The 70324-nt window shown below is 48.1% G+C and overlaps 2 protein-coding genes across 2 annotated transcripts in view; one reads left to right on the top strand and one right to left on the bottom strand.

The window, feature by feature from the left end:
• The window catches only part of FAM167A (family with sequence similarity 167 member A), a 21024-nt gene extending 8852 nt beyond the window's left edge, over positions 1-12172 (bottom strand). Inside the window, exons 1-2 of the mRNA XM_014892583.2 lie at positions 11910-12172; positions 3819-4362 (exon numbers count right to left, since the gene is read on the bottom strand). Coding sequence (XP_014748069.2) covers positions 3819-4196 — 378 coding nt within the window. The 5' untranslated portion in view covers positions 4197-4362; positions 11910-12172. The remainder of the gene's footprint in view (positions 1-3818; positions 4363-11909) is intronic.
• A 6584-nt stretch (positions 12173-18756) lies between these two features.
• On the top strand, positions 18757-64629 carry BLK (BLK proto-oncogene, Src family tyrosine kinase). The gene is made up of 13 exons (XM_088162853.1): positions 18757-19123; positions 37361-37463; positions 39743-39791; positions 46048-46141; positions 47096-47194; positions 48137-48240; positions 54855-55004; positions 56156-56308; positions 57193-57372; positions 57898-57974; positions 61059-61209; positions 63018-63149; positions 63904-64629. The coding sequence occupies exons 2-13, from the start codon at positions 37362-37364 to the stop codon at positions 64110-64112; spliced, it is 1500 nt and encodes a 499-aa protein (XP_088018979.1). The 5' UTR covers positions 18757-19123; position 37361; the 3' UTR covers positions 64113-64629.
• Positions 64630-70324: the final 5695 nt, after the last annotated feature.

The raw sequence follows: 70324 nt of genomic DNA, 5'->3' as shown, positions 1-70324 counted from the left end.
CTGCATTCTGGCTCACACCCCTCAGATTTCAGTGCCAAACTGGTGAGTTTGAGACAGAAATCTCATTTTTCCTAAAAGGACAAAGTTAGAACTGTTCTAAGATGTTCCCGTTGATAGGGTTGTACTTTAGCCATACTTAGGAGGGAGAGGACTTTGAGTGCTTGATTTTATAACTTGTAAAACCTGGCAAATTTCAAAAACAAAGAGCAAAGTGTGACCCCCCTCCAGTCCTCGAGTCTGTCACCATCCCTGGGCTGCTGATGGCTTTTCTCTCAGCACAGACGAGGAGCTGCCACACTTGACAGTGCAAAGGCAAACACAAGGGCACAGAGGAGGCAGGAGGAGCTGGGGAGGGAAATGCTCCAGCCCCAGGGCAGCTCAGCACAAGCTGAGAGCTGCAATTTGCTCCTACACCTCCACAGAGCCTCTCAGCACAAAAACAAGAGCAGTTTGCATGTCTGAATAAATCAGCTTCTCGGGGCCAGGCTCTCAGCAGGTCCCAGCTGGCATGGCTGGCTGAGGCTCTGTGGGCTTGTGTCAGTCCTAAAAACCTGGCCAGGGTCTGGGACAGGTCACCTCAGGTGACAGGCCAAGAAAAACAGATGGACAATAAAACCTTGGCTTTGTCTTTTGCTTCACTTCTCAACGTGAGCAGCCTGAAGCCAGATCAGAGCATTCTGGAGACACAGAGGAAAATTCCTTGCAGTGTCAGATGATGACTTTTCTGCAGATTGGGAGTAAAACAGATAGGGCAAGAGGGAATGGCCTCAAGTTGCACAAAGAGAGCTTTAAATTGGACATTAGGAAAAATTTCTTCAGCAAAAGGATTGCCCAGGCCTGGCACAGCTGCCCAGGGCAGAGGAGGAATCCCCATCCCTGCAGAGATTTGAAAGCTGTGTGGATGTGTCTTGGGGACATGGTTTAGTGCTGGCCTTGGCAGTGCTTGGACTCGATGATCTTAGAAGGTTTTCCCAACCTAAACCCTTCTATGACAGCACCAAATTTATTCTCCTGTCTCTGCTGCTTTTGGCTGAGATAGAGTTAAATCCAGAACTGGGTTGTCTCGTACCAATTGCCTGTTGGGAACAGTCCCCAGCGTTTGCAAACTCCTGAAGCTCCAAGTGCTTGGCAGGATGTCCCTGGGACAAGCCAGAACCATTCCAGGCTGATGCTGCTGAAACAGCCCAGCCTGAACACGCTGGGAGCTGTGTGAGGGCTGGGGGTGATGGAGCTGCACACTCTGCATTTCATTCCAAAAGGAAAAGGCTGCTGCACTTCTTTCCTGCATGGAGAGAACCTCCACATTCACCAGCTTTGCCCCTTCATTGGATAGGTGAATGCTCCAGACCCTAAATAACCATATTGTGGAATCACAGAATTGTGCAGTGGTTTGGGTTGGAAGGGACCCTAAAGCTCATCCAGTTCCACCCCTTCCACTATCCCAGGTTGTTCCAAGCCCCATCCAGCCTGGCCTTGGACACTTCCAGGGATCCAGGGGCAGCCACAGCTTCTCTGGGAATCCCCACCACCAAGAATTCCTTCCCCATTTCCTGTCTAAGCTGCCCTCTGGCAGTGGGAAGTCATTGACCCTTGCCCAAAGTTCATCTCCATTTTTCTTATAGGCTCCTTGAGGAACTGAAAGGCCACAATTAGGTCATCCTGAAGTCTTCTCCAGGCTGAACACTCCCAGCTCTCCCAGCCTTTTCTCACAGCAGAGCTGCTCCATCCCTCTGCTCATCCTGGTGCCTCCTCTGGGCTCTCTCCAGCTCCTCCCTGTGCTGGAGTCCAGATCTGGAGGCAGCTCTGCAGGTGGGGTCACACCTGAGAGGGGCAGAATTCCCCCTCCCTGCTGCCCACACAGTGGGATCAGCCCAGGATCTGGTTGGTTTCTGGGTTTCATCCTAATGTGGAGCCTTCCTGATGGCTTTGCTACCACAACACTAGCAACAGCAAAGAAAAATCTTGTCTGTGTTGGGATGTTTGGAAACTTGTTCCTTTATTTGACAAAAAACCTGCATTTCACCCTTGAAATGTAATGTGAAATGCACCTTTTGGTTCCAGCACAGTGTGATGGGATGGCCTGGCCTTGCTCCCTCTGCCTGCTGGCAGCTCTTACCCACACTCGTGCCTCCAGCACTGCTTTTTCACCCCGTGGTCAGTCCAAAAAAATTGTTCTCTCTTTTGGGGAAATTGTTCTAAATTACCAGTCACATCCAGATCCAGCAAAGACCAGTATAATTAAGTGGCTGGGAAATGGAAAGTGAGGAACAATTAGGGTTTGCTTGGCCTTTTCTTGTCTTTCATTTAAACTTTAAATTTTTGACAGATGGTGGTTTAGGTACCACACCCTAGTCTAAGGGGTAGAATCAGACTCTGAGATAATTTGTACCTCCATCATGGGCAGAGATTGAAAGAAAACCCCGAATCTTTTAAAATCCAGGATTCTCAGAAGGAAAATCTTCTTGCTCTCTTTGATCACTTTGAGATTCGAGGTTTACATCAAGCGTGAATTTAAGATTTCACTCAGATTCAGGTCACAGATCTGGAGCTGAGGTTTCTCCAGAGCACTGAGGGGTTGTAGGGGATCATCTCAAAGCTGTTCCTAATAGTCCTGAATTCCTGAAAGCCACGGCCCTGAGGAACAAAGCCAACAAATTGCAATTTCCAGAACCACCTCTGTAAATAAATCCTCTGGGGACCGGTGGAGTTGGGTGAATGCAGCAACAAAAAATTGACAAATCAACATTATCTGAAGCAAAAGTCGCAAAGAAATCTTTAAAACTGTTTTTCATTTTTGTCAGAAGTTTTCCCTCAAAGATTTCAGTGCCTCTCAAAAAACAAAGTGTCTGCACAGGGACATTTTCACAAGTGTTGGCCACAAATGATGTCTCAGCCCCTGTTGCAAATATTCCTGCTGCGACTCACAGGAAAAATTGCAACTGGGCAACAGAAACAAAGCCACGTGTCATGAGTCACTTCCAGTGATTTGGGCCAAGTAATGAAGACTTTTCATGCCAGTGAGGAGAAGGGAAGGATGCAGAAGGGAAGGATCCCTGGGAAGTGTCCTTTTGGTGCCTGATTGTTTCTACTCTTGTGAAAAACACCTGAGCTCAGTCTCCAGCTCTGACTTCAGCTGCCCTGACAGGGACACATCCATCCTATCACCCTCCAGAAAATCAGAATATCCTGAGTTGGAAGAGACCCACAAGGGTCATCGAGTCCAACTCGATGCACAGGACAACCCCAAAATCACTCTACGTGCCTGAGAGCATTTTCCAAACGTTTCTTGAACTCTGTCAGGCTTGGTGCATCCTCCTGGGAATTATCCCCAGGCTGTGCTGATTCCTGAGCTTGGCTGGGAGCTGAGTCAGGCCCAGGATAAATTTATTCCAAAGACCATGATAACAAAATGCCAGAGAAAAGGTGAATTCCAGCCCTGTGCCCTGGCTCTCTGGATTTTCCTAGCACAGGTTCCTAGAAAAGACAAAAGCATTTTTGTCCTCTCCTCCTCTGTGAAACATCCAGCACATAACCACCAGAAATAAACAGATGTGTGAGACAGGGCCCAAGGCTGGGATGGGAGGATGACTGAAATGTGGACTGGATTTGAATCAGGAAAAAGGCAACAGAGGATGGATCTGGAAAATCCAGGTGTGGAAAAAGGCAATGAGTGATGGGAAACACAATGGGAAAATGAGTGATGGATTGTTGCCTTTCCACCTGGGGCTGAAGGCAGGTAGGAACAAGGAATTTCCCCACTCCTTCATTTTTTCATCTCTCTTGAAAATTTGTGCTAACAGGGACAGGCAATCACTCACCAGCTCCTTCCTGAGCCACGTCAGGGCTTCATCAATGCTCTCAAAGCCACCTATTCTCCCGGAGGTGACAGTCCCCTTGTCCTGGGCAGGGCTCCCATTGAGGTGCAGCTGCACCTTCCTCATGGGGACAGTTTCCCCTGGGGTCTTTTTGGCCTTGGTGGCCTCGTCCTCCCCATCTCCCTCGGGCTGGGGGCTCTTCCAAGCCTGCTCCTCCAGCTTTGCCTTCCATTCCAAGTAGGAAGGGCGCCTGGTCTCCAGTCTCAGCTTCTCTGTCAATGCCTTGAGGGTCCTCAGGTGATCATCTGGAGGAGGAACCCCCCCAGAGCCAGCATCCATGCTGTCCACATCTGCTTCTATTTGGATTTGGGGCACAGACATCCTCTCTGGGAGTCCAAAGGCATAGAGGTAGGCTGGAAAGGACCAGGGATGGAGATGAGAACCCTCGAGGTTTGACCAGGTGTCACGAGGTGCTCAGCACAGCTCCCTGGAGGACAGCTGGGGTGTGGGTCCCTGCTCAAGCATCAAACCAGCCTTGGATGAACACCTAGGGGAAAAAAAAAAAAAAAAAAAAAAAGTTTGGTTTTGAGAAGGAAAAGAGAGTGAGGAAAGAGAGACAGCTCTTGCTGGAGCAGGGGAGTGAGGGTTTTGGGAGAGGCTCAGTGCCAAGGTGCTGCTGGGGAGGGTGACCTCAGCCCGGTTATCTGAGTGCTCTGGGGCAGGAACAGACAGGCTCTGGCTTTTAGCAAAGCTCTGGTTACCTACACCTCCAATCTTAACTCAAGGGGCCATGGAAGGGTTGCCAAGAAGGCCAGGACACATTCCCAGACCCCAAAGTCCTCTGGAGACAGCAGTGGCTGCTGCTGGATGTTGGGCTGTCTGGTTTTGCTGATTTTCTGTCTGGCAAACCCACATTTCCCCATCTGGACAAACCAGGTCCAGATGAAATAGGACAACCTGAAAGAGGGGAAGTTTAGATTAAACATTAGGGAGAAATTCTTCCCTCTGAGGGTGGGGAGGCCCTGACACAGGGTGCCCAGAGAAGCTGTGGCTGCCCTTGGATCCCTGGAAGTGTCCAAGGCCAGGCTGGATGGGGCTTGGAGCAACCTGGGATGGTGGAAGGTGTCCCTGCCCATGGCAGGGGGTGGAACTGGATGATCCTTAAGGTCCCTTTCAACCCAAACCATTCTGTGATTCTGTGAATCCAAGAGTTTGAGTCAAAAGGAGAACTGGAAAAAGGGATTTATTCTTCCCCACACCCCCTCCAGTTTTACAGATCTGGGTTTAGTTCTGGCTTTGCTAAGGCTGCAGCCTGAGGATTCAGCTCCCTCCTGATCCTCTGGCTCCAGTCAGGAATGTGGTCCCAGCCATGTGAGGAACTAACTGGGATGGTTTGGGTTCAGACACCCAGGGAGATTTGGGCTCGTGGTTTCCCCACTGGCCACGTCCAGTTTGTCCAGTGGCAGTGGTCCCTTGTGAACGCCCCTTAGGAGCAGAAGCACAGAGAAGCCAGGAGCTTCCTCCCCACTTCTCCTCCTGTCAGCACTCATGGAAGCCGTGCCCAAAGCTGCTCTGACAAACCCTGGAGGGGCAGGGGACTCCAACAACTCTTCAAGAGTTAAGCTCAGGCAGCTTCTGTACTTATTTGCCAGCAGGATCAGATAAGAGACATTCTCAAGGTCGTGTGCTCATCTATAGCTGAGCTAGGAATAGATCCAGAGCTCTCCTCCGAACAGAACAAAATACTTTTCTGCCTGCCTGGTGAGATGCCTGGAAAACCAGGCAGGATGTGTGCAGCTTCCTAGAGTCACTCAGCCATTCTTCTGCCTGCCATTCCCACAAAGGCATGTGCAGCTCTGAAATCCAGACCATAATTACGCCTCTCCAACCTTTTCAGTACGAAGATTCAATTTAAAATAAACACCGAGTGAGAGCAAGACTTATCCCAACAATTGTGTGGGGGCACATGAGCTGAAGGAGGAGTTGATAGTGTACACACAGACAGTGTGGGGGTGGAGAATTAGTCATGTTGTGGTCTCCTTCCTGCTCCTATTTATGTTAATGAGAGTTTTACAGGGAGAGGGAGCACTCACAGGCACTGTCAGGTTGAAGCCAACACTTCTCGTGCCTGGAACAGAAACAATTTTCCTTTTTCTGTTGAAAAAGAGAGGGGGAAAGCAGTGGGCTGCCCTGTTGGAGAGGTGCTCTGCAGGGCTCATGTTGATGAATTTACCTTTCCTCCATCTCCAGCCTCCCCAAATCAATAAAGGAAAACAAATAATGACTCTAAAGACCTCGTTTCTGAGCTTTTTTTTCCTGTCCTATGAGATCTCTGTGGAGATTGCTGAGGGTGGCCCAAGCCCAGCAGTCCAAGAATCTGCTGCACTTCCACACTGGGCTGCTGGATTTCCTAATCCCCACCAAAGATCATATTTTTATCATTTTCTGAATGCCACAGCTACAAAGCAGAGCCCCACACCAACTCTTTTGTCCTGTTCTTCAGCATGTCTGGAATCCTCGGGGTGGCAATGGCCCCTGGTATTTGAGCCATGAGCCCAGCTCAGTTAACATTTAGAGCATTGGACCATGAAAACAGGACAGCAGCTCGGAGCATCCCCTTTGTCACAGCCCTGCTGTCATGTCCCCCTCCCTGTCACCACAACTCCCAGCAGCTTTGGAGAAGATTTGGTTTTTCTACCCTAAAAGCAGCATTGATTCCGCCCATCCCTCACTCTCTGTCTGGTGTAACATGAAACGTCTCGTTCCCTCTCAGCCCCCAAAATTGGCAGCTCTCCTCCCCAGCCTGTCCAAACTCTGGAGTGACAGAAGAGAGCCACCTCTAGTTTCCTGTCAATATCTTGGACTTGGATCAAAGCCCCGCTGTGGAGAAAGAGATCTGAAAGTTGTAAGTGTGTGAAAAATGCCCTTGTGCTGTAACACAAACCCTTTGGTGCCTGAGAGTTACCAAATTCCCAGGAACAAACCTGCCTCTGGCTCAAATCCACATACTCCCAGCCTCCCTGCCCTGGGCTTGGCTCCCCCCTGGGCTGGCCTGTGTGAGGGGATTTAAGTGATTAATCCTTGATTTGTCTCATTATCACACTTGCCACAGGGAGTTCCTGCCACCCCTAATTAGGAGTAACGAGTTTAGCCCCAAACAGGTTGAGGGTTTGCTCACTAGGAATCTCTGCTCAGGGGTTCCCCCCTTCCCTTAGATGAATCCTCAGAGCACAGAACACAACAGGTCACTGAGACAACAACAAAAAAATATTTAATTTCTTTCTTGTATCAGGTTTCCTCTGGAGAAGTCAACTGACCTACCCCAAGGGATCAGCAGAAGCACAAGTCTGGGATGGAGAAATAATAGGAATGTTAAACTGGGAGTTCAACAATTAGCCAAGGTGGAGTTGTGGGGAGCAAATTATTCTCTTTCCCTTCACTATTCCTGGTGGACTGTGGATTCATGTAACACCATTTTTTATTGCAGAGGAGCAGAGTGACTGCAGTAGTCTGTGTTAGAGGAATTCTGTTCCTCTGGAGGCTGGAAAGAAAAAAAAATCCTTGATATGAGACAAAACCTCAGCTGACAGAAGCCCTTTTGCCCACACAGACCACGGGTGACACTTCTGGCATGGAGCAAACAGGGCAGAGGCAATGGTTCAGCCTGTGAATGAGCTTAAAATGAATGGGAATGAGCCCCTTTGTACCTCAGTTTCCCTCCCACTGAGAAGTCAGTCTGTACAACTGGCCCTCAGGGGAAAAGCTCTGAGGATTTTCTGAGATACACAGAATTCACCCCTGGTGTCTCCAGGTCTCATCTGGGTGCCCATGCTCGCACTCCAGTGGTTGCAGGGACACCCCCTAAGATCCATGGGATGTGATTCCCCTGATCATTTGCTCTGGAGGTTTGCACAGGGGTCACCCTGGGCCGTGCAGATACCCCCTGATCCTACAGAGGAAATCCCTGGAGTAAATCCAAGCTGCTCACATCACTGTCCAGCTCTGCAGCTCCCAGCACCTGAGCCTGAAAAGGTGGGATGGAGGAACACCGAGGTGGGGGACAGTGCCTGCTGGGCAGGGAGAGCTGTGTTTGCCTCCCTCCTTGCACAGCAATGACACAGGGATGGGGTGGGGGTGACTGACCCCCTTGGAGGTCCCTGACCCCCCCTGGGTGGCTGCTGCAGGTTGGGAGAGGGGCAGAGAGGAGGAGATGCCTGTGAGAAGGGGTTGCCATAGCAATGGAGTAAGGGAGGACTCTGGCAGCTCACAGAGGTGGATGATGTTCCAGAGCATCCTCAGGGCAGCAGAGACTCAGAGGCCTCAGGAATGGGGTAAGGGAAGGAGAGACCCATCAGGATCAACACTGCAGCTCCCTGGAGCTGGTGGCTCCCTTTCAGGGTGGCTGCACATCACTCATGCCTTTCCCCGTGCCAGAATGAGCTCTGTCAGAGAGGAGCTGCTGTGCTGTGTGGATTTGGTGAGCTGGGGGGCTCCTCACGCTGCCAGAGCCCCCCCATCCTGCTGCTCCTGCAGAGGTGGAGAACAAATCCCCAGCCACCCCACTGATTCCAAGGAGAGCTGATTTCTCTGGATTTTATTATCCAGTGTTTACCCACCCAATCCTTTTCTGTAGCAGCTGAAATCCTCTCCTGCAGAAAACCAGCCTGGTCCCAAAGTGACCTTCAGCTTCCCTTCCTCTAAAAGGACAAAATTCCAGCACCATGAAGAGCTGTCTGATCCTGAAGCCAGGACACTCTCCAGGGCTGGAATTGGTCCTGTCAGGATCAGATGCTCTCTGCCTGCTCAGGATGGTTGGGACAGGATGCAAAGGGCTCTGCCCATGCTGGAGGAGTCATGGCAGAGCCTCAGTGACAATGAACAGGTGCCCATGGACACCTTCCAGCCACATTCCTGTCTGTGAGCTTGGTCCTTTCTCCATGGAAAAATGACAGCACTGGTGAGACCAAAATGGGCATTACAGGCATAGATGTGGATGTGGCATTCACAGAAAAATGAGGAAAAGGGAAAAAGAGGGGCTTTGCATACACATATGATCTGGAGCAGGGCAAGGGTTTGTTCTGGCACATCCTTCTGCCCAAATGGCCTCCAGAAAGAGCCCTGAATACTGCAAGGGAGGAGGGGAGAGCAGTGGGGGCTGCAGAAAATCCATCAGAGGAGTGGAGGGATGCAGAGATGGCTGCCCCAGCTCTGGAAGTGTCCAAGGCCAGGTTGGACAGGGCTTTTGGAGCATCCTGGGATAGTGGAAGGTGTCCCTGCCCATGGCAGGGGCTGGATGAACTTTATGCAAGGGACCTCCCTTCCAGCCCAAACCATTTTGTGATTCTGTGAGATTAGAGGGGACCAGTTTGCACTCCCTGCCTCAAGGCACTTCTCCCTGGCTGATTTCCAGCATCAGTAGAGTCAGAACCTGTTTCAATAAACACATCTGCACCTTCCTGCCCGACTACACCCCATCCCTCCTGCATCCCCCACACAGCTCCTAGCAGGCTCCTGGTGAGGGAGCAGGGCTGAGGCTGCTGCCTGCTTCAGGTGGACCCTTGCAGCTCCATTTTCAGACCAGTTAGACTCCCCTCCATCAGCAGATTTCCAGGCTTTGTCTGGAAATCCTGCACGAAGAAGTATTTGGCATTCCAGCAAACCAGTCTGGAAGTAGCTGCAAACTGGGGAGCTGGATGGGGTCAATGCTTTCAACCCATCAGCCCAAAGCAGGCAGGATTCCTCTGAGGAGGAAAAGGACTAAGGAGCAGAAGCCAAGGCAAGTTTCCAGGCTCTTGGTGAAGTCACCATGCCCACCCTCGCTGTGTTTTCCTGAGGTCTGGGCAGTCAGGGATTATGGGCAAAGGTTTCTTCTCCACTCACTGCCGCAGGTTCCCAGCAGGTTTAGGAGCTAATCTGGGCTAATCTGGGAGGTGGCCCAGCTAACCTGTTCCCAGAGATGTCCCCGAAGGATCTGGGGCCTGGCACAGCTGGCTGTTCCCCTTTTTTCCCTGCTGCCACCCCAAGCACGGCAGGGACAGGCGGGGAGCTCTGTGCCCGTGTGCCCAGGGTAATGAAAAGGGCTGGGATTCCTTGGGAATGAGCCAGGGCAGGCTGAGAAATGCTCTCTTCCCAGGAGACTGGTACAGAGAATTATTTTTTCCCCCAAATGCAGCATGCAAGGGTGTGTTTTCAGAAACAAAAAAAACCCAAAAAACCAAACCAAAATAAAAACCGAACTATTTTATTCTTATTTTTTTGTGGCTTTTGTTTTGGTTTTTTTTGTGTTTTTGTTTTGTTTTGTTGGGGTTTTTTTTGTTTGGTTGTTTTTTGTGGTTTTTTTTGTGTTTTTTTTTTTTTTGTTTGTTTGTTTGGGGTTTTTTGTTTGGTTTTTTTGGGTTTTTTTTTTGTTTTGTTGAGCTCCGATCTGCCCAGCACTGAGCTCAGCCCCTGCAGGGACAACACCAAGGCCAGCTCCCACTGGAGACCCCCAGGCTCCAAGTTAACATGATCAGGGGAGTGGGGTCAGCCCCTCGGTGACCCCCTAATCCCCTTTACATGCCCCCTGTCCCATCCAATTATCCAAACCATGATGGTCCAACCTCTGTCCTCAGACCTGTCTTCTCCCAGTGCTGAGCTGCACTGTGGGATTTAACATCATTTAACATCAGCTGCAAACAGACCCTCCTCTCCCTTCCCCCAGAAGGGCTACGCTGCTCTGAGGCTGATTGTTTTTATTTTTTTTTTCTTTTTCCCTGCAGTGTCTCTGCTACATTCTGCAAACACCTAATGGCTGCAGGGCTGTTGCAAGCCCGGTGCCCGGCAGAATCCGGATTCCTCCCGTTCTGCTGGATTTTTGTGGTGTACAGACCCCCCCCACCACCATGAAGGATGGGGGGACTTTAATGGGAATTTGAAAGCGGAGAAGAGCTGGGCTGCAAAAACCAGCAGCAAGCTCCCGTGTGCTGAAATGATGGCTGGCACAGAGCGATCCCACAGCAGCCAAAACAGGCTCGTTCCCGCTGGAAAGTGGCGAGTTCCTCGGCTACGGGGGATGAGCAGACAAAGCCAGAGGACTCAGCTGGCACAGCTCCTCGCTGGAAGCCAGGAACTTGGCTTTTTGGTTTTCATCCATTTCCCCCTCCAGCCCCCATCCTCCTCTGAGGTTCTCCATGCAGAAAAGCTCCGGAGGGCGCAGGATTGTGGAATAGCAGGGGGAGCATGGCAGGGAAACAGGGAGGGGTGTCCTTAGAGAGGTGCCTGCGGTGGGAGAGGTGTCCGGCAGCCCGGAGGGAGCGGGGCCAGGCTGGAGGATGAGGATGGTGCCCTGGTGTGCAGCATCCCGGGGCTTGCACAAACACCCGTGCTGGGAGAGCTGTGGGCTGCCGCTATTATTCTAACAATTAGCCCCAAGCTGTTACAAAGGGCTCTGAAGAAGTTCTGGCTGTTTTTTTTTCTTTTGTTTGTTTTTTTTTTAACCCCCCCCTCTTTAGTGTAAACGTGAGCTGCGAGGGCCAGACCTGAGCAGGTGCAGACCTGCTCTGCTCAGCGCACGGTGCCCGATTCAAAAAGCCGAGGCAGCTACGCCCTGCGAGGCCACCACGCTCATCCCACCATGTCTGCACTGCACAACCCCAAAATCCTGCCCAGGGCTCCTGCACATCCCAGGCTGGGGGCAGAGGGAGCAACAGGTGATTGTCCCGAAAGCCGGGCAGCATCTCCCCTGTCACACCTCACCCAGCGCGGAAAAATCCTCCTGGAGGGGGTGAGAAGCCCGCACGCTGCTCCCAAAATCCACAAACATCATCGGGAAGGAGGATTCAGGCATTCCCAGTCAATGGGGAGCCGACCATCTCCAGATCTCCAGGGAATGTCGAGGCAGGAGATCGAGGCTGGGGGGCCACACTTTGCAAAGCCCAGCCCTACAAAACCACAGCAGAACCAGACCCCAAAGTGGTGCTCGCTGGGGTCCCCATCACCCCTCACTGCTGCTCCCCAGGGACCTGCTCCTGGCCGGGGGTCCCCTCCGACAGCTCCCGTGCTGGGTGTCCCCAGGGTGGCTCTGTCCCCCCGAGCCATCAAAAGCGACAAACTTACCGGGGCTGGGATCAGAGAGGGGATGGCACGGACATCTCGGCTCCCTCCTTCCACCTCGGGTCCCCAACTTGGTGTTTGCAGAGCGGTGTCACCACTGCCTCCCGGAGTCTGTCTCATCCTCCTCCTCTGTGTCTCGCTTCAGAAATCCGTGTGTGTGTGGTGGTTGGTTTGTTTTTCGTGCTTTTTTTTTTTTTTTTCATTTAGGGGACTTTTTTTTTTTTTTTTTCCCCAGCGGTTGCGTCAGGGCTGTTGCCTGGAGACAGGCGAGCTATTCCAGTTTGAGCTTTTCAGTGCCGATTTCCTCTCTCTCTTTCATTCATACCACCAAGCCCTGAACCCACCTCCCACCAAGCAATAACCCTGGAGAGACCTGAAAAGGGAGGAGCTGCACAGCCCGGGTCCTAAACATCCTCCGGCACCCAGGAGAGGCAGGAGGACCAGCGATGCTTTCGGCGTGGAGAACAGGGATGGAGCGGTCCAGTGAAGGGCAGGAACCCTCAAGGCTTGCACTTGAACCTGTGGCTCTTCCCGACACCAACCCGCTGGTGTCCCCATGCTGATCGTGTTTCTTACCATGGACATCAGCCCCCCCCCCCCCCCCCCCCCCCCAGGAGATTGGGATCCTCTGGCACTCGGGAGAGCTTTGGGATAAATTTTTCCGCGTGTCACAGCTTGCCCACGGTCACTGCGTGTGGCCAGGGGAATTTTGCAAGGATGCTTCAGCATCTCTGGGAAGCCCCAGGGTGGTTCCTTGGGGCATCCTGGCTGGTACCATCCATCCTGGGCAGAATCCAGCTTAGGAATCAGCCTGTGCCTGAATTTGGGGAAGCTCCAAGTTTGTTTTCCTTCCTTCCTTCCTTCCTTCCTTCCTTCCTTCCTTCCTTCCTTCCTTCCTTCCTTCCTTCCTTCCTTCCTTCCTTCCTTCCTTCCTTCCTTCCTTCCTTCCTTCCTTCCTTCCTTCCTTCCTTCCTTCCTTCCTTCCTTCCTTCCTTCCTTCCTTCCTTCCTTCCTTCCTTCCTTCCTTCCTTCCTTCCTTCCTTCCTTCCTTCCTTCCTTCCTTCCTTCCTCCCTCCCTCCCTTCCTCCCTTCCTCCCTTCCTTCCCTCCTTCCCCAGAAGTTGGAAATTAACCCCTCAAAGCCTGGGGACCACTCTCCAAAGCATCCCACACCTCTGGGGGCTCAGAGGCATCGCCTGCATTTGCAAAGCTGGTGCTGTAAAGGGTTAAGCCTTGGCCAGTGACCCCCAACCATCCAGGCCCCTTCCCGCATTCCCACATTCAGCTTTTGTGAGAGAAACCCATTCACTGCCTTTTTTTTCTCTTTTTTTTTCACCCTTCCCTTCTCCTGCCTGAACCATCCCTCCTCCCCCCCGCGGGCAACACGGAGATTTACAGCCCCTTCCTGAGGAAGGGCTGGGGTTTCCCTCCTCCCCTCGAATGCCAGGGGTACCCCCGCGACCCCCACAGTGATTTAGAGGCTGTGCCTGCACAGGGTTTGGAAGTTTAGAGTGCAAAGAAAAGGGGTGCTCTGGATGCAGCAGTGCAGATTCAGAATGAACAGCAGCATTTTCACATTTATGATGAAAATGCAATTTTTTGAAAAACCTTTTTTTTTTTTTTTTTTTTTTTTTTTGCTTTGCCAGCTTCCTTTTTTTTTGTCAGCTTTCAGATCTGCATATGCAAACTCAGCCTGATGATCAGCTCTCGCTGTGCTGCAGGGAGGCACCTGAAGGCTGATGATGATGGAGAGGCACCAAGGGAGATGGAAGAGCTCTTGCCTGAGTGTTAAAACTGTCTGACAGAGATCTACAGCTGCGTGGGAGCTCTTAACAAGGAATCTCAGAATCCCAGAGATGGGTCAGGCTGGAAGGCATCACAGTGGGGTCAATTAGTCCAGCCTCTGCTCCAGCAGGGTCATCCCAGAGCTCAGGGCACAGGGTTGTGTCCAGATCATTCTGGAAATCCCCAGTGAGGAGACTCCAGACCCTCTCTGGACAATCTGTTCAGTGCTTGGTCACTGCACAGGGAAGTTCTTCCCTCCTGTTCCCTTCCTGGGATCAGTCTCTGCCCATTCCTGTTATCCTATTGCTGGGTCCCAAAGAGCAGAGCCTGGTCCACCAAGCACGTGGAGGTTCAACATTTTCAGCAACTTCTCATCGAAATAAAAACTGAGCCTGTGCCCGTGAACCAAACAGCAGCAGGGAGCAGACAGGCACAGGGTGAAACAGCCCCTGGCCTGGTTTTGGTGTGGGATGAGCAATCCCAGCACATGGCTCAGGAATGACTGGGACTGGGGCCCCTTCCTGACAAACAAGTTGGATTCAGCCACCCAGATTTGATAGCCAGGAGCATTGGCCAAAGGGACGTGGCCAGACAGGATCAGGGCCAGAGCCCAGGTGTAGCAGGGTGAGTTTGCAGCAGAGGTGTTGCTCCCAAGGCTGGGTGTCTGTCTGTCTGTCTGTCTGTCTGTCTGTCTCCTCACAGGAACAGACCACACACTGTCAGCCTCTCCCTCTGCTGTAAATGTTTATTTTTAATTCAGTTGTGTAATGGATTTCAAATGAGCTGCCATAAGATAGCAGTGAAAGGCTGCAGCCGCATCCCTCTGAAGCCAGTCCGTGGGGTTTGAATGTTTTTTGGCCTGGATTTATCTTGGATAAGTTGTCTTCATCCAAAAAAAACTGGTAGGGAGCTGCTAAAGAAGAGCTGTGCTCCCACTGGTGATGCTCTAACACCAACCACGTGCAGTGGACACCTGAAATTAGGTGTGATCAGTCAAAATAAACCTGTGCAACACCAGCTCTGTCCACGCCTATGGCTCAGTATTTTTTTCCTTTCCTCAGACACAAGGATTGCACACAGAGCTGCAGAGGCTGCCAGTTCCCACAGAATCCCTGGGCACAGGACCTTTTCCAGAGGACTGCTGAATTCTTGGGAACACACAGATCCAAGCCTGAGTTTTTGCTGGGATGAGCAAAGCCCAAGCTGGAAATTGCTTGCTGTAGTGGTAGTTTGTAGAATCTTGGAAGGATTTGGGTCAGAAAGGACCTTAAAGATCCTCTCATTCCACCCCCTGCCTGGGGCAGGGGCACCTTCCACTATCCCAGGTTGATCCAAGCCCTGTCCAACCTGGCCTTGAACATTTCCAGGGATGGGGCAGCCAGACTTCCTTGGGATGCCCTGTGCTGCTCTGAACACCACAAACTCTGTAAGGTGCCTTAGAGCCCCTTGAATCTCACCTGGACCTTCTGAGCTGCCTCTTACCACCCAAAATGGGCAGAAATGACCATTCCTTTATCACAACAGCATCTCAACTCAGTTTGCATTTGAACCTTCTGCTTCTTGACCCTTCTGCTGGATTTGGGTGATTTCTCCCTGCAGGTATCCTGCTAACACAGCATGGAGGAGCTGGATCTCCTGGCAGGCTTGTGTGGCCATTCTGTGGGACCAGTGCTGGAATCTTGCAGGAGCATCAATGGTTTCTTCTCAGCTGCTCCCCAAATAAATGCTTTTTCTCTAAATCCCTGTAAAAAAACTTACTGAAGTACTTGAAGGGAACATACAGGAAAGCTGGGACAAGAACGTGGAGTGATAGGACAAAGGGGAAAGGGTTCAAATTGAAAGAGAGTGCCTTTAGATGAGATATTAGGAAGAAATTCTTCCCTGTGAGGGTGGGGAGGCCCTGGCACAGGGTGCCCAGAGAAGCTGTGGCTGCCCCTGGATACCTGGAAGTGTCCAAGGCCAGGTTGGATGGGGCTTGGAACAACCTGGGATAGTGGAAGGTGTCCCTGCCCATGGCAAGGGGTGGAACTGGATAATTTTTAAGGTCTCTTCCAACCCAAACCATTCTGTGATCCTGTGGTTCCCTGGGGCTCAGCCTTCCCAGCACGGGAAGAGGAAGCTGTGGGGCTCCCAACCATCACCATCCCATGCTAGCCAGGAGCAGCCTCCACCAGGAGATTTTCCTGTACCAGGAAAGTCCTCTGGCATGGCTGGAGGATCTCCTGGGAGCAAATCAACCTGGAAACGTGGCAGTGGCACCTCCAGAGGGCAGCAGGTCTCCAGGTGATGCTGTCCCCTGTGTCCCCAGGGGTGCAGAGGTCAGCTGTGGTCACCTGGCTGCTCACCTCCATGGAGCACTGAGGCACCTGGCACTGGCCTGTTTCAGTCTTCACAGAATCGTGGAATGGTTTGGGTTGGAAGGGACCTTAATTCTAATTCCAATCCCTTGACATGGGCAGGGACACCTTTCCCTAGATCAGGTTCCTTCCTTGGGGTATCTACTTTATTTTCTCTATGGGTTTCTCCCAAGTGAGTCAAACTTCAAAGACCAAAACAAGGAAAATTGTGCCTGAAATCCTACCAAAGTAATGGTGAGAATTTTCAGCCCATTTTCTTCCCCAAATGTAAAAGTAGACCTATTTGGTGATTCCATAACTAACTTTGTAAGTGTGTGCATTGAGTTAGTGAATTATTCTTCCCTGAACTAAAAAAAAAAATTCCCAAGACCTGAAGATATTTATGTATATATTTATATATATATATATTTATTTCCAAATTAAATCAAGACCCTTTCCAAAGATTTTCACTGATTTGTAATGGCTTGCCTTTGATAAACCTACTAACCCAATTCATTGCAGCAATCCATAAAAGTAAAAAGCATTTAAAATCTCAGGAGTGATATATATGTTTTCCACTTATTTTCTTTGCTGGAAAAAAGGGATTTCAGTTCCACTTTCACTCAAAATATTTGTTGCAAATTAATTCCAGAAGTGCCAGTGAATAAAAATTCCTCCTCCAGTCTTACCTGTCCACCCAGTAAGGTTTCATTACTAAAACACAGAGGACTGGATGGGTCTTTAAAAATGTTGTGATTGCCCTGAACTAATTTCCTAGGCTTTGTGAGGAAGGGAAAGGTGAGAAAAGCCCATCTCAGACTCTAGCTTTAAATTGGGGTGAATGAAGGGTGGAGACCAAGCTGCAGCTTCCCCCCTTGTCACCCCAGAATCACTTCCTGTTCACTCCTGCAGCAAGAGCTGGGTGAAAGTCCCTGGATTTGTCACTGATTGTCAGGGAACACAGTTCTGCTTCAGCAATTGCTGGCTTGACAAACACAATCTGGACAATCTCCTCAACCTTGGACAATAAAATGAAAGATTGGATTTTTTTTTTCTTTCACCCCAGCTGTTGGTATTTCTTTTTCTATTTCTAAACCAAACTGACTCTTTTGGGGACATTAAAAAGTGAACAGCACTTGAATTGTGTTTGCTTGTTAGATTCCTCTGCTTTGCTGTTTGTTCAGACTCATGAACGAGCCATAAAATCAAATGTCTGCAACACTCCTGATGTCCACTATTCCAGAGAGATCCATACTTTGGAATTTACATCCTGACAACTTCCCCTGCAGAAATCCATCAGAAGAAGAGTGTTATTACAGCCAGTGGTGATCCTTGAAACTGCAGGACCAAGAGTGAAGATCCAACCTTCTCTTAAATAATATTTTCATCCCTCATCTCAAAAAAAGCTGATAAACATCCCATCATTCAGCCAGGATCCCTGTTGTCCTGTTTGGTGAGGCTCTGGCTGGTTTTCCTTTCTCCTTGTCTCAACGTGCAGCAGATTTATCCAGAATCCAGCAGGATCAGGAGGCGACACTCACCATTTTCCTGGCCTTCGGATGGGTTGGTGTGTCTGGAACCCTGGGGGTGAGGGTGAAGATGAGGATGATGGAGCTTCACAGCATTGCATGGTAAAAATAGGAAGGACCTGGAGCTTCTGGAGTGATTCCAGAGGAGGCCACGGAGCTGCTCCAGGGGCTGGAGCCCCTCTGCTCTGGAGCCAGGCTGGGAGAGCTGGGGGTGCTCACCTGGAGAAGAGAAGGATCCAGGGGGAGCTCAGAGCCCCTTGCAGAGCCTAAAGGGGCTCCAGGAGAGCTGGAGAGGGACTGGGGACAAGGGATGGAGGGACAGGACACAGGGAATGGCTTCCCACTGCCAGAGGGCAGGGATGGATGGGATATTGGGAAGGAATTGTTCCCTGGGAGGGTGGGGAGGCCCTGGCACAGGTTGCCAGTGAAGCTGTGGCTGCCCCTGGATCCCTGGAAGTGTCCAAGGCCAGGCTGGATGAATTTGGAGCAACCTGGGATAGTGGAAGGTGTCCCTGCCCATGGCAGAGGATGGAACAAGATGAGCTTTATTTTCCCTTCTCACCCAAACCATTCTGTGGTTCTTTGGTTCCCAAAGACCCTTGGGAGTGGAAGGCACTGAAATCCCCCAGTGCAGTGAGATTTGAGCTGGGCCTCACCCAGGGCAGCTCCAGATGGGCTCTGGGTGCTCAGCACAGGCAGAGCTCCGTGCAGTGCCACCAGCAGTTAATTGCACAAAACAGGGAAGACAGAGCTCACAAAATCTCACACACAAGTGATAAAGAGATATCAGGATGTGCTGTCAGCTGTCTCCTGTGCTCTTCCCCCTATGCCCTAAATGGCATCAGCTGTCTTGTACTCGTTGAAGAAAGGAGGAAGAACATGGCCAGAGTCTTTAGGTGAGATCTGAAGCAGAAACAGAACCTCAAATGGAAAGTGAGCGAGGTTACAGCCCCGTAACCCAGCTGATTACAAAAAAAGAAACTTCTCAGGCTTGAACCTGACTGGTGATAAGCTCTCTGAAAGTCAAGTGCATGCAATAAATAACCCCACCCCTTCTATTGGCTCTCAGGCTGCTCTGAGCTGTGAATGGGCCAATTTAGACAACCCCAGACCCACATTTCTCCTCCCATTTTCAGACCAGCTTTATACTCTGAGGCTCCAGGCGATGACTTTCACCTCACCCCTGCTTGAATGAGAGCAATTCAGGGCCCAGTTTGCAGCAGGACTGGACTTCTTACAGCCTGAGGAGCCTCTGTGGGTTCTTCTAAGGTAGACCCCATTCTAATATTAGCAGTGTGTGAGAAGTGTGGTCATACTGCCAGCCCTCCTCTGCTATAAGTGTAACAAACCAGCTCCATTTGTCATTCAGCTGTTGGCAACAGGAAACCACCAACAGCAACTCAACACACGACAACCAGGAGAATTAGGGTTTTCTCTTTCTGCAAAGTTTGAAATTCGTCAAAAGGAGCTGATAGTCCCAAGCTGATGATCTGGAAGGGGTTTTTCAACTCTGGTGCACAGCTAAGATTGAGTGGGATATGATTTAATCTGAACACAGGACACTCAAGGTAAGTGCAAATGATTTTCCAGCAGTTTTCCTTCCTTCCTGCTGCCTGTTTGTTGCCTGGTGCTCCACTGGGTGATTCCCTTAGGGTATTTAAAGATTTGGCTCATCTATGGACCAGTGATTATGAAGGATTAAGATGGGACATCCAGTGAGCCAAACTGCTGCTGTGGACCAGGATAGGGAATGTGTCTGTCTTTCCTTCTGGCAGCTTCCCAGTGCTGGAATTGGGCAGGCTCTGAGGTGGGACTGATGCTCACCCAGTGGGTTCTCCCAGGTGAACTTTTTTTCTCTTAAAAATAGTGAAAAGTAGATGATAGCCAAGAGAGAATGAGTTTCATCCAACTGAATTTCTTGGAAATGAGAGTGACAGGAGAAAATCAGGGAAATCAGGGACCCAGTTCTGAAGCTGAGGGAATTTTGGGTGCTCAGCTCCCAACACAGCAACTTTTGAGCGCTGTGGACAGTGCGGGAAAGGGTCGAAATTTTAATTCCCCATTTGTAGAGATGCACATTTGGGATTTTTGAGAGTTTTTGCTTTCTTCCACCCCAAAGATGGCTTAAATGGTCTCACTGGATGCAGTATTTTTTTTAACCAGCTCCTCCACTCCAAAGTTTATGGTGGTTGTAGACAAAGCTTCTTGCAAAGTTGGAAATCTCCAAGGGAGCTATAGGAAGAGTGGACTTGCTGCTTCTATCCTGCTCACTCCCCAGGATCTACTCTAAGCCTATAACTTTCATTCCTGATTAAAATTTAGGTCAGGCTCAAAATTCCAGAGCTCTAAGTTGGAGCATGGATATTTCAGGATCTCTGTGCTTGCTGTGGCACTTTTGGGAAGGAATAGCCCTTGCTGTGTTGTGGGGTATTTGCATCTCAGACCTCCTCAGGTGTTTCCTTGGGGCTTTGTGGCTGATGATGCCCCACTGAATGCTCTTCAAAGTGCTTTAGTTACCCCACTCATGATTTGGGGCTATTTCTTACCTGTCATGATGGGCTGCTTTGATATTTAATTGATTATGGAACTTTAACAGTGCAAAACCAAAACGCTTCCAGCAGTGAGGGTTCCTGCAGCATGCAGAGCACACACACATGGTCTCAGCTCGAGTACATGCTGGAGATGGAGAAGGCAGATGGAAATGAGGAATAAAAAAAGGACAGCTGCAGGGCAGCCCAGGCACCCTCATTAGTATGCTGGGTCAGTCATTCTGTCAAGGTTTAAGTCATTTTTATCAGAAGATTCGAGGGCTGCAGAGCTTGTGATTTCTTGTTCATATTCTGCTTTCTTCTGCCAGACCTCCTGCAGCATTTCCATTATATTGGTACCCAAAAGTCAGTGAAAAAACCCTTCTGGCTCATTCTTGTTTTGTTCTGCCAGTACAGTGCTATTGCTGTCCCGTGAGGATGGCAAAGTCAAAACCTGAGTTTTCTGGTGGAGGAGGAAAGACCCAGGCATATTAAAGCGAAAATTTTGCAAAGGTGCTTCTGATTCTTCTTCTCTTTTTTTTAATTAATAATTTTGTTAATATTAATGTATTAATGTTATTATTTATTATTTATTTTATTCTTCTTTTATCATCTTCTTTTCCAATGAATTCCCATGTTCCATTTAATCACTGTGGGGTGTTCTGGGATGCTGTAATACCCCGGACTTTCAGCTGACTTGGTGTGCTCCCAGCTCCTCTAACTAAATCCAAAATATCCCAGAATGGGCATCCCATTCCCTCTTAATTTGGGCTGTGTGTCCCTTTCAAACACGGCCATCAGCTCCTTTATTTCTGCTTTGTGACTTTCTCCCTGTCTGACCTTACAACCTTTAATTCTCTGTGGCACCTTGATGGGCGCATCAGCATCCAAAAAGGCCTTGAGGACATTTTCAGAAACAGCTCAGGTTTTCTGTCATCTCCAGCAGGTGTGGGAAGGGGGGATTCACATGGGTGGATTTCACAGGGATGTGCTGAGCAGAGTAGGAGCTCCTGGGCATGCTGTTACTTCATCATTATTTGCAGTCCTTCCTTCCTTCCCCTCATTCTTTCCATTCCATCTGTGTTAAAAAAGGAGTTTCCTCACTGCTCCTCCACGCTTCACCAGCCTCTGGAGGCAACCAAGCATTGCCTCCATGTGGGTGAGTTCCCTTGTAGCCAATCATTTCCTGCAGGGCTTCTACTAGGGGCAAAAAAAAAAAAAAAAATCTTTCAGGACACCTGGGGCTAAATCCTGCTGGAATCCTTGCCAGCCCCAAAGTTTCCATCCATGTCTTAATTCCATGTGGTGCAAGTCAGCTTTTTCATTAGGCTGACTCCACATTGCAAGATTAGAAGTTGCTGGAGGGGGTAAAAAAGGATGAAATTCCCCCTTGCAGAGGTCTTGGCAACAAATTACAGCCCCAGGGTCTTGATGCTGCTTGTGGAAGGAGCTGTTGCACCACCGGACATCACTGGACAGAACAGGCAAGGCAGAGTCACGGTTCTTGCTTAAAAAGAAATAGGAATGTAAACCAGAATAACAATATTTCATGTTGAACAAGACATTTGCTTCTCACAGGTCATCTTATTATCCATACCAGGTTTAAATCCATCACAATATCCAGCCAAAAAAATCTCCCCCCACCACCAAAACCCAAACTCAAACCACAGCAGCTCCTTGTGTTGAAGTAAAGAAATGGGTTTCAATTATAACTTTTTCCAGGAAAAAGCTGCAATTGAGCAGGAGAACAATGGTCCTGTGGTTTCACAGAGCAATTTTGTCTTTGTTAATGCTGGTCAGTTTTAATTTCGAAAATGTTGTGGCCTTGCCTATTCAAACTTCCAAACCCAGTGATAAATGCCTGAAGGAGAGAGACAGGGTTGAGCAAAGGTGTGGGGAATGTGAACTGTGTGGAATTACTGCCAGAAATGATGTTGCTCCATTTGCTGGAGACACAGCAAAGAGGGAGGGAATGAACTTGCTGTCCACTATGGAATTATGGAATGGTTTGTGTTAGAGGGGACCCTAAGGATCAGCTCATTCCCACTCCCTGCCATGGGCAGGGACATTTCTACTATCCCAGGTTTTTCCAAGCCCTGTCCAACTTGGCTTTGGACACTTCCAGGGATGGGACATCCACCATGGGCAGGACAGGCAGTCATGAGTCTTTTAGTGAAGCAAATTAGGGGTGGTTATTAGGAAGTTTTTTAAGGCTATGGGAATTGGAGAGCTGGGATAGAGTGATGGGAAGCAGTGGGAATTTCCATCACTGAAAGCTCTGAAGTACAAATTAGGGGGTCTCTGAGATTAATGACCTTCATGGTGCCAGTCCTACATTTCTGCCACCCTGTGAAATACACGTGGCTTCTGAACTGAAATGTGCTTTTCAAAATCATCCTCCTGCATTTCCCTCTCTTTATTTATTTACTTACATACTCATAAAATAGTTTTCCAAATTTAACCTGATCTCACTGACGATTCCTGCTCCCCTGGAAGCCGTGGAATGTATTACTGATCAAAAAGCAGCCAGCAGCACCCCTGGGGTCCTGTGTGTCAGGCACGTAGGAGACACAGCAGAAATAATAAACACATGGCTCACAAATGAATTCTTTGCTACTTAACAAGCAGAGAAGAATGAAAAATTACTCGGTGTCCAGGATATCTGGTCTGCCTTGGTGATGGCAGAATCAGGAATTATTTTGGTGGATGAAAGTTGGGTGAAAAACTTTTTTGTCCCTTGATAAAGGGACCTTACAGCCAAGAGGCAAAAGAAGTGCTTGGACCCATGCCCAGGTCCCCATGGTCCCAATTTACTACAGGATGGTGTTTCCTCATTCACAGAACTCCTTCTTCTCCATGAAATCTGGGGTGGGAAAGAAAACCATAACAAAATGCAGAGGAACTGCCAGACTTCTTTCAGCTCAGACTTCTTTCAGCCTTGCCCAACACCTGAGCCATGGTGGCATCCAGGATTAGGTGAACGACTTGGAGCCATGAAATTTGGGATAGAACATCTCAAAATGGGAGGATGATGCTTGAGAAGTGGGCTTTGAAAAGAGGTTGTGGAAAAATCAAGGTGTCACCTGCAAAGCGTGATTGAAAAAGGGAGAAATGATGTGCTAAGCACGCAGAGAAATCGATAGAAAAGCTTTAAATTGACTTTTATCTCGACATTTTTTCCTGGCTGTTTCTTGCATATTTGGCCTTGACCGTTTTAGAAGTAGAGGAAGAAGAGCACAGCTGCTTGAGACATTATTGCACGATTATTATTCTTTTTTTTTTCCAGTGAAAGGTGCCAATATTCGTGGTGTTTCTGTGACAGAACCTTTTGAAAGGTGGCAATTTACGGTGGAATGCTTTTTTTTTCCCTGAAAATTGTGGTGAAAAAGTAGGAAAAAGCACTCTAAAAGTCACTGAGTGGTCTGCCAAGGAATAATAACTGTGAGTGGAAGGGATTTGTGAATGTGGGACTCTGTACAAGGCTGGTCTTAACCAGGTGAGAAAAAATCCTGGTTGTTTTAATGCAGTACTGCTGATGCCAGGCATTGGATGGACACTGGCAAAGCAAGAAACTTTAGGAAATAAGATTTCTTCTGGCTCTGAAGCAATAAATTCAGGGCAGATCAAACGAGAGGTAACCTGAGAGTGGATCAGCCCCATAATTTCAGTGCCATAAAAAATGACTTTCTGTAACAAACCTGGTTGTGAGGTTTGGCTTTGTTCTGCCACATTTCTGGCTCCTTCGAGCACCATAAGGATGTTTCGATATTATTTTAATTCTGAAAATCGAGTTAATCTTCTAATTTTGGATAAGGGATTAAAAAGTAATGGGTTCCTTCTTTCTTTATGAACACCAGAAAGGAAATAATATTGAGAAAAGGACTTGGCTGCTGCAAGCAGCCAAGAATAGTCATGTTGTGAGTGTAGAACAAGCCTGGCAGGGAGGATTGGTCTGGGTAGGAGTCACTTTCTCTGTCCAAAAAGGCTTTTCCTCATGAGATCCAGACAAAATCTCTTTGTGGCAATTACTAGCAGAATATCTCCCTGCTGCCATCAGGCAAAAGCTGCATTTTCATCCCAGTCTCCGGAGATACCCCTGCAAAACCAATGGGATTTAATAAAAAATAATGGTAGTGAAACAAGAGGGAGCCCATCTTCACCCCACACTCGGGTGATCTGGTGCCTGTGTCTGAGTGTCATCCCAAACACAGGGATGGGATCAGGGAAAATCCTCTGTTTTCCTTCAAATCAGTGAAAAAGGGATAACCTGAGATCCAACATGAGAAATCAGGATAGACTTCAAATAAATATACTCAACATACATGTGCAAATATAATCCAGGAGCCACCACAGCTTCTGGGGACCACCAGGGGTTTGGATGCAGCCATCAAATATCAAATATCAAATAAATCAAGAGTGGGAAAGGAACACTGAAATTGCCTGTTTTAGTAGTGGAGATGCTGCCTCGGCGTTCTTAAAGTCCTCAGAGAGTTCAAAAAATGGACTCAAAATGGAGTCTGGTGGGTTGGTTATGACACATCAGCCTCTCCCAGGAGCAACAGGACGCTGTCAATGAGCTTTGAATCTGCTAGAGGAGTGGGAACAGGGAGGTTCTGATGGTAAAGGAGGCGACTCATTCCTGAAAGGGAACAGAAAAGCTTGGCCAGCCCAGGAAAGCAATGAGGAGGAAATGAGCAGCCCAGGTTTTGCAGCAGCAGGATGGGGAACAAGTTCTGGGGAGTCAGCTGGGAGAGGAGAGGAGAGGAGAGGAGAGGAGAGGAGAGGAGAGGAGAGGAGAGGAGAGGAGAGGAGAGGAGAGGAGAGGAGAGGAGAGGAGAGGAGAGGAGAGGAGAGGAGAGGAGAGGAGAGGAGAGGAGAGGAGAGGAGCCTTCATCCCTCTTGGAAGGCTCACAGCAAAGCTGGAGCCACCTCTGCAGCAGAAATCCCAGCAGGAATGCCTTTGGTTCAGTGTGAAATGGATAAAATGCCATGGGATGGGCATTGCTGCAGAAGGAGGATGTGCAGGGGCCACCACTACAGGAGTTCGGCTGTGGGGTCATCCTGGTGGGCTGTGGGGTCATCTGGAGGGAGATGGGGTCATCTGGAGCCCAGGAATGGCTTTAAACTGACAGAGAGCAGGTTTAGATTGGATATTAGGAAGAAATTGTTCCCTGGGAGGGTGGGGAGGCCCTGGCACAGGGTGCCCAGAGAAGCTGTGGCTGCCCCTGGATCCCTGGAAGTGTCCCAGGCCAGGCTGGATGTGGCTTGGAGCAGCCTGGGATAGTGGAAGGTGTCCCTGCCCATGGCAGGGGGTGGAACTGGATGAGCTTCAAGGTCCCTTCCAACCCAAACCGTTCTAGGATTCTGTAATTCCATGATTTCACACTCGTGCAGGGGGCTGCAAGGACACTGGAGAACATCTGGGGGCTGATGTATGAGAGCAGGGTGGAAGCCACCAGCAGAAAAACCCTGCTTGGCTGGGTGAGATCCCAGCCTGTGCTTCCAGGTCGGGGGAGCAGGGACAGATGGAGCCCATCTGGAGTGACTGGGAGCTGCAAGTGAGAGACTTTCTCCCTTCTTAGTGCCCTTTTTCCCAAGCTTTCTCAGAGTTCCTTCTCCAGCTGCTTTCAGAGGACATCCCTGGGCTGAGGAAGCAAATTAGGCTTCTGGACTCCAGAAGCTCCATCTCGTGGCCATGAGATCCCCAGGCTGGAGGAAACAGAGGAGGCCCAAGGATGAAGGGATGTGCCCCAGCTGACACACAGGATACCTCAGATACCAGCAGGACCTCCCTGGGATACAAACCACCCCACATCCAATAATTTTTACTTTTAATTCTTGCTTTTGAGCTGCCTGAACTGCGGCCATCGCTGGGAGAGCCTTGGCAGCAGGCGGCTGCAGCTGCTGGGTTTCCCCACTGCCAGCAGTGGGAATGTGTCTCAGATCAGAAGCAGCTTTCTGTCTGGAGCTGCCACCATGTCACTCTGTTCCCAGGATGACTTGGCAGACACTACTTCAGTGCTTTGCTGCACCTCGTGGTAGCTCCTCCTTCCCACCTCAGCAGTGGATGACAGCAGCTTTCTAAAAGAGCAACTTCCCTTTTCACAGGGGTAGGAAGTGAAGCTCATTTAGCAGGGAGGTCACCCACCAAATGGTGAGGCCATGTCCTAAAGCTCAAAGCACTCCAGCTAACCTGACACTGTCCTCTTCTTCCCCAGCCCCAAACCTGAGCAGCTCCACCTCCATCCCCTGCCCTTAGCTGGAGCTGGAGGAGAACTGGGAAGGGAAAATGCAAATTGGCAAGGGGGAAGTTTGGCAAACCTGCAAGGGCTTCCTCATTTCTGTGTCCCTAAGAGCAGGCACACCTGGGTGTTTGTCCTGATTGTCTTCAGTGTCACCCAGGCTTGCAGAATGTCAGAGGATGGTGCCAGGCTCTTCTCAGTGGTGCCAAGCCACAGGATGAGCAGTAATGGACATAAAATAAACCTCAAGAAGCTCCAGCTCAACCATGAAGAAGAAATTCTTTATGCTGAGGGTGTCAGAGCAATGAAACAGCTGCCCAGGGAGGGCATGGAGTTTCTTCTCTGGAAAAATTCCAAACACACCTGGCTGTGTCCCTGTGTCACCTGCTCTGGGTGACCCTGCCTTAGCAGGAATGTTGGACTGGGTGATCTCCAGAGGTCCCTTCCAATCCCAAACTATTCTGGGATTCTGGGATTTTGTGATTTAGAGATTCTGAGATTCTATGCTGACCCTCCAGGGTGACCCCCAAGCACTTGCAAGTCCCTGTGTAAGGCCCAGCCAGCCTTGCAGCCCTCCATGGGGTTGTGTTCCTTTGCCAGGAGCACAGCTGCAGAGCCAAGGCTGATTCCCATCCCGTCTTTCCAGATGTTCCACCAGCAACGTGCACCCTGCAGCAGCCACCCCCACCTCACACACCACCATGTCCTCAGCCACCCTCTTGTTGTCCTTGTGTCCTGTGGCTGCTGAAGGTCTTCTGCCATGACCTCAGCTCAGATCTGCCCTGTGAAGCTTTTCCTCCCATAAACAACATCTCCAGCGTGGGGTGACCTTTAGCTGGTGCATCACAGCCGGCAGATGTTGGCTCATGTTTGTCCTGCTCGGTGGGGGCAGCTGAAGTGTAAACGATGTGAGGTCATCCCAGCCTCGAGCTGGCTGAGCCCAAGCGTCCTTTTCCCTCCTGCTGCCACTCACAACGCAAAGATGACGCCACACAATTACCCACAGAGGTGTACACGGTGGTTTTTGGGCGCCTCGTGTTTGTAACAGCTTCAGAAAATGCACTGAGAACACCCCAGAGGAGCCAGCTCGTTACACACCCACCATGGGAAGCCTCTGAAGAAACAAATCCTGCTTCTTATACAACATTTATCTCCCAGGACAGAGTTTCAGTCTCTCAATTGAACATGCTGAGGCAAAATGAGAAAGTCACTTCCTCAGAGCCACCCACAAGTCCCTGACCAGGTCTTAATTCGTTAGACCACGCTGCTATGGTTGAGTAGGTTCATAGAGGGATGGGGCTGGCTGGAACAAGAGCTATTTAATCAGTAAAAAGTCTTTTTTTAGTCACAGAAAGGAAAGAGCATTGCAAAGCCAGTTTGTTGGGTTGTTTCCTAAAATTTGGTGGTTTGCATAGTGGAGGCACAATCCACTCACAGTCATTTTCACTGTTTTTAACAAAAGCTGTTAATAGCCTGTGGCATTTGCTGGGGTTTGTGTCTGTGTTCTCTTTGTGTTTCTTGTCTTCCTCATTGTTATTTCCATTGGCCAGGTTGTCTGGGAAGTGCAACTCCCACCCCCTCCCAGGTGATCATTTTTATAATCAAAATAGAGCAAGGAATCCTTAGGGGGGGAGAAAAGAGTCAGTTCTGACACAAAGACCTGATTAAAAAAAGAAATCCCATTAAAAGCATTTGCAAAACCAGGCTGCTCCCTGCGATCCGGGGGTGTAGAGCTGTTGGTCTCGTGGATGGTGTGGATGTGGTGGAAGCCAGAGGCCTCTGAAAGAAAAATTTGGGAAGGGCCTTCAGCCCCATGGAGCATCTGTCATGGGTTCGGCCGGTGGCTCGTGCGCCCTCGGATCGTGTCCCCAGGAGCAGCAGCGTGGGAAGCAGGCAAGTCGGGAGCATCCCACCCCCATCCACGTTCCCCTGAGGGTGGGGAGAAGCCCAGAAGGTTTTTCTCTGTCTTCATCCACTCTCCCATCCCTCCTTGCCCTATTTCCTCTCCCCACCATCTGTGGGTTAAAGAGGTGATGGAGGCACTGGATCCGGCACCGAGGGATGCAGGGATGCTGTTCCCTCTGCTGCAAAAGGAGGGGAGGACAAAGAATTTCCAGATGTGCACAGCCTGGCACTCCCATCCTCCCCATTCTCCCAGGGCCTGGAGGGGAGGAGAGGATTTACATGTGGGGAAGGCTGACAGGAGCTGGACACGGCTGTGATGAGTAGGGAAGTGCTCTGGCATCCCACTGCTATTCCTGACATGCAGTTGGAGGTGTTCAGGTGGGGAATTGTAGGAAGGATGTCCATCCTTCCCTACAGCCTTTTGCCTCAGCTGAGTGTGGTGTTATTCATCATTCCCTCCAAGACCCAATCTAAGAAAATGAATTCCTGAGCACCAGCCTGCCACCAGGTTCGTTTCTCCTCGTGGTTCTATAAAATGCTGTCCTCTTCCTAGGAAAAGTCATCCTCTGGGATGCAGGGCCTCCAGGAAGGGCCTTTCCCAGGGCAGAAGTTTGGGTGGCCACATGCAAAGGTGTGGAACCCATCCATCTCCTCATGTTCTCAGGGCTGGGAGGGCCAGGACTTGCCCAGATCCCTACAGATTCCTGTGATGTGTCCTCCAAGTGCTGTGGGATGGAGCATCAGGGATTCTGGCCAAGAGACCATGGCCTGTCCCCACTTCCATAGGGTTTGGATGTCAGAATAGGGGTGGCCTGCAGAGGGGATTTCTCCCTGCTGTGCCTCATCTCACCCAGGACCCATCCACAATTTGGCCAACACCAACATGGTGCAGAGAGAGGCTTGAGCTGAAATTTGGGTTGAAATTCCAGGCTCTGCAGGAAGTGCTGTTTGGGCAGTGCAGCTTTTTGCCATAAAACCTGTCACACTCTGAAGAACCCCAGAGTGGCTGCAGATACCCTCATTCTCCTGGACCCATCCTCCTTCTTCCCACTCCCCCTGAATCCTGCAGAGACATTCCCAGCAGGCATCCCACCTTGCTGCCTGGGCTGAGCTCATGAGGGAAGCACGAAGGGAGCTGGGATAAGCAGTCTGCCCTCCTGCTTTTCCCCTCTCCAAGACCCTGATCCCTGGCTCTGTTTCCTGGCCCGCAGCCTCCTGCAGCCCAGCTGAGCATCTGTCGGCTTCCAGTGAGAAGCAAAACTCAATGTAAGCAGCCATTTTTCCTCCAGACAGATGTTTTGATTAGGGAATGACCACTCTGGCAACGGGAGGCTGTTTTTTAATCCTGGAATGAGCAAGAAGCTTTTATTATCTTCTTCTCTTTATTTTTTTTTTTTAAATTCGCTGTCAAAAAACTTTCTGCGTCTGCTTAAACTCAAGGTCCTGGAAATCTGTGTGCTCCCACCCCCCCCCCACCCCCAGCCTCACACAGCTTTCTCCCAACTCTTCAGAAAGGCCTGGAACAGATGGATTTTCTGCTTGGTTCACTTCCTTGGGCCAGGCTCACCTGCAGATCATAGCCTAAGAAAAATGGTAGATTTAGGGCAGATATAAAATGTAATAGAAATGGAGATCTAGCTTGGTTTGTAGCAGGAGATCCTAAAATAAGCCAGTGGGCTTCAGTCTCTTTCCTGAAATGTGTACCCCTCACTTAGGGATAAATGACAGGACAACAAAGCTCCTGGATTTGTTGTCCATCTGCCCTGGGCTGCCAGGGAACAGATATTTCCAAGGCAATTTGGCCACATTGGCTGTGCTCAACACTGGAACATTTACAGAATCCAAGCCAGGGAGGTGGGATGCACTGGAGTGGAGAAAGAGGAGGATGGGGCCAAGAGAAGGAGGCAGCTACAGCTGCTTTGGGGTTCTTCAGGTGTGAGAGGTTTTATGATGGATCAGCCCCAACATCAGCATCTCACCTCAGTGAGAGCCCAGCTGCTCCTGGGGGTTCTTCACCTTCCCTTCAAGGACCTTTGACATGGACCAGAGTGTTTGACAGAGTCATTGCACAAATACAACCTGGCATCCACCAAAGATCAGGGCTGGAACAGGGTCTGAACACTGCCAGTGGGATATTCCCAGCTGTCCAGTGAGGCTGCAACATGGAAACCCAACATCTGCTTCACTCCCCAGCAGGAGCCACCATGCTTCTTGCTCTGGGCTTTCCAGCTCTTCACAGGGACTTCCTGCAGTGCTGGAATTGTGGAATCACAGAATGGTTTGGATTGGAAGGGACATTAAAGCCGTGGGCAGGGACACCTTCCACTAGACCAGGCTGCTCCAAGACTCATCCACCCTGGCCTTGAGCACTTCCAGGGATGGGCCAGCCAGACTTTGGCTACCATGTCACAGAGGATGGCCGTAGCCTCCACCATCCACCTCTGAGAAAAACCTTGCTCATGGTTTCAATGCTCTTTATAGCACAGCACGTTGGTCCAGAGCTGTCTTCTTACCTCCTCTTAGCAACGGCGCCGGAAAATTATTTCAGAATATGAACTAAAAAGGACTTGACCGAAACCCAGCAGAAGTAGCAAACAGTCACAGCAAAAACTGCCTCAGTAGCAAATCTTCCTTCTTATTTAAGGAGCTCATCCACCAAGATCTTCAGTAATTCTTCAATTTTGTGTCTTGCAAAGCAATCCAAGGGTGCCATGTCAGGAAATGTTCTGAAGAGCTGTTTTATTGAGGGAAGAGAGAATTGAATGCATCTGTGATGAGCTGAGAACTGGAGGAATTTTTTTTACTGAACTTTTTCGCTCTTCACTGATGTAATAATGCAAATCTGAATACTTAAATTATTGCATCTGAAGTGAATTGATTTCAGCAATTCTTTCGGGACAGGGGAGAACTTGCAAAGAGAAAGTCAACATTTAAAACCCTTGATAATAGGCTAGATCTGAATGTTCAAAGTAATTTTTTAGGGTTTTTGAATCCGTTTCCTTTTAAAAATGTGTTCTTAAAAAAAAAAAAAAAAGATATATTCTTAAGTTTTAAAATGAATTTAAATATCTGATCTTGGTGAGCTGTTAAAACACTTTGTAGCACCCACTGCAGAATCTGGATGGGAAGGGGGCTCATTTTGTAATTTCAGTAGGCTTAGGGGATTTTTTTGGGAGCTGCCCTCAGAGTGAAACTCTATTGGCTTACTTGGGTATTAACCTCTTTTTCCATGGCAGTTTCATGGGGTTGAGGCAAATAGTGAGCCAAGACTTCTGCTTTTCTGCTCGATTTGGTCTTGTTTCCTTTCCTGTACCCGCCCATGCAATCCCAAGGCTGCCTGTCAGTGTCCTCCACATTTCAGAAAGTGATGGATTCTCATCAGAAATGACTTCAGATCTCTTTTGCCCTCCTAGAGGAAAGCAGCCAACAGCAGTAGGTGGTGCAGAGCTGCTCACTCTGAAAAATGAGATGGGCAAAGCTTTGAAATGACAGAACCCGAGGCAATGGTGTGAAACTGAATCCAGGGAGGTTTAATTTGGATATAAAGGAAAAGTTCTTCCCCCAGAGGGTGGTCAGGCACTGAACAGGCTCCCCAGGGAATGGCCACAACTCCAAAGGCTGCCAGAGCTCCAGGAGCATTTAGACAAGGCTCTCAGGGATGCACAGGGTGGGACTGTTGGGATGTCTTGGGTAGGACCAGGAGCTGGATCCATGATCCTTGTGGGTTCTTCCCAACTTAGGATATTCTATGATTCCATCATCTTCAAAGAACTCCTTTTGACTCATTCCTGCAGAAACACTTGAACCTTCATCCACCTCTCTGTAGCCAAAATGCCACCTCAACTACCCCTGTGAAGGCTGCTAAAATTGCATTCTATCAGTCCCCAGCATGGGCACCCAGCCTGTTTTAGAGGTTCTGCCCACACATCTGGTGTTCCTGTGGCCTGCACATCTCTCCCACGAATTCAGGGCTGGTTTTACCACACAGCTCATTGTCCTGCTGTCTATTGGCTTCTTCAGCTTGGCTCTTCCAGGAATATCTCTGTGACAAATATTTTTTACTCATAACTTAGGAGCAGCTAAGCTGGACTCATAAAATTGTAGAATATCCTGAGTTGTAAAGGGTCCATAAAGATCATCGAGTCCAACTCCTGGACCTGCTCAGGACCACCCCAAGAATTACATCATTTTGATTCTAAAGCTGCTTTTTGATACATTTTTTTTTAAATGTTTATAGAATCATAAAATCCCAGAATGGTTTGGGTTGGAAGGGACATTAAAGCTCATCTCATTCCACCCCTTGCCATGGGCAGGGACACCTTCCACTATCCCAGGTTGCTCCAAGCCCCATCCAACCTGGCCTTGGACACTTCCAGGGATCCAGGGACAGCCACAGCTTCTCTGGACACCCTGTGCCAGGGCCTCCCCACCCTCACAGACAAGAATTTCTTCTGTATATCAGACCTAAATTTCCCCTCTTTCAGTTAAACCCATTACTCCTTGTCCTATCACTGAATTCCCTGATGAAGACAGAGATGGAAAAATCGTATGTGTTGCCTTAAAGCTTTTTTGTTCTGCTTGTTCTGTTTTGATTTTTGGTCCCTTTAAAAATATTTTGTTTTATTAATGTGGAGGCTTGAGGAAATAAGTCGTCCCCCCCCCCCAGTTATTAAATAAAATCAACATTTTTAGATGTGGAAAACTCTAAATTCACAAAAGGAAATTTCCACGATTTTCTGAGTTACTGCGTTCTCCCCAGCACTCCTTTCCACTGGAAAAAAAAATAAAAATAGGTTGGGAGAACTACTCTGAGTGGCTTTTCTCATTTGTTTTTTCTTGTGAAGATAATTTTTAAAAACATTAACCAGAAACGAAACACATTAGCATGACGTACGCACTCAACTCAGCCGCCTTTGTTTGTGAAAATAAAATTACTTTTAAACAATTGAAGGTTCCACCAGCTGTGAAATGGGAACCAGCAGCTCTCTGTATCCAACAACATTTGTCTGCAGGATTATTTTGGGTTTTGTAAAGCTGGCCCAAAGGATGGTGGCGTCGGGTGCCGAAGGTGTCAGAGGCAACTGGGAGAGCGGGACTGGTGGGTTTTGTAGGGACTGGTGGGTTTTGCAGGGACTGGTGGGTTTTGCAGGGACTGTGAATCCCCAGAGCTGTTCTAAGCCCTCTGTGTGTGGGTGGAAGCGAGTGACCTTTGTGGAAGGCTTGACTCAGGGTGGGCTGTGTTGTTCCCCTCTCTGAGCTGCTTTTGCAGGGCTCAGTCTCTGACGCGTGCGTGGGGACAAAGCTGAGCCCGTGCAGGGCTGCACAGAGGTGTTTCCAGGCTCAAGAGGGTGCAGAAAGGGCTGCAGTGTCCCCACGGGGGTGCACAGGTCAAGTCGTGGTCCCCACTCCTCTCAAACCCTGCCAGAGGAGCTGGGTTGGACCCAAGCCCCTGGTGGGACTTGCTGAGGTTGATGTTCCTCCAGGCCTTTCCCATTCTGCCCCACCAGTGCCACCAGTAGCTAAAAGAAGGTTCTTGACCCAGTGAGAGAAGCAGGACACAGTGATGAGGTGGATGATTATGATTTATAGCTAGTAAAATAGATATTACCAGTAAATATCTTAATAACAGCTCCATCATTCATTGCAATGGTTATAGTGTTGTAGTTTCTCCTGTTGAGTCATGAGACCTCCTCGCTTTCTAAACTGCTCAAAGAAAATCTAAGTGTGGCTCACTCCACTTAGTCTCAGATTTGGTCAACAGCCTATGATTGAAGCATTACAGTGTAAGCAAGTTCAGCTAGAAATGTACAAATTTTCAGGTTTTGGCCCTGCAGAATTCACAATTGCAAAGCACCTATGGAGCTACTTTAGGATTTATCTCTGTATTTTTGACCAGAAGTGAGAGCTTTTACTCACCCACCCAAAAGCGAGTGTTCCCCATCTTTGGGCTGGATGTCTGGGTGAGAACTCAACCAGAAGCTGCCTTCCACCTTGGAAGATCAGTTGGTCTAGTGGGTCCAATTTCCAACAGCATTTCATACTCTTTTGCAGGCCTCCAAATAATAGCAAACATTTAGAAGTAGTAGTAATAATAATTTGCTTATTTATTTATTATGTCTTCCAAATAATCATGTGAGCACCTGCTGTTCCTATGATTGAACAAATCACATTGCCCAGAGCGGAAGGGGAGAGGGAGGATGTGTGTGGGAGGATATATTTGATGCCCCAAATATCTTTTGTTGCCATCACGCATTGAGAGCAACTGAAAACCCCAAAAGAAGCATCCATGATCCTGTAGATGGTTTGCCAATCCTCTCATAAGACCATCCTTGTGACACGACTGGCAGTCACAGCAAACTGCCCACTCATGCTGTGTCTCACATTCCCTCTATCTGCCAAAAACGTGGCAGTTGCGTGAATTATCTCTCATATATCAAAGTATATCAAAGATCCCAAGATTTTCCAGTGAGACCATAACAAGGACAACAAATCGATGTCAAATATGTAGGTGGATTTTCTGTCTTTCACAGTTGGTAATGAGTGATAGCTAAAACTTATCCATCATCCAGCCTTGACTTAAAATGATACCTTGCTGTTCCCTGCATAAAAAGAAAATTCCAGCCACTCTTGTGGCAAAAAAAATACGTTATCCAGAATCTGAAATCCTGGCACAAAGTTGTGAGTGGAAGAGCAGGAAAAGTTCCCCTAATAAATCTCAAGTGCCACTGCAGCACCAGATCTGTTAAGCAGAGCAAGCTCTGGGTGCAACCTGGAGGCTGCCAAATGAAAATGAAATTTCTGCAGGAACTGCTCTGCTTGATTTAATAGGTGAAACTCTCCCTCTGACCATGCTGTCAGTGCCTGGAGCAGAGCTGAGGCCTGGGGACAGATGGATGGGCCATCTGTAAACCCAGGTCAAAGGAAATCTCTGAGATGAAAGAGTTTTGGATGGGGGGAAAGTGAGTATCAGGCTATCCTGAAATGTTTCACCAATTTCTTCTATTTTGCACACCTTGTCAGTGATAATAAAAATAAAGCAGAAGGGAGAAGACATTAAAAAAAAAGAAACCACCTTAAAATATTGTGATGACTCCATTAGAAACCCAGTTTCAGAGTCCCAGATTTGGAAATATTAGATCCCTGCTAGAAAGCAAAAAAAAAAAAAAGTTCCTTTTACTGGAATATTTTTGCCTGTGAGTCTGGCTTGCTGGGAGCTTTTCTGAACACACTGGTTGGAGTCTGACTACCAAGACACAGTGCCAGACTGACATTTGGGGGGTGTCCCTGGACCTGAGGTCCCTGATCCTCCATTTTCATTGCAGACCTTGAGGTGTTTTGGCAAGAACAGGAGTCACTGTGTCTCTGCACAGATATGAGTATTCAGGGTTTGAATTTTGGAGGTTTTTGGGCATGTAGCCCACACCTTCCAAAGCCTTTGGTTCCAAGCAGGAGTGGGGCAGACTTTGGCACTGGATGCTGCACTTCAGCAATGCTGGCTTCATCTGCTCCTTCATTTTTGAGGCTCCAAGCAGAGTCTGGCCATTTTAGCAACCCAGACCCATTATTATCCTTGAATTCCTGACCAGAGCTGAAATTACGTTTCTAGGATGAAAGTCAAACAGTCCTCAAGGCCAAGTTTGGAAACCTTAATGCAGACCAGATGATGATCCATGGAAAGGGTTTGATCCGTTTCTGTCTAGGGGTCCTTGAGGTGTCCAGGAGGTCTGAGACATCCATAGGGATGTAGGGAAACCTAATCCACGATTTCTGGGAGAACCACACCTTGTGAGGACCCAGAGCACATCAAAAAGTATGTTTTGGTTTTAGTTTGAAACCGGGTAGAAACACTAATGTAGTGGCTTTCGTTTACTAATTCAAAATGTTCCTATTGTGAGATAGGATTAGGAGGAAGGTAAACCAGGTTTAACTTTAAATGGTACAAAGAGAAACTTTATTACTAGAAATTATAAGAAAAAAAACCTAATAAAACTTTAGACCACTTTTCCTATCGCTACATACTTCTATTCTTTCGCACTGAAAATGTACAAAACAACTCAGCTTACTATCTCTAGAATAGTCTTTCACTAATTTACTTGGAAGAGGAGACTTCCTTTTTTTCGGTTATGCAGTTTTCTCTACTAGAAACAGTTTTCTCGTGGTCTTGATGTCACAGTGAGAAGTCGCCCGGTAGAATGGAATTCTGATCACTATGTAAAAATGTCTTTATTCAACAGTTTTTCCCATAACTATTATTGAGGACAACACGATGTATTGTCAATACACAATTGCAATATGTAACGATGTGTCAATCTTAAAACTCCATCACTGATTAGTCCTTGTCACGTACAAAAAAGACAGGTAAAAATTCCAGAAAACCTTTACAAACGGCCGCGTTGTACCAGAGTATTGCAGAGGGATGGGACAAACCCTCAGCCCACACTTTGCAGGCAGGATGGATGCAAGCTGCACCACATTCCTTGAACTTCTTACACTATTCCAAAGGGCCGAAGAGGTCCTGTGGCCTCCTGGACAAACCAAGTGTGAGTCTGGAAAATGAGGACAGCGGGAGCGTTTCTGTGCACGGCGCGGCCACATCCGCGCTGCCCTGGCTGCGTGGGAGGGACACGAGCTGCACAAAGCTCTCAGCAGCCTGAGGTGACACCTTCTTGGGCCACCGTGTGACCCTCCTGAAGCCCTGGTGCAGCTGAACAGCTCAGCACAGGGCTGTTGATAAATCCATCTTCATCCCTCCGGCATCACCCGGCTCTGGAGCAAGTTCAGTATCAGGTGGGGATGTCTGAGTTGGAGAGGGGACATATCCAAAGCAATCATTTGAGCCTCCTTTTTTTTTTGTTTTTCTGGTGACTTACTGTGTCTGTCTGAACCTCATTTGGAAAGTGTGAAACACCAGAGTCATGTGGGAACAGAAACCATGGGGTTCACAAGGTCCAAGGTAGCAGGAGGACTGCAGACAGGATGGCTTTCGACTCCTCTCTTCACTTCCCATCGTTCTGCATTCTGACCTTCTCCAGCTCATTCTTCATGAATGCAAAGGCTGTTTTGTCCCTCAGTGCCTGCACCTTTCCCCAAGAGCAGTCTCATTAAAAACAATTTTTGCTCTTCCTTCCAGGATGGGGTTGTTTGGCAGCAAAAATCAGCTGATGCCCAATGAGAAACACACTTCTGGAGGCAACCCAAAAATCAGGGGAAAACCTCCTCCTGCCCCACCCAAGGTAAGCCTGCAGTTTTGTGTCCTTTTGGGATCCCCTCCATAGCTCAGTTGGCGTCTGGAGTGATGCAGGCAATATTTAGAATCACAGAATCACAGAATTATTTGGGTTGGAAAGAACCTGAAAGCCCGTCCAGCTACACCCTCTTCCATGGGCAGGGGCACCTTCCACTATCCCAGGTTGCTCCAAGCCCTGTCCAGCCTGGCCTGGGACGTTCCCAGGGATCCAGGGGACATTTCCATAGCTTCTCTGGGGAACCTGATCCTCCCAGCTGATCCCTTTTGGGCAGGGGTGGGAAGGGCTCCGAGGAACCTTTCAACTATATTTAAAACCTCTAAAATACTGTATATTGGTACTTTGAAATATCTTCTCATCAGCACTTTGAAACCCAAGCTGATGTTGCTGACTTGCAAGATGGGTCAGATTCAGGCTAAGATTCAGAGTTGCAAACCACAATGGAAACTTCACCACTGTGAGTCCTCAGCGGGTTCAGTGAAGAGGGTCTGCAGCCAGTCTGCCTTGGGGTGAGCTGAAAATCAGAAATTCTGGGCATCTGCTGCTGCCTTTGCATTCCCTCATCCTCTGCTGGCATGGACACAGAGCAGGAAGGAACTGGGGAAGGATTTAGGAGACCTCAAATGATAAATTTCTTGTTTAAGCTTTGTAAGTCACTTCATCTCTGTTGCTGTCCAAAGGACATGAAGTTGTTTTGTCTTTCCTTGCCCCTGCCAGCAGCCAGCACAAGAGAAACTCGAGGTGCAACTCACGTGAAAACCATCTCGAGCCCTGGCAGAGGGGAGGAATTGCCAATCATTGCTTTTTTATGACAGCTGGAGATGTCCTTTGCTTCCGTTTCTGAGCTCTCCCATGGCTATTCAGTCCAGTTTTCATGACAGCAGATGTCAGATTGACCAAGAAGATGTTATTTTCCTAAATTTCATTCTCTCCAGCTCACTGGAGAGGAGCCACTATCAGTATAAATACAGTATCACTTACCACCTTCTGCCATTCGTTATTTGTTGCCACAGGCAGCACTCAGCTCTCACATGTCAGGGGAAATTCAAATTTCTTCCACTTAAATGAGAAATGGCAGCAGATGAGCAGCTCTCCCACCCCTCACTGCTGCTAAGTTGGGGTCACAGAGTGGTGCAGGCAGAAAACACGAGGTGTTTTTAGTTCTGTGTCTGTATTTCACCACTTTTGCATGTGTATAAAAACACGTGGTGTGGTCAGACACCCACCATAGGCACTGTAAGGTGGGTGAAGGACACTTTCAAACTGTTATCCCCCAAAACAAGGTGGTTCCGTTCCAGCTCATTTGGAATTGTCATCTATGGAAAATTTGCCAAATTTGCCAAGGGCCAAACCAAACCAGGGGCAAAGTCAACATTTTAAAATCGTGCCCAGATGAGTTGCAGTAACTATTTCATTTCACAGTCTACAATTTCCTCCTGAGGGACAGTGGAGGGGGAGCTGCAATCCCTGCTCTCTGTGACCAGTGACAGGAGCCAAGGGAACAGCTGGAGCTGTGTCAGAGGAGATTCAGTCTGGATATTGGGAAAAGGTTCTTCCCCCAGAGAGGGGCACTGGAACAGCTCCCCAGGGAATGGTGACATTCCCAAAGCTGCCAGAGCTCCAGGAGTGTTTGGACAATGCTCTCAGGGATGCACAGGGTGGGATTGTTGGGGTGTCTGTGCAGAGCCCAGAGCTGGATCAATGATCCTTGTGGGCCCTTTCATCTCAGGAATCACAGAATCACTGAATCATAAAATATCCTGAGTGAATACCCATCGAATATTCTGTGATTTCTACAGTCCTCTGATTAACCTGCTGTTACAGCCACTGCCTCTGGTTTTTGAATGCAATCTTGAGCAAAGATTACACCCATGATCCTTGGGACAATTATGGCAGACAATATCTCTGGTTTTCTGCTTCCAACAATTCTGCAATTGCCATTTCTCAGTCGGACCGTTCCTATCTCATCCCCCACTGACCCAAAATCTGGCATTAGTGAGCAGGGGTTGGATAGAGCAGGCTCCAAACGAGTGGGCAGCAGATTTCTGCTTTAACTCAGAGGGAAGCCAAGGGCTATTCCAGCTCTGAACACCTCATGGCAAAATGTGCTCAAGCCATCACAAGGAGGGGAGCCAGGCACAGGGCTGCTGGCTGGCTGCAGTGGTCTCTGGACCAGACTCTCACTCGTCTGTGGAGCTGAAATCAGTTCTTCCTGAAACGCAGCAAAGTGATAAATATCTCCTTTTTCCTTTCTATTTCTATCGCAGGGGAGACAAGTTATCAACAGCTCTCATCTAAACCAAGCCTCTGCACAAGGTAAGGTTCTGTTTTCTTTGCCTGCCTGTGGGGTTTTGCAGGGTGGTGGTCCCCAAATGTCAGGGTTTGAGGACGAGCCATGGCGTCACAGGCGTGTGGTTTCTGTGTTTGCAGCCGTGCCAGGCAGGGAGTTTATCAGAGTGGCTCAGGAAACTCACTTTACACCACCAAATCCTTGCAGCTGCCAATTTTCATCAAAGAAAACCAGAGGGAAAAGCATTCCCTCGCCTTTGGAACCAGGTGATCCTTAAGGTCTCTTCCATGATTCCGTGGTTGGAGGAGCAAAGGGGGATCTGAGCCCGGAGCTGTGTGAGATTTCTCTGCCTTGTCTGCAGCGTGACAAGTCACGGATACTTTATCCTGCCAGCTGAAAATTTCAGAGGAAATAGCAGGCATCAGAGAGGCTACAAAGAGAAGGAGAAGAAAGGAAAGAACATAAAATAAGGATGCACAGAGATGGGCTGCTGGCTTCACCCACCTCTGCGATTATCTGTGGGTCGCAGATGGTGTTTGGAGATTATTTTCTTTTAGCAGGGAGCCCTCAGCTCCCTCTGCCCAGCCTCCAACAGCAGTTCATGTGTGTTTCTGTCAAAGAAGTTCTGCAGATTAAGGACAGAGAGAGAGATAATTAGTGGGGGGGAATAGAGGGAGCTTGGAAGAGGGCAGCTAGCAACACATGAAAGTTCTTCAGGTGGATGAAAGGGGAGATGGTGTAAGGGAAGAGAAAAGGGGGTGGTGTATAAATGGGATGGGTGGAATGGCAGTGTTAGGTGTTCTTAGGTCTTATGGATGCTGATGGAGGGTCCTACCGTGGGCCAAGCAGAGGAAATTCTGCAACATCAAAATAGTCTTCAAATTTGGCTTTTGTTTTGGAGATCAAATTTGTGGGAGGTGAAAATCCTCAACCACGTGAGCTGGGGTGTGTTTTCATGGAAACACCGTTTTTTTCGAGAAACTACATTTTTTTTTTGCAGAATTGTTTTCATGGCACATTTCCAAGTGTCTGTGCTCTCCTACCTCCCCAGCTGAGCAGGGATTGGCAGTTTTTCACAGGATTTTTATCACAGAGTTTTTATCACACGGTTTTTTATCACAGGATTTTTATCACAGGGTTTTTTCCACTCTGGTCAGAGTCATAGCAGAAATTGTGATCAGAGAGGCGGATTTTACTTCTCCTTCATGCCCAAAGGCAGAAGTTGAAAGATGCTAAAAAATGGATTAAGTACAATATTAGCCATTTTCAACTCTCAAAACTAATTTTGTTCACGAGATTCAGTTCCAGTTCTGGAGGAATATTCACACTGACAGTCTGGAAAACTTCCTATTTTTCTCTGCCAGTGTCTGAGTTTACCTGAAATGATGGTACATCTGACTGTGCCCTGGATGGCAAAATGGGCTGATAAGAACCAAGATATTTGAGATACCAGAGATCTTCTCCTAAGCGACAGCAATTCATATAAATTGAAAGAGAAAGCACAAAATCCAGGCAATCACATAATATAAAAAAAATAAATTCAGAGAGATTAATTAAATCCTGTGGGAGCACTTTAAATTCAATCAGGAAAAATTATTGGCTATTGGAAACGTGGCATACAATGTAAAATCAACCCTTTATTTTCCTTGGGTTTTTAAAAATTTTTGTGAGTTTTTTTTTTTTTCTCTCTTTGTGTTTTGATTTTTTTTTTTTTTTTTCTGATCTCGAGTTGTTGAAATTGTCTCATGCTTTCTAGCTTTCACACCCCAGTCTCAGAATTCATTTATTTATTTATTTATTTTAAACAAAAACCTAACTCCTCCTGACGTTATTTATCCTCATGGAAGTAACACAGAGGCGGGCAAGGGGTGCAGACCTCTGGATTCAAAGTGGTGCATGTGGCATCACCAATCCTCTTTTCACTTGGGGTGATTCTTCCACGATGTGAGCTTCTCATTCATTTTAATACCATTCCCTAAGCAATCACAAAGTTTTTAAGGCTGGTTTTAAGTCTCAAGGCAAAATTTTAATTTTGAACCTCCAAAGCCACCAGCACTGCAAAGTCCTGGCCTGTGGTGGAGCCCAAACCCAAAGTCCCATGGCTGAGCTGCTGTTTGCTTGCTTTGGATGGGTAAAACATAGAAAATAGGTAAAATAACCCCTGCCCTTGCCCTGCCAGCTGCTCACAGCTGGATTTAAATCCCAGTGATGGCAAGAGCTGGTGCTTTGGGGAGCCTGTCCTCAGGCATTTTAATAACCTGTAACAGCACAAGGAGTCAAACTCTCTGAGAGGTCATTTCTTCTGGTGAGGAACCACAACTTCTTCCACCTCTTCGTTTTCTTGCTGCTGACCAAAATATGAACAGGACTGAGTTTCAGGGTGTGGAAGCTCAGCATGCTCTGGAACTTGAGGTCTTTTGCAGAATCTCAAAGTTAATACTGAAATTCTCAGTCATTTTTATTGTTACTTGAATGTGGCTTTGTGTTTGAAAGGAATGCTGTTAGAAAAGTGAGTTTGAGCTGAAGTGGGAAAAGGAAGGGGTGTTTCTACTGAAAAGGCTGAGTTTTCAGTGAGAAATTAAAACTTCTCATCCAAAATTTTTACCTTGATCTGGAGCACATCTGAGGAGGAGAGGCTGAGGGAGCTGGGAAAGGGGCTCAGCCTGGAGCAAAGGAGGCTCAGGGGGGACCTTGTGGCTCTGCACAACTCCCTGAAAACAGATTGTAGCCAGGGAGGGGTTGGGCTCTTCTCCCTGGTAAAAAGTGAAAGGACAAGAGGAGATAGCTTTAAGTTGCACCAGGGGAGGGTTAAATTTGATATTAGGGAAAAAAAAATCATGAAAACTGTTACCAATTTTCAGATCAGGCTGCCCAGGCAATGGAATCACCATTCCTGGAGGGATTTAAAAGCCAGGGGAATGTGGCACTTGGGGGACATGATTTAGGGGTTACCTTGGCAGTGCTGGGTTAATGGTTGGACTTGATGATCTTAGAGGCCTTTCCCAAGTTTAGGAACCAGTGATTCCAACCAGCCCATGCCAGACTGAAACAGGAAGCTGAGCCCATTTGCAGCAGCAGTAACCCATAGCTCAGAGTCCTGCAAGTTGTCACTGACCCCCTGACCATCCCAAAAGAGCTCTAAACCAATGGGCGATCCTCTGGGGCAGGATCAGCCTGGCTTTGTGGCCACGAGGTGCTTGCAAACACCTTCCATTCAGGACAAGCCAGCAGTGGAGGACTGGTTGAATCATTCCTATCGAGCCACCAAACTGGCACTCAGCCTCTGCAAACCCTGCTGGTGTCAGACTTTGCTGACGGCAGCTCTGAGCCAGGACGTGTTTGGCTCCCAATCAAAGTCCTGGGGCTGGCAGCTTTATGTGCAGAGCTCCTCACAGCCCTGGCCAGCCTCTGGTGGCCTGAGTGGATCAAACTGGCCAAGGCAGTGTTTTCCATGTGTTTCTTGTGGGGTGATGGATTCAAGGACAGGAAGAGCCCCTTTCATCATGAGATGGCAACTCCTGCTGGCTCGGGCAGAGAGAGCTTTTCTTCTGGCTCATTTCAGTGTGCAGTGTTCTCAGCGCCTATTTTGGGATAAGAGGTGATAAAGTATTTTTTTCGGCATACAAACCCTTTTTGTCCTTGCTTTATTCCCTCTTTTTAATTTCATTTATTTTCGCTTACGTCAGCCACTTCAAGATCAAAACTCCATTTCCATTTTCTGGAGTGCACAGCCACTCTGGGCTTGAAGATATTTACACGTTTGCTCCTATTTTTCCAAGCAGGAGTGTGATCACTGCATGATTTCCCTTTTCAAGAGGACCAGGAGGGTGTGTGTGGATGGTTGTGGATACACCTCACAGGAGGCACATTCACACCCTTTCATGTCTGAGCAGATGTGTGATAACAACTTTCTCAAGGAGGCAGACACACACACAGAGAGTTTGGGTGCATTGCTAATTCCAGCTGCCTCAAGGGGAAGCCCCCAACCGTGCCAGCTATTTTCAGACTTCAAAGCATTCTCCCTTGTGACTGAGCATCCTTTTCCCATCCTGGGAGAGAGGCTCTGCTGGAACCTCTCATGGATCTCCGGTTTCCTTCTCAAAAGCCTGAAGGGAGCTGCTCAGGGCTCTGCTTTCCGAAGCTGCCTTTCCTCCCACGCTGACCCTTTCTCCTCCCTAACAAATTGCCATCGGAGCAGCAGCCAGCCCTGCTCAGACACGGACCCCGAGCTGCCCCAGAGACTCGCTTATCTGGCTGTGACAAAGGGCCAGTCTGGCTCCCTTGCTGGTGGCATTATTTGAAAAGGTCACCCGAAGACAGTGGCTTGACAGGCTGTTTTGAAAAATGCTAATAATAGGCTGTCCATCGGTCTCAGTGCATTAATCAGGCTGAGCACAAGCCGAAGCCCTGCTGCAGCACAGTTCCCATTCTTTCTTTTTCTCTTTTTCTTTTAATTTTTCTTCTTCTTTTCATTTTCCTTTTTCACTTTTCCTTTTTTCTTTTTCTTTTTCTTTTTCTTTTTCTTTTTCTTTTTCTTTTTCTTTTTCTTTTTCTTTTTCTTTTTCTTTTTCTTTTTCTTTTTCTTTTTCTTTTTCTTTTTCTTTTTTCTTTTTCTTTTTCTTTTTCTTTTTCCTTCTTTCTTTTTCTTTTTCTTCTTTTTCTTTTCCTTTTTCACTTTTCCTTTTTTCTTTTTTTTCTTTTTCTTTTTCTTTTTCTTTTTCTTTTTCTTTTTCTTTTTCTTTTTCTTTTTCTTTTTCTTTTTCTTTTTCTTTTTCTTCTTTTTCTTTTTCTTTTTCTCTTTTTCTTTTAATTTTTCTTTTAATTTTTCTTTTAATTTTTCTTTTTCTTTTAATTTTTCTTCTTTTCCTTTTCCTTTTCCTTTTCCTTTTTCTTTTTCTTTTTCTTTTTCTTTTTCTTTTTCTTTTTCTTTTTCTTTTTCTTTTTCTTTTTTTTCTTTTTCTTTTAATTTCTCTTTGTTTCTTTTTCTTTCCTTTGAATTTTATTTTAATTTTTATTCTGCTTTCCTTTTTCTTTTTCCTTTGAATTTTATTTTAATTTTTATTCTGTTTTCCTTTTTCTCTTTCTCCTTATTCTCAGTCTCCTTCTCCTTCTCCTTCTCCTCCTTCTTTCCCTCCTTCTCCTTTCCTTTTCTTTTTCACCACGTTGTTTTGATTTTTGTGATCCTGTGCATGTGCTGATTCTTTTTTATAAATTTTTATTTGCCCAAAAATAGCTTCTCTTTTCTGCTTCAGCAGCTCTGAGCGTGCAGAGCACAGGGGAAGGGCTGCACTGCTTCCCCAAGAGCAGCCCCAGCACCTCTGAGGTTTGCAAACCAAGAGATTCAGCTCCAGCCCACAAGGATCAGCCCTGGGCTGGGTCAGAGCATTGTGGCACGTGGACAAGGCTCATAAAAAGGAGAGAGAGACACTTTGGATATGGGCAGATAGTGACAGGACAAGGGGCAGCAGTTTTAACCTGGCACAGTGCAGGTTTGGGTGAGATGTGAGGAAGGAATTGTTCCCTGGGAGGGTGGTGAGGCCCTGGCACAGGGTGCCCAGAGAAGCTGTGGCTGTCCCTGGATCCCTGGAAGTGTCCAAGGCCAGGCTGGGCAGAGCTTGGAGCAGCCTGGGATAGTGGAAGGTGTCCCTGCCCATGGCAGGGGGGATGGAATGAGATGATCTTTAAGGTCCCTTCCATCCCAAACCATCCTGTGACTGATTCTATGATCTGCAAGGAAAAGTGTTCAGCAGGGAGGGATGACAAGATACCAGATGAGCCCAAAGCACAGGCCAAAGACCATAAGCCTAGGGAGAGATAAATCCTACAAACAGCCTCAAATAACAGAAACTGCAATGACATTTTACTTTTTTCAATCAAAAAACCCATGTCATTTCAAGTCAAATTCCACAGCCACCCTGGGAAGTGTTGCAGTTTTCATTTACCACTGTGTAAAACTCAGGCTGAACTCTGACAGGTTATTTATGACCCTTCTCATTCCACACAAACCCTCTTTTCTTATTGACACTCTGGATTTTGTGGATGGGGGGGGTTGGTTCTGCACTGTTTTAAAAATACACAGGAAATGCTTTGTTAAATCAGTACTAATCCCTGAGCTGATGTTGTGGTGAGCAGGAAAGCTGGGTTGGTGGAAAGGTTGGAATTGAGGGTGGGAGGGTCACAGAGCCCCATGATTAGGGGCTGAAATGCCCCAACATCCCCCCAGGTGAGCATCAGGCCACTCAAGGAACAGTCTGGATTCAAAGGAGTGAATTCTTCTTCCAGATCAATTGTTTGTGGTTGCACTGTATGATTTTCCTGCCTCAAGTGACCGTGACCTGGAGCTGGTCAAGGGGGAGAAACTCCAGGTCCTCTCCAAGTAAGTGACCTGCTGCCAGGAGGAAATTCAAAGAATGAGCACAGGGAGGGTGGGAAAGGGGGAACCTTGGGGTCAGCCACCACTTTGCAGCTGACCAGAGCTGAGCCTGAGCCTTGGCTTTGCTCCAGAGCGTGGCTGTGGGTGCCCTTCTTCTCCCTGCACGGTGACACTTCTGTGGGTCAGGATATTCTGGGGCTGGGTATTGTCCCTGCCTGTGTGGCATTGGGACCCTCAGTGCCTGTGGGTGCAGAAGCAGCATAAATAACAACAACAGCAAAAAACAGCTCCTGTCCTGTGTTTGTGCTGATTCTGCTTCTGCAAAGGATGTGGGTTGGGTGTAGTCAGAGGAAAGGACAGAACTGAGCCAGACACTCGTGAGGTTTCATTTCAACTTCTTCTCAAACTCCCCACAGAAGAGGCCCAGTCCATAACAGAGGAAAGGTGGGCTTGGGGCCCCCAGACCCTGGGGGGCTCCTCCATCCTTGACTGCTCTGTGAAGTGGCCTCCAGAGGTGACGTTTCTCACCCAGGTGCCATGGACTGGGACAAGGAGATGGAGAAGCCCCTGCATGGGGATGGTGGCTCAGTCAGCAGTGGGACAGCAAGGTGGGGTGTCTGGAACACAAGGGAAGGAGCAGAAAGGACCCCAATTCCTTCTTCAAGAGACAAAATAAGCCCCATGACACAGACGCCCCTCCTCTCACTCGAGGTTGTGACAAAGGTTTGGGTCTGTGGTTACTCCACGTTCATGGAAAGAAATTGTCACCTCCACCTGAAACATGAACAGCCTCCAACCTGGTTTTGGTCCTGGGGAATCCAGAGGGAACTGCAGAGTGGATTGTGGAGTCCTAGTCCATCTGCAGTGCTCAAACCCCACAAACCACATCCCCACAGCCCCAGCTGGTCACAAAACCTCCTCTGGGCACTCACACCTTTTCCTCTGCTCCCTTTGCAGCGAGGGGGATTGGTGGCTGGCAAAGTCCCTCAGCACTGGGAGGAAAGGATACATCCCCAGCAACTTCGTGGCACAAGTGGACACTTTGGAAGAGGAAAAGTAAGTGGGAAAACACATACAGTGCCCTGGATCTCAACAAGGTCTGCCCAAAAAGCTCAGGACAAGTTTTTAAGAATCATACTGGTGTGGAAAGGGAGGATGAGGTTGTTATGGGGAAAGTGGGCAAAGGTTCTTGTCCCACTGATTGCACCCACTGTGGAAAACAAGGATTTGGGGGGGACACCACAAAGGTTATGGTGGCAGTGCCAGGGACCATCCTCTGGTCCCACCCCCACAAATGATGTTAAACCTCCTCACCTTCCAAGAGAGTATCCATATGTAAACTGGGAGTCTCTGGATGGGATGCACTGATCCAGGTCTTGGACCTGCCAGGGACCACACCAACAATTTAACAAGACAGAAAACTGAGTGCCAGTGCCCAGACCCAAAGTGGTGTTTGTTAAATGAGCCCATGTGCAGCCTCCCTGCAAGGAAGATTGAATGAAAGACTGGAGTCAAAAGAGTTTATTTTGCCTATAATACAAACAGAAAGAGAATTTTTTTCCATGAGTTATCCTCCTCTATGGCATTCAGCTCTAAATGATCAGTCCTGCCTGCAATCTCTTCTCAGAGGAACCCAACCATCACTGAGTTCAGCAAATTTTCAGCAGTGCACAGAAATATGGCTGAGACATAAAAGCTCTTTGTATCCAAAACCTGAACTTCTCCTGTGTTTGGGATACTGCACATCTCATCTACTCCCCACGCTGTCTGAATTCCCAGGCTGTGAAACAAGCCCAAAGTGACCCAAATCTGGTGTTAATCTACCCAAAACAATCTATTACTGCCACTTTCCAGAAGATAAAAAATTACTTGCTGGTAAAAACAGCCTTCAGTTTCACAGCGTAATGATTTTTTAAAAAAATAACTAACTGGAAAGAATTCCATTTTTTTAAGAGTTTTTCCTTTTCAAGCCATGATTTTGCCTTTTCTGCCTCCCAGGTGGTATTTTAGAACTCTGAGCAGAAAAGATGCTGAACGGCTGCTGTTGTCTTCTGGGAACAAAGTTGGCTCTTTCCTCGTCAGGGAGAGTGAAACCACCAAAGGTGAGATCTGTGGAGCAAAGGTAATTCCTCGTTGTCGCCCAGGCTTGGAAAACGTTCAGCAGAGCTCTAGGAGTGAGCTGTGGGTTTGGAGGGCAAAGATTTGCTCATGATCTGCTCATTTGTGCAGTTCTGGCTGTGGTGAGAGTGGCTCTTCTACCAGAGTTCGTGGCAGAGACACAGGAACACAAATAAGCTGATTTTCCAAAATAGTTTAGGGGTTTTCTTTTCCTTTGCTTCCCAAGGAAATCTCTCTCTCTCTCTCTCTCTCTCTTTTTTTTTTTTTTTTTTTTTTTAATATATTTCTGCATACTCTTGAAGGAATATTTCTCCTGTTTGCCACAGAAACTTGCAGAATTATGAAAAAAATCATTTTCCCAGGGAAACATGCTTTTCCTGACTGTCTGTAGCAAGGGGAATTCATACAAACCAGAACTTTTGGAAGCAGAGTGACTGGAGCAGGATAGATGGATTTCACCCATTTTCTTTCCATATGAACATATCTGACTTTTAAAAAAGTGATCCAGTGAGGATGGAAAGGCCAGAGCATTGGGGCCACTCCTCTTGAGTAGTGGATATAGTTATTAACTATAATATATAACCATGTAATTTCAATTTCTTTGTTCCATGCTATTAATTCATAGAGTTTGGTAGTTTAGGTTGTCCCATGGGAATTCCATATTGTCTCTTTCCTGCTTTTTTCTCCTTGCATCCTCTGGGCCATCATGTGCTTTTACAGCATGGAGGAAATGATGCTCATGGTGGTCCCATGTTCTGCTCTGAACCAGATCCATGGAGTAATTCAGGAAAGTGTTTCAGCCTTGCTGTCATTTGGTTCCTTTCCTTTCAAATGGATGCAGGAGTCTTTCCTTATCACATGGGAAAAGGTGCTTTGTGTCTTCCCAATAGAATCAAGGAATTGTTCAGGTTGGAAAACCTCTAAGATCATGGTGTCCAACTGTGACTGGATCAGCAGAGAGCTGGAGCATCCATCTGAAATCACATGGAACCTTCTTTTCCTTGACTTGTTTCCCAAATACTTCCAAAGGCCCCAGCCAAACAGTAAGAGAGGGAACAGTGGTTCCTCCATCTTACAAATGGCTCTTGCCTAATGTAGCACCTCCTCCTTTTCTTGTCTCTTTTTTCCTCCTATTCACAAGGGAGGTTCCCAAGGCAGCATCTGTTCCTTCCACCATGGAGGGGTTCCTTCCACCATCCCCACAGAATTAAATAGTGCCAGGTCTGGATGGAGCAGCTGGAATCTCATCCTCCTGTATCTGTCTCCCTCAGCCAGCAGGCAGTGGGGCTGTGTCAGCCTGCAGCATCCTGCTTTGAATTTCCCCCTCTGCCCCGTGCCTGCACTCAGCTCCACACGTCCCTGCTGAGCTGATGCCAAGCAGGAAGGCTGCTATCCATAAGGATTTGCAGCTTTCCGAATTTTTAGGGAACATTCAGTTCAGGAAACATTTAAGAGATTTGTTTCTATGCATTTCACTTTATAAGTCACTTTTACTGATGTTTATCGGTTTCCCTGCTACCTTTGTGGTTCTTTTGCAATGATCACGCTTGGATTTATCACCACGTGCTGCTCTTCTGTTTATCCCGTTCCCACTCTCCCTTTGTTTGCTGGGATATTCGGGCAGCTGGTGTGATTGTTCCTTGCACCCAGGGACCAACACAAAGCAAACACTCGTGTGCTGTGCCTGAAGCTCCACACATGTGGCATCTCTAGGTACCACACATGCATGGGATCAGAACTTTCCCTACATTTATTTGGGACAATTGTCCCCAACTTCTGCAATTATCGGGAATGTGGGTGGGTCTCGGTCACACAGGGCTCGAGAGGAGGTGGTGGAGTCCTGAAATCCAAGGAGAAATCACCAGATCCTCAATGCCTTGTCTCTGCTGTCAAGAAGAATGAGGTGTGTGATATTCTCCATTAGGAGATGTGGGTTCCCCTCCAAGGAAGCCCCATATGAGTCCCAAATGCTCAGATGTGTCTCTGCCCTGTGCTTTTTCTGATATTTAGGATAAAACATGGGTATTATTCCTTCCAACACCTCATCCTGTGAATCATCCTGAGTGCCCAGCTGCTACCTGAGCACTCTGTGCTTTGGACTGTCTGAATGACCACGTTTGATTCACCTTAGCCACAGCTTCCTCCTCCCTGAAGAGAAAGGGAGAAGACACAGCCAGACATCTCCAAATGTGCCCTGGAGCTGAATTCCTGATGTAAAGCCCACCAAGAGATGTGCAGAGCAATGCCATGGAATTAACCCTGCCCTTGCAGCCCTGCTGTTTTTTTTCTGTTTTCCTTCCCCATGATGTGTGTTTTCATTCACCTGGCACATCACCAGCAAAATTTGACCATCAGGGACAAGCACTGAGCTGAGCAACTCCTATTAGTGCCTTAAACTGGGGGGTTCTTGTCTCATACTGGGATGTGTCAGGCACAGCAGGATGGGTTCTGCACCCTGGCTAGCAGCAGCACCTCTACCCAGCCCGTCCTGAGCAGAGCCTCGTTTTCCTCATGGTTTGGGATGCAGAAACTCTGCAAATCTTCAGAGTCAGCATTTCTCAGAGTCCACAGAAGGCACATCCAGCACCCTGGGAAGATGGGGACAGTGTGGGAAGCAGGCTGGCAGTGAAATCACGGGTGGAGCACTGTCCTTGCTGAAGCTGCTGCAAATAAACCCAATCTCCCTGCCATAACAATCACTCCCAAATCTGCAGGGACACATTCCCCCAGCTGTGCTGAGCCGCGGGCTCCTGGCTCCCAGCAGGATTCCTGTGTCTCTGCTCCTGGCAGGAGGGACCTCACTGAGCTCAGCCTCTGCATCCAGCTCCGCTCCTGTGCTTCCCGTTGGGAAGGATTTAAGGGGCTGCTGAGAGCTGGAGGAGCAGGAAATGGACCAAACCATGTCCCCAGGTGCCACATCTACGTGGCTCTTAAATCCTTCCAGGGGTGGGGACTCCATCACTGCCCTGGGCAGCTGTGCCATGGCTGGACAACTTTTTAATGAGGAAATTATTCCAATAAATTTTGTACTCTGGTCTTCTTACCAGCTCAGGTCTGTGCCAGGATGTGGTGCAGGAGAAAGAACTCCTTTTGTCTATCCTGGATGTCATCAGAGGGAGCTAGGAATCAATGATTTTCATTTTCTGCTGTCACTGGGAGCAGGGACCTGGTTGGATGGGGCTTGGAGCAACCTCGTTTAGTGGAAGGAGTCTGTCCATGGCAGGAGGTGGAACAAGATGAGTTTTAAGGACCCTTCCAACCCAAACTATTCTGTGATTTTGTGAAGGAAGGATTGAATCTTTCCAGATTCAGTTCATTGCCCAAGGGAACAGTAACCAGCCATGGAGAATGACAGGGAAGCTCCAGCATGCTCCCTGCAGCCAACTAAACTGTGACTGGGGCTGAGATGGGTCATTAGCTTAATGACAGGGTAAGAATTAACAGTGGCAGCTGAGAGATTGGCCCTGTCTCTGTTTGGAAGGTGCAGGAGAGTTTAAAGGGCTGGTGGGGGCTGGAAAGGAGATCCTGGGGGAGAAAAGTATTTAGGATGCAACCACACTGGCAAACAGGGCAGGTTTCCTCTTCACTGCTGCCTCCCAAACCCTTGCAGATGTGTTTGTCATCAGCTCCTGGATTTCCTTCTGCAGGATCTTCAGTGCAGCTGCCTTCACACCACGTTTGGCTCCTTCCTTGAGCAGGCTTTGCCCTTTAAAAATCCCACACAAACCCTAAGCCTTGTCCCAGGCACGCCAGGCACCCTCTGGGTTTTGTGCCACATGAGCCCAACTCTCCTGGGCTGCAGCCTGGCCTGGGCAGTGTTTCAGTCTGTTTGAAATTAAAACAACATCATCACCCTCAACAGCAATAATGGAAGTTATTAATAGTTAATAGTGATAATAGTAATAGGAATAAGAATAATAAATAGCTGTTGTCATACTCTTTTCACAAAATCACAGAATCATTTAGGTTGAAAAAGATCCTTAAGATAATCAAGTCAGCCTTTGGCCTTGATAATAATGTTTATTATCATTATTTTGGAACTCAGGGCCACATGGGTACCACAGAGGAGCCAGCAGAATTATTTCTTTGCCTTTCCCTCGAGGTTTTATTGCTCCATTGAAGATGTTTCAGGGTTGTTTCTCAGTTGTTCAGCTGCAGGACTGATCAAATCAAAATAGCTTCTCCATTTGTCTTCTGCCTGACATTCATGGTGAAGGAAAGAGAATCAGAAGAGCTTCCTCTGCTGAGGAGACCACCACATCAAATTAGAGTTTCCCTGGCTCTGCATTTACACCACCAGGTTTTTCCATGAATTTTACACCACCAGATCTGGTCTCTGCAGGAAGGGAGTCCCCTCAAAATGATTGCTGGCACTTGGAAAAACTTTAGGCTCTTCCAAACTCTGCTTGTAAAGATTTATGATTGCTCCAACAGATCAAATATGCACAGAGGTGGGGTTTTTTTGCTGCTTTTTATAAAAGCAAACGTTTTTCAGGCACACTGCTGGTTCTGCGATGGAGAAACACCAGCCAGTGAGGATTTTATGTTAATAAACTTTCCCCTCACGTGCAGCCTCAGAGTTTTGGAGTTGCTGTGGATGGCCCTGCTTCTTTTTTTTGATCTTGCATGAACAGATGCACACTTTTAAACATGTATAGCCTTGTCTTTTCATTTAAAAAAAAAATCAAAAACGGGCAGTTTATCAGCCCAGGTGACATATTAGACTCAGAACAGCCCAGCAGGCTTGTAACAACTCACTCCAGAAATATGATCCAGACAAAAAGGGGAAAAAAAACCCCAGTGCTAAGCTGCATTGACTCACACTGGCACAGGCTGGAAGCTCTGCTCTGCAGCAACACCTAGTGATGCTTTTGTGCACTAAAACCCAACCTCTTGCTTTAGATTCTCATGGAGGGAATAGCAGGTGGCACTGGTGGATGGCTGAGCAGCTCCCCTGAAGCCCCAAAGAGACAAGATTCCAGATGGGAATCTCTAGATCTGGTTTAGCCACAGTCACAAGTTTGTTGCTGAACGAGACAATTCTGCTGAATTCACCTTCTGCACCCCCCCAGCTGAACCACTGACCTTGGCACAAGGTTTAATAATGTTTAATGCAGAGTAAAATGGCTTTAAATGGCTTTAAATTGAAAGATGACAGGTTTAGATTGGATGTTAGGAAGGAATTCTTGGCTGTGAGGGTGGAAAGTCCCTGGCACAGGGTGCCCAGAGAAGCTGTGGCTGCCCCTGGATCCCTGGAAGTGTCCAAGGCCAGGCTGGATGGGGCTTGGAGCAACCCGGGATAGTGGAAGGTGTCCCTGCCCATGGCAGGGGGTGGAACTGGATGAAATTTAAGGTCCTTTCCAACCCAAACCACTCTGATTTCATGCTGCTGAGGCTGGCAGAGCTCAGATGGGAATCTGGAGCTGTGGAAAGACCATCCTGACCTGTGGAACATCGGATTGCTCTGCCTGCAGAGGTGCTGCTGTCCCCACAGTGCTCCCATGGGGCTGCTGGCCACAGCACAGGCAGGTGTTAGTCCAGGAAGTCTGGACAGGATCAGTTAAGCTCTGATGAGCTTTTATCCTGTCCCCTTGCCTTGGAGAGAGGGAAGTGTGAACCTGTAAATCCTGGTGGAGTTTCCCTGGAAAGGCATCAGCCAGGGCTGGTTTGCAGATGTCAATAGCCAAGGAAAAAGGAAAAGGAGGCAGCTGGTCCCTGACTGGGGTGTGTTGGGACTTAGAAGTTTGGGAGTTCTAAAATTTTTTGTGCTTTTTGACACTGACCCCCAGGAGAACACTGCTTTGAGTTGAGGCCTTGGAGAAGGCTTCCAAATTTGAGTGATGGAGTTAAAATCACGGGTGTGTAGTTGGAATAGAATTGTGTGATTTCACATGGTGAAGGGTTTTGAATTTGAGGTTTTTATGATATAGTAATAGGTATGGGACAAGATGGAGATTCTTGGGAGCTGTCTCAGCCTGCTTTCTTCCTTCTTCTTCATACTTTCAGGCAGCAGTTTTTGGTTGGAGAGTTAGTGCTGCACTGCAGGTCACAGGTATTTGGTTATTAGGTCAAAAGTATAAATAATATAGGTGTTAGCTCTTAATTGGATAATTTAGCTTTAAAAGGCCTTGTAACTAACTAGATTTGTCTCCATTTTGCTCACTTTTAGCTGGTAGCTAGAAGTGTTATAGAACACTCAGTACTTTAAATAAGATTTAATAAACAACCAAGTCTGAACAAGAAAAAAATTAATCTCCTTCGTGTTTGTAATCCTAACTCTAAGTGAAAACAGAAGAAAATTAAAACAACTAAAAAATTTAAAATTAAACCACTAAATAGGTGGTGCACACGTGTGAGGAAGGAAAACATCTGTTAAGACTCAGAGTTAGGAATTCCCTGAAGAAAATGTCATAAAGTAAGCAGCTGGAAGCTGGAAAATTCCCTTTTTTTTTAAGTCCTTCATGTTTTTAATCCTAACTCTAAGTGAAAACAAACAAACAAAAAAACCAACCAAAAAAACAAACCACTAATTAAATAATGCAATTAACCCATTACAGGGGTGCAGTTTGTCCTCACAGCTCCTTCTCTCCCTCTCCAGATGCCTATTCCCTGTCTGTGAGAGATAGCAACTCTGCTCACGGGGATGTCATCAAACACTACAGGATCCGCTCCCTGGATGGAGGGGGGTACTACATCTCCCCCAGGATGACTTTCTCCAGCCTGCCAGAGCTCATCCATCATTACAGCCGTGAGTTTTCCCCTCCCCTCATCGATTTGTGTCCCGGAAGAGAGTGGGGACAGAGGGACAGAGGGAGGACAGGCTTGGGAGACACCAAAAAAAAACAACCAAAAAAAAAAAAAAAAAAAAAAAAAAAAAAGAAACCAACCAAAAAAAAAAAAAAAGCCAAAAAGGAATCAAAAGCTGCTCCACCCACTCTCATGGGCCAGCTGTGATCCTGCAGCCAGAATCCATGTCCTGGTTTCCATCCTAGGGAATTGCAAAGGTGAGCTCTGCCTCCAGCCCTAAAGTCAGGCAGTGTCTCCCATCAGGAAAGGAAAGAGGTGAATGCTGTCAGGACGTGCAGGAGGGATGCATGGGAAGCAGGCTTTGCAATTACTGGGCAGGATAATTTACTTCTCTATGGCTCCCTTTGAGATTTTTTTCCCTTTGGGACCATTTTGGGTGCCTTGATTCTCTGTGGCTTAAATTTTTCATGAAATCATAGAATTATAAAAGAACGTCATCACCCTCAACAGTAATAATGGAAGCTAATAATAGTTAATAGCAATAGTAATAGTAGTAGTAGTAGTAATAATAATAATAATAATAATAATGAATAGCTGTTGTCATCATTGTCATACTCTTCTTCACACAATCACAGAATCACTTAGGTTGAAAAAGATCTCTTAAGATTATCAAGTCTAGCCTTTGGCCTTGATGTTTATTATCATTATTTTAGAACTTAGGGCCACATGGGTACCACAGAGGAGGTATATAAAGAACAGATTAAACTATGAATGTCCAGTAGTTTGCAACAGATCTGTGCAAAACTGAGGGGAATTTGGGCTGGTTGGGAGCTTTCCTAATGGAAGATGCTCAAGTGGACAACCATCCTGGTTCTCAGATTTTCCTTAGGATGGAGGCTTTTCCTAGAGGAAAAGCCCTCTGAGACCACTGAATCCAACTGTTCCCCCTGAACTGCCAAGGCCACCACTAACCCATGTCCCCAAGTGCCACATCCACACAGCTTTTCAATCCCTCCAGGGCTGGGCACTCCACCACTGCCCCGTGTGGCTGTGGAGGTTTCCATGGGTTGTTTTTTTCCTGGCCTGTGTGGATGGAGCAGGAGGTTTTCTGTGCCATCCCGCTGAGCTGTGCTGTGCTTTGTCCTCATGCAGAGAAAGGGGATGGGCTGTGCCAGCGCCTCACAGCTCCCTGCACATCCCTGGTCCCCCAGAGACCCTGGGCTCAGGACGAGTGGGAGATCCCTCGGGAGGCTCTGAAGCTTGTGAAGAAGTTGGGCAGTGGGCAGTTCGGGGAAGTGTGGATGGGTAAGTGGAATTCCCTGCATTCCAGAAAAAAAAATTAAAAAAAAAGACATAAAGAGAGGAGATGGAACTCCCTTTTATTTCCCTAAAGCAATAATTATTCTGGGAGTGGGGATCCTTAAGGGTGAACACATATTTATGGGCACACACAGAGGTAGCTGCAGGATTCCTGGGAAGAGCTGGACAGCTCATGTTTGCACAGATCAGTGGTTGAGCAAGGGTGTCACAGGACATGGGTGTTGAAGTCACTATTTACTCATCTCTTGGGATATGCACTCATTCTTCCTGGGAACCCTGGGCACAACTGTAGTGACGCCAGTGATGCTAAGTCACACCCAGTAGGGTACCTAGGTGACATTTTCTCACTTTTTCTGCCTCTCTGTTCCACTTTTTACCCCAGATCTCCATCCCTGATGCCTTCCTGCCTACTGCTAATCAGCAGGAGAGGAAGTGGGGGGAGCTCAGCTTCCTTTGCCACCCTCTTTGTGGTTGCTGGTTGCCTTGGAAATCGAGATTGTGGACAGGACCAGGCTGAGTTCATGTGCTGACTGCACAGTCCTGCCTTTTTGGATGGCATTTGGATGATTGGAGGGCCCAGCTGGTGGGAGGCCCCAGGGGTTTCACCCAGACAGGGTCTGGGAGGGTTGTGTGGGGATGAGCTCACTGCAGGGACAATCCCTGGTGCAGCCTCGTGGATTGACAGCTGTGACATGAGTGTCCCTTCTCCTCTCACACCTGCTGGCACTGGGATTAACCACGTGTTTCTTCATGAGGGATTCAAGCTGTTCCTGTGCTTTTCTGCTCCATCAGCTCTTCTCCTTATTACACAACCCCATAGAGCCTGCAGAGAGCCCCAAATTCCCCCAAACACCATAATCTCTCTGCAGGCTACTACAAGAACAACATCAAGGTGGCAGTGAAGACCATGAAGGAGGGCAGCATGGATCCTGATGCCTTCCTGGCAGAGGCAAACCTGATGAAGAAGCTGCAGCACAACAAACTGGTCCGGTTGTATGCAGTGGTCACCAAGCAGCCCATCTACATTGTGACAGAGTACATGGCCAATGGTAAAAACCCTCCTGGAGCAATTTTCTGGGCTTCTGCAGAACCAGTTTGGTCACCTGGCCAGTGCTGCCATGCAGAGTGAGGGTGGGCAGGAGGGGTTGTACCAAATCTGCAAGAAAGTGACTCAAAAAATTTTGATTCTAATACAGAAGGAGACTTTCTGGGTGATGAAAAAACTATGGTGATGCTCCATTTGAAAAGTAGTTAAAGTTCTCCCCTCCACTGTTCCCAGTGGAAGTTTGTTTCAGGTTTTTACTCCCCTCATGGTAAAATTGTCCTTTCTTTTGCCCATCTTGTTTATAACACTTTAAACAATGAATGTTCAGCAATTTGCAACAGATCTGTGCAAAACAGAGGGGAATTTTGGGAGCTTTCCTAATGGAAGATGCTCGAGTGGACACCCATTCTGGTTCCTCAGATTTTCCTTAGGATGGAGGCAGATTTGTTGCATATATTCAGAGAAGCACCAGGGAAAACAAATGTATAGATTATTCAGAAGAGTTACAGCAGTCCCTCCTCTCCTGCAGGGTGTTTGCTGGATTTCCTGAAGACAGAAGAAGGAAGCCAACTGAATCTCCCCAAACTCATTGATATCTCTGCTCAGGTCAGTGAACAGTCACTGGGAAAAGGATCCAAGATTTGTTATTGCCTCAGTGGAATTCCTGCAGTCAGGCAGAGCAAAGATTTCCTGGAGAAAAACAGCTCCTCCTGGTGTGTTCTCTTAGGGATTCTCCTCATCCCTCTGGTGTCCATGTGCATATCAGTTCTGTCCTTAGGGCAGCCCTCTGAATGCTTAGTGCAGGGATAGAGATCTGGAGTTTGGGGTTTTTTTGGGGGGTGGTTCAGCTTATTTTAGTCTGATTCTATTTATTTTGCTTTTCTGCCTTGCTAGCAGGAAAAAGACTTTCTTTTTCTTTTTACCAAAAAAAGAAGAAAAAGCTCAACCAAGAGACTCCCAAAGCAGGACCAGCAGTTCTGCCCTTCTGATGATGAGGCATAAAGGATGTTCTGACCCTCAAATCTGGGAATATTGCTCTTTAGGAAAACAAACTTTTAACTTTTAAGCATCCCCAGGCTGCAAATTTTAATAGTTGCAGCTGCAGTGTAACATTTTTATCCAGAAGTGCCTCTAAATACAAATAGGGCAAAATTAGGGAAACCACATGAAGAATGAGAATGGCAAAATCTCTGCACTTTGGTCCCAGCCAGCTGCTGACAGAATTTGGCTCATCCAGAGCACAGTTAGGCTAATTAGGAAATATTGGGGGAAAAAAGCCCTGAAGCATCAGGCTGAATAAAGGTCTGGGATTTATCCATAAAATCACTCAGCTTCTCTTGTCAAAGTGGACTTAAGGAAACAACGTGTAAAGTTTGCTGGTTCCAGCCCTCAAACAGAGTTTTTTTTAATGAATTAGCAACTGGAGAATCTTAATATTTGAGGAAATGTTTTATAATAGTGAAAGACTTTCCTTCTTGCTTTAACCAGGATGAAAAGATTTAATTTCTTTGAAGCAGTGCCACTTCTGTAATTTTTACTTTGAACCGTCCTTAGGGGTGCAGGGGAACCTCTTTCTGTTCCTTCCCTCTCCACTACTGATAAATTTTCCATATCTTCAGCTTCATCATTGTTGTCTGTGAGATGTTATGGGGACAAATTCACCCTCCCTGTTTAGGGTATTTGACTCAATTACTTCCCTCCTTCCCTCCTCTCCTGAAATCCCCACTTCCCTCCATCTTTTATTGTTTCATTCCCTCTCTTAAAAATTATAGCCCGTGGTTTGTTTTCAATTCCTGAGGATAAAGAAAATGATCCCAATTAATCCACATTACAGAGCCCTTGGGTTTAGTGGGAGCATTTCCCAGAAATTAGCAAGATGCATTTCTGTGCAGGAGGAAATTGCTGCAGCCAGAGCAATCTCTGGGTGACTCAGAGCAAAGATTTTGGCCAATGTTACAAAATCATGGAACCATGGAGTGGGTTGGGTTGGAAGGACCTGAAAAATCATCTCATTCCAACCTCCTGCCATGGGCAGGGACACCTTCCCCTATCCCAGGTTATCCAAGCTCTGTCCAACCCTGGATACTTCCAGGGATGAGGCAGCCACAGCTTCTCTGGGCAAACTGCACCACACAGCAGGACCAGGATAACTGAACACAGACCAAACCCCCACACCCCAGTGATGCAAAACCCACAGGAGTCACCCTCAGCATGGGGTAGGAAGGATTTTACCCATCCCTGAGGCATTGGCATCAATTGGAAGAACAACTTTCATCCTTCCCTCTCCCACCCCAGCACCACCTCCCAGGGCAGGGACTCAAACATTCCCTGGGTATCTCTGGGAGGAGCAGCAGGAGGAAAGGGAAGTCTGCTGAGCTGTTTTGCAATCTGCTTGTCTGTGGTGTTGGGGTCACGTCACAGCTTAGCAGGCGCCCAACCCTCTCGTGTGCAGTTTTTGATCTGATGAGTTAAAATTAGAACAGCCTGGGCTGAGGCACTGGATCCTGTGGTCAGTCTTGAGGGTAAATGCTTCAAAACACTCTGGGCTGGAACGGGCCGAGCATCAGGTCCTATCTCATTAACATCAGGACAGGAAATTACATCAATTCTTCCATTTTCCACTGCAGAAAGCAGCCCTTGCACTAGAGGGGTGTTGACACAGGTTAGAAATGCAGCTTTGGAAAGTACGTGTGAGTATCCTGTTTGAAACCACATGTGATTTCTGAGGCTCATGTGAATCTGCATGGAGTGGAAAATTGCTCTGCCCTCACCCACAGGCACTGAAAAGCTTTAATAGGTGCTACCCCTGGACGGCAGGGGCTGCACAGACACACTCACCTTCCCAATAAATGCCCAATCCAAACCTGAGACTCAACCTGGCAATCTCTGTCTTCTACCAATCTCCCTTTTCAACCCCAGCACTCATCAATGAAATATTGCCACTGTCATTGATAGAGGCTCATCACACACCAGGTACTTTAATTAGATTTTAGGAATAAATTCTTTCCTGTGAGGGTGGGGAGGCCCTGGCACAGGTTGTACAGAGAAGCTGTGGCTGCCCCTGGACCCCTGGAAGTGTCCAAGGCCAGGTTGGGCAGGGTTGGGAGCAACCTGGGATAGTGAAAATGTCTCTGCCCATGGCTGGAGATGGAATGAGAGAATCTTTAAGGTCCTAAAATCCTTTTCAACCATTCTATAATTCAATGATTTGCTAGTTTGATTTTTGTGGTCTTTTTTTTTTTCTTTTCTTAATTCACATATTTTATCTGGAATGTTTATGACTAAAATCCCCACTGGAGAGCAGAGACTTGTGGCAGAAACTGGGAATCCAGTGATGTGGTTTCAGCTCTCGCTGCAGACACAACTCAGGGCTGTGACTTCTGAACAAAACAGAGAGTGGTGCTTCTGTTCTGCTTCACTTGGCTGCTCAGGCTGGTGAAGCTGAATATCTGCACCTGTACCAGGGCAATATCGATTTATTTACCTGTCTGCTGATCCACCTGTCCATCCATCCATCCATCCATCCATCCATCCATCCATCCATCCACGGGGAACTCGGGCACATCCACGGGCACGGAGAGATAACAACAACCCTGTAAAAACGCCGTGCTCTGTAAAAGTGGGTGAAAACCAGCCGAGATAAAATGGGGAGGTGATGATGATGAAGATGGGCTCTTCCTCCCCTCCCAGGTGGCAGAGGGCATGGCCTACATCGAGCGCATGAACTTCATCCACCGGGACCTGCGGGCTGCCAACATCCTCGTCTCGGAGACGCTCTGCTGCAAAATCGCTGATTTCGGTCTGGCCAGGCTCATCGAGAACGAGTACCTGGCTCAGGAAGGTGCGTGTCCTTATCTCCCTTATCTCCCACCCTCCTGCCCCCAGGAATGCCAGGATACCAGGCTGCCATCAGGCACAGGGCACCACGTGGCTGCTGCTGTCAGGCAGAGAAACGGAAACACCCCCAAAAAAATCCATTTCTAGGAGAGGCAGCAGTGCTTGGGGATTATAAAAACAACTGAAAACTGCAATTGGAAATGGGAAAAAAATTCTCCTGGTTCTGTTTGGGGGAGTCCTGCTGACTCTCCAGTTGTTTGCTGGAGAAATTTGATCTCTGCTAAATGAAAGCTGCTGCCTGTGGCCAGGTTTTCACAGGGATTCGGTCCAGAGGGAAGGAAATAACAGAGCTGGAGCCACAAATCTGGATCCAGCAGCAGATTCCAGATGTGCCCAGGCAAGCCAAGCCCTGACCACATCAGGTCCCTTCCATAGCAGAGGGACTGCTTAGAAAACAATAAATCAGAGAATCATTTCGTTTGGAAAAGACTTCTGAGATCATGCCTGTATTGAGCTCTTTCTCTGAGGTCAGGTATGAGATCAAATCATTCACATTGCAAAGGGACTTTACAGAGCATTAGGGAAAGCACTAGAAGTGACTGAAATAAAACAATTCAGTCAGGCATAAGTGGCACTTACCGGAAGATTTTCAAATTTTGGAAATCTGTCCCCTTCTAGAATTGGGATGAGATAAAATTCCCCCTAAAATATACTCTGAGGAAATGAAATTTAATAGTTTTTTTGGCTGTTTTAATTAGATAGGAAACATTCCTTTCAATTTCCTATCCCCAAAATACTTTTTGACACAAATTATACTCATTTCAACATGCAAAACTATTTCAGAGTAGTAAAAGATCCCAAATGTAATTCAGAAACTGCCATGAAGGAGAATTTTGACTTTGCTGCAAATTTTGAAGGCAGTTTTATCCTTAAGAGAAACTTTGATTAAGTCAGTATAATTCTGTTAATAACCAAAGGAGTTGCTTTTCCAGCAGAAAGCAGCTCCCATCAGCATTTTTCCAGCTAGCTTTGCTCTGGAACAACAGCTCACCTCTATCTGCTTTGAACAATTAATAGATTGCATTTCCCAGCCTTGTCACTCAGAGTGTGATGTGCAACACCTGAGGTGCTTATTTCACACCCTGGATTTCCAGTCCTGCAAGGATGTGTATAAATAAAAATGTGGTTTCCTCTGCAGCATAACATAATCGGTTCCCACTTACCAAGGTGGTTTTGCTGTTGGTTGTTTGTTGTTTATTTTTTTCTGTCTTAGATAAACTGAAATTGCAACCTTATGGTCATTGCTGTCCACAATGGGTTAAACAAGATCTTGGTGTACAAAATAAGATGGGGCTTATTTTGGTTTTAATATAAATATGAAGCTTTAAAGACTGAGGAAATTATATTTACTGTAATATTTATGCACTTTTGCTAAAAACAACCCCATTCTAATAAGTGATTTCACAGAATCACAGAGTACCAGGTTGGAAGGAGACCTCAAGGATCATCTGATCCAATTTTTCTAGTGGAAGCCAAAAAGTTTTATACAGAGTAAAATCCTACCGTTGTTGTCCCATAATAAATCTGCCAAATTGGTTTTGAATATTCCATCCAGCTCTGGGATGAAGCAGATCCTGGGAAGGATGTGCAGAAAATCAAAGGGCTAGAGCCCCTCACCTAGGAAGAATTACAGAACCATAATCAACAGCCCAAAGGAACCAGGGATCAGTTTTGGGGAATTCTTGTGCCTATGACAAGTAAGGGAGACGCTTTAACTCCAGGACTTATTTCTCTTTGTTTCCTTTGGGACAGGTGCCAAATTTCCCATCAAATGGACAGCTCCAGAGGCCATTAACTATGGGGTTTTCACCATCAAATCTGATGTGTGGTCATTCGGGATCCTCCTGACAGAGATCATCACCTACGGCAGGATCCCTTATCCAGGTACAGGATCCCTTATCCAGGCACTTCCAGGGATCCAGTGTTACTCTAGGTTTGGAGGCACTCACTGGAGTGCTCAGACACACACAGCTGTCTCAGAATCACACAATTGTTAAAGTTGCAAAAGGTCTCTAAATTGAATTAACCCAGCACTGCCAAGGCCATGTCCCCAAGTGCCACATTTACCTGTCTGGTAAATCCCTCCAGAGACGAGGATTCCACCACTGCTCTGGACAGCTGTGTCAGGGCTGGACAATCCTTTCCGTGAAGAAATTGCTTTTAATATCTGATCAAAATGGCCCTTGGTACAACCTGAGGCCGTTTCCTCTTGTTATCTGAGAGAAGAGCCCGACCCCCCTGGCTGTCCCCTCCTGTCAGGGAGTTGTGCAGAGCCAAAAGGTCCCCCTGAGCCTCCTTTTCTCCAGGCTGAGCCCCTTTCCAGCTCCCTCAGCCTCTCCTGGTGCTCCAGCCCCTTCCCCGGCTCTGTTCCCTTCCCTGGATGCTCCAGCCCCTCAATGTCCCTCTTGTCACAAGAGGTCCTTCAAAGCTGTTTTGTCAAAGCCAAACTTAGAGAGGGGAATCAGGGAGGGGACAGAGGGATGGAGGGGAAGCACCACCCTGAGGAAGGGAAGATTCCCAGACACAGGAATCACCGCAGCCCCTCCAGCCCAGCCGGGGTGGGATCTGCTGGGAGCACTGACCTTTTCCCTCCTCCCTGGATGCTGAATAACTCCTGCTGGGCTGTGTTCCTCCCCAGGGATGACCAACCCCGAGGTGATTCGCAACCTGGAGCGGGGCTACCGCATGCCGTGCCCGGAGATGTGTCCCGGGGAGCTCTACAGCATCATCCTCAAATGCTGGCGCACCAACCCCGAGGAGCGCCCCACCTTCGAGTACCTGCAGTCGGTGCTCGAGGACTTCTACACCTCCACGGAGAAGCAGTACGAGCCCGAGCCGCAGCAGTGAAGCCACAGCCCCTGGGGACATCGCTGCAGGACAGCAGGGACAGCCCTGCGGGACAGCAGGGACATTACTGCAGGACAGCCACCACCGGCGGTGCCTCGGTGCGGGCGCTTCCCTTCCTCCCGTCCGCTGGTGTGGAGATGGGGATGAGGATGAGGAGGGACATGAGCGAGGAGGATGCTGCCAGCTCTGTGGTTGTCGCAGAGACTGAAGAGGTGGCTGACAGGACTGTGCCCGCCTGGCAGGCATCACCTCCGGCACGAAGAAAACTCCTTCGTGACCCACCTGGATAGAGAAAAGCCCCTCAGCTCCGCACCTGCGGCTGCAGGAAGAGGGTGGTGTGGGGATGAAGAATCTCTGCCCCGCTCTGATGCCACTGCTGGCCATAGCACACCCGCTTTGTGCCAGGGGCAGGGCTGGCAGCGTGTCCTGCCCGCGGCTCCTGGGGTCACACCAGCTCCGGAGCGCTCCTGCCGGGTGATGCCCCCGCTCTGCCTCAAGTCCGTAATAAAAAACTGGATACGAGGATTTCCCATTTCTTTATTGGGGCGTCAGGGTGTGAGCGAGCCCCTGTCCTTCCCGTGGCCACCGCGAGCCCCTGGAGGAGAAGGGAGAGGTCGAGGGATGATCCTGGGGTGGTACCCGGGGAGGGAATGGGGGGATGCCCGGGGAGCAGGAGAGATGTTCGTGATGTGGCCACGAGATGTCCCTCCTTCCCAGAGAATCTGGAAGGCTCTCGGGAAGTGAAAACTCATGTTAAAAAAAAAAAAAAAAAAAAAAAAAAAATCAACTTCGGAAATAAAACCCTTCCTCGCTTGGCTGAGCCTTCGCTGCACAAACTCCCCGTGCAGCAGCGCGGCAGGTCCTGCTTCACACCCAGCGCAGAGAGGGTTCAAATGAACCCTCAAATGCCATTTCCCTGGTTTCTGGTGAAGCTCCAATCCGGGGGAATGCCCACAGGGGGCTTCAGGCTGGGCTCCAGTCAGGAGTTTCACTGGGATGAGGAGTGGAGGGCAAAGAAAAAGGGCACAGATGGCACGTGGGAGGAATGTGAGGAGCACAGGAGTGAGCTGGGGCACGGGGGAACACTCCAGAACCATCCCCAGGGTGTTTCATCTGCTGTTTTCTTCTCCATGAAGCAGATTTTGAGTCCAGCTGTAGAGGGTGCACTTCACAGTGGAAAGGGATGCTATGGGAAAGAGACAGCAGAGATGGAAAGAGAAATCTCCAGTAGACCCTAAAACATTCAAATGGGGTTTGTAAGAAAGATGGGGACAGATTTTGTACCAGGATCTGTTGTGATGGAACAAGAAGTAATGTTTTTAAACTAAAATGGGGTCGATTTAGACCAGATATAAGGAAGAGGTTTTTTTGAAATGAGGGTGTAAAACACTGGCACAGGGTGCCCAGAGAAGCTGTGACTGCTCCTGGATCCCTGGAAATGTCCAAGGCCAGGCCGGATGGGGCTTGGAGCAACCTGGGATAGCGGAAGATGTCCCTGCTCATAGCAGGGATGAGAAATCATAGAATGAGATGATCCTTAAAATCCCTTCCAACCTAAACCTTTCCATGATTCTATGTCATGTGTATGAGAAAAAACACCCAACCAAGCCCAAGGCATGACACAGAATTACCTGTTCATTCCACCTGCACAAGAGCCTGGGAGAAAAAGGAGTTGTCCCCCCGAGGGAAAAGGAGGATTTAATGACAATAAACGATCTCCCAGACTGAGAAAGAAGGGAACTGGCTGAGATGACCCAGTCTCAGAAACGTTAGTGCAGAAACCCTAAGGTGTCTGGGATTTTTCCATGGGGATGGTGGATGGAGGTCCATGGGAGACCTGCACCCCTCTAGGACTGCACTGGAGCTGGATGGGAAACCTTGGGCTGTGGAAAATATCTCCATCTTCACAACCTGAACCCTGTGAACTCAAGGCTAGTAAGCCCTAGAAATAATTTAAGTTTAATCAGGCTTGGTCCAGTTCCTTCATGGTTCCCAAGTTACATGTGCTATAATTACACAAAGCCCATTTTAAACCACAGGGGAAAAAAGCCATTTATTCAATAACTTCACTGAAGTTGAAGGAAAACTCTTTCCCCTTGCTTGAACTCCAGCTTGGTATCTCCAAGATCCCAGGAACTCCATGCAGAACCAGCAGATTCCTGTTAATGAGATGATAACCAGGAAATAAATACAGATGAAAGCTATTAGACTCCTTGGCTGTTAATATTTTATTGAAGTGAAAACTGGATTATTTGTGCTAGAGCAAAGCAGGAAGAAGGGCTGCAGGGTGTCTGCTGAGCACTTGTACATTGCATTATCACCCAAGGCCAAAGTGTCAAGTGTTGCAGCTCAAATTAGAAAGGAAATGGATATTTTTATGGCCAGTTGCAGCACGTGGCCAAGCCCAGGGTGAACATAACAAGAGGCTGTGAGCTGAGCTTCCTCTGCACTGGCCACCACGGCCCTTTTTGTTCCTGCTGAACACAAACACATCAAATTTGTTCCCTGGCTCCATAATCTCCTCCACGAAGCCACTGGAAACTCTTCCCTTGCTTTGGGGAGCAGGCTGGGGCTGTGCCACCAAGCTGAGCCTCTCCAGGGGATGGAGGGAGAGCGTGATCTCCATGAGCAGCCATGGTTTTACAAAACATCCACAGTTTTACAAAGCACCCACCAAAACCGCTGGGAAATGGGCCCTGCAGCTCCTCCAGCACAGCTGGACAGAAAAGGACCTGCCCTCCTGAGCGTGGACACCAGGGATTGCAGTCACAGCCCCAGGGGAGGAGTGGGGTGCTCTCCTCACTGGCCTCCAGCCCAGGATGTCTCCAATGCCATCAGAAATCTCTGCAAGAACCCTTTTGTCCCCATTCCAACCTGGCAGTCTCTTCACATGGGTGAGCTCCAGCCCGAGGCTCACAGAGGTGTCTTGGAGCAGGAGAAAGGTGATAAAAGTGATCCAGGCTCTCAGATTCAAACTACCCAAGAAGAGCTTGTCAGGCTGTGCAAAGGTATTTTATAAGATATGAGTAAATTCCTGCCAGAGACAGAGCATGAACCCCTGAATGGTCCGGAGAAGGATTAAAAATATTATCAAGTGATGTCTATAATATCCAAAATAATCCTTTCATTTCTTCCCTGGGTGCCACTGGAATATTCTTTCCAATTCTCACACAGAAAGTTCAGTTTTCCGTTATTGGTCTTTGCTTTCCTGTTCAGTCTTGGTCCTGTTGCTCATCTTCTGTCTGCATCTTCATCTTCTGTCTGAAATTTCATCTCTGTGGGTAGTGTCTGGTCTTGTGCTGAGTTCATTGTCATTAACACCCTGTTTACAAGTGGTTTGAGGCTTTGGAGAGAAGGTTTTTGTGGTATTTCTCAGTTCTTCACCTTGCAGATGTAGAAATAGCCTGTGGCTGCAATGTGAAACCTTCCCTAGGCAATGGCTGTGCACTGTGACATCTTGGCAAAGTGGAAAGTGCATCTGGACACCTGGAGCCAGGGCCAGAGGGGGAGACAGGCATGGAAACATCAGCAGGTGCAGAGGGGAGAGAGGTGGGAATGGGAGGGAGAGCTAAGGAAAATCAGTGAGGTTTTCAGCTGGGGAGCTGCAGCACTGGGCAGTTTTTCTGCTGTCTGTCTCGTCAGGTGTGAGCTCTAGCTCTCCTCAGAACCCAGGCACTCCCAGCAGTGTGGATTTTCTCATGTCTAATAAAAGATTCAGCACAGCACACACTCCAACTGCAGCTGCACCCTGGAGCTGAGGGACGGGCTTGGTCAGCTGAGGTAAAACAAGAGCAAAGCAGCATCGAAGTCATGTCACAGAACCGTGGAATCACAGAATGCTTTGGAATAGAAGGAACCTTAAAGTTAATCTTGATCCAAGCCCACACCTCCCACTATCCCAGGTTGCTCCAAGCCCCATCCAACCCGGCCTTGGACACTTCCAGGGATCCAGGGGCAGCCACGGCTTCTTCACAGACAAGAATTTCTTCTTAATACCTATTCTGAATCTACCCTCCTTCAGCTTAAATGCATTGTCCCACATCCTGGGAAATGGGATTTTATTTCAATGCCATCCCATGCTGGGCTCTTGTTTGGAGCAGGACAGCACTGGCAGGCACAGCTCACCCACAAACACACACACTGCCACATTCCAGGAGCTCAGGCTCTGTCCCAGGGGGATAAAGGGAGGATCCAAGTGTCTCCATCTGCTCTGTGCAGGACAGGCTGCCTGGAGCTTGCCTTGCTGGCACTGCAGATCCAGGCTGCTGGGGAAGGGAGCTGGTGAGGAGCCCTCACCTTGCTCTGTTTTACCTCCACCCTCACACAGCGGGTTAAATATTCCCTGGCAAACCCCGCAGAGCAAACAGGGGCATCAATGTCCTGCCAGGCTGAGCTCAGGTCTCTGAGCTGCCCCACCAAAGGGAACAATGACCACTTTTTCCAGGAGGGTCCCCTCCCTGGCCAGGCTGCTCAGCAGCCCAGTGTCAAGGGAGAATTCACTGAGTCTTAGTTCAGAGCATTCCAAGGGTGGTGACACTGCAGGCTGGCTCTGACAAGCATTTGTGGCCATCCCTTGAGCACCCCCAGCTAAGGAGAAGCTGGGTCTGTGTGTCACAGCCAGGCTGTGAGCATGGCAGAGAGCACAGACGTGCTCCCGGTGGGAAGCAGAGACAAAATCTGCAACAAATCTGCCCAAGGAAAGTCCTCTCTATCCCCACTGGCTGCTCAGGGCAACATTCCATCTCTGCCAGCAGCCAGGAAAAGCCTACAGGGATAACAGGGCTCAAGGGCAGTGTTTTCCTTTGTCACACAGCTCCCGTGGCTGCCCCAAAGATGTTGGTGTTGGGCTGCAGGCAGAGGGCTGGGGCTGTTTCTGCAGGATTGCTCATTCCTCAGGGGGCTGAGCCAGGTGTTACAGCACCATCCCTGGCTTGGAAAGTCTCTAAATCACTGATTTCCTTGTTCTGCTCTCCCAGGGCTCCTGCTGCACCCATAACATTTGGGATTGCCCAGCACTGCAGACAGGCTGTGATCTGCCATGGGTTCTCCTTTCCTAGGCTGCTTCCCTCTCTCCAGGGTTTCCTCCTCCCTCAGTCTGTCCAAGGTCACTCCCAGATAAATTTAGCAGTTTATCCAGCATTGGAGAGAAGGGGTGGCCAGCTGCTCTGGCCTGCTCATGATCCTGGGAGCTGGCAACAGGAGATCCAGCTCTGACTCCCCTTGGAGATGAGGATGGCCTTGCCACTTTCGTGGTCACAAGTAAAGGATTTATAGCCAGCTCGTCCTCTCACCTTAAACCTGAACTACAGGTCTCTGCCAGCAAAGCAGAAGGAAGGAACATCTCCCTGGAGCCACCAATCCCTGCCACCATCCTCTAAATGCCAGATGTCACCCTGATTGTACCAGAGCCAGACGTTTTACTGGCCACCATTGTCTCTGTGATAGCCGGAGATTCCCCTCAGCCTTTCAAGTGTATATTTACTCATCCTCACCTGAACCTTCTTTCTGACCTTATCTTTCCTCTTTTCTTTTAAGGGCAGGCTGAAGCCACAGGGTGGAGACAGTGAAAAGGCAGCTGTGGCAGGGTGGTGAGAGTTTTCTGTGGTCAGCCCACTGCCCTGGGCTAGGGGTGCTCAGGATCATGATCAGAAATGGGAGTTGAAACCATACTGATGTCTGGGAATGAGGACTCGGCTGGAAATGGAGTAAATGGCTGAATCACCATCCCTGTAGGGATGAAAAGATGTGTGGATGTGGCACTTGGGGACGTGGGTGAGGGGTGGCCTTGGCAGTGCTGAGGGATGGTTGGACTTGATGATCCCAGAGGGCTTTTCCAGCCTAAATGATTCCATAACCGCAGGGAGCCTCCAAGCCACAGGGAAAAGCCTTGACTGGGGATTGTGCTTTGACAAAGGTTCTCTGAACAGGTAAAAGTGAGAGGCTTTACCCCTGCTTTCTTAACCAGATCAAACCTCCAGAACAACTGGCCTGTCTCATCCAGGAGATTAGAAATTAATATCACACCTTGCCTCTCCCATCTGCATCTGACCAACTTCCTTAAAATCACAGAATGGTTTGGGTTGGAAGACATTTTAAAGATCATCCAGTTCCAGCCTCCCTGGACAGGGACACCTTCACTAGACTTTGTCATCTTCAAACAAAGATCTCAGGGGCCTTTCTTTGGCAGGACAAACACTTCCAGGGCTGCTCTG

Source organism: Sturnus vulgaris, chromosome 3 (assembly GCF_052056855.1).
Source record: "Sturnus vulgaris isolate bStuVul1 chromosome 3, bStuVul1.hap1, whole genome shotgun sequence".
NCBI lineage: Eukaryota > Metazoa > Chordata > Aves > Passeriformes > Sturnidae > Sturnus > Sturnus vulgaris.
Note: the sequence above shows the minus strand (reverse complement) of the source record. Positions and strands in the feature narration are given on the sequence as shown.

Excerpts from the sequence above, each read along its gene's own strand:
- BLK (XM_088162853.1), top strand. The coding sequence starts at position 37,362 with ATGGGGTTGTTTGGCAGCAAAAATCAGCTGATGCCCAATGAGAAACAC. Across the intron at positions 55,005-56,155 it reads GCTCATCCATCATTACAGCC|AGAAAGGGGATGGGCTGTGC; the intron begins GTGAGTTTTCCC and ends GTCCTCATGCAG. Across the intron at positions 57,373-57,897 it reads GACAGAGTACATGGCCAATG|GGTGTTTGCTGGATTTCCTG; the intron begins GTAAAAACCCTC and ends CCTCTCCTGCAG.